We start from the raw sequence: 52,466 nt of genomic DNA, 5'->3' as shown, positions 1-52,466 counted from the left end.
GCTCACCCACTGCAGAACATCTCTGCAGCACCAGTGCTCTGGATTGACGTGAGCTGTCATTCTGAGGAATGAGCTGCAGGTTAGCTAGGGGGAGAAGTGGAGAAGGGTGGAAATCCATCCCTTCTTGGGGCCTTATGTTAAATTTCAGTTCATAGCCAGCAGCCGCTCTTTTCAAATGCATCGTGGTCTCTTTTTCTAAAGCAATAATGCTGATGGTGATGGCGGTGGCCTACATGAAATGAGTTTCTACTCTGAGAGCAATATATACTGCATATACTGCAATATGCAGTGGCAGCATTGAAGCCCAAAAAGGCCAACAAAACTGTTTAGAGACAGAGTTTTGAGCCTTTAAACAGCAAAGGTATTTATTTTCAGATCCGGGGAACTCCCAGCTCGTGCTGGACAAAGAGTTCTGAAGGGTAAGGGAAAGGGTTAGGGTATTTATACAGTAAAAGGGGAGGTTACAACAAGATTTATTTTACATTTTTCTAGTGGAAAATGACATGTCTCAGCTGCTTTGTTCACTTCTTTCTCAGTTTAACCCTGAATTTTACTGGTTATGAATACAAATTCCTTAACATATATTACAAGTTTTAAGTAAATTCACACAAACAGCTTGGCCTGATCTCCTCTCCTTACAAGAGTTAGTCCTGTCAGGATCTTTCTCTTTTTCAGCATAAGATTCATAAACCACCCTCAGACAGGTTCCTGAGTGAGAACAGGACTCCCCTGTCCCTGATGAAAGCCCTTGACCAGCTGAGGTGCATCTATTCTCTGTCTCCCTCTGAATAAATCTTGTTATGTACCTCTCACATTTGCATAGACACTGGAGAATACTTCCATAGCCAACCAAAGCAATGTAGATATAAAATGGGGACTGAAATGTCCAAGTTCCTCTCCTACTTCTTAGTGTGGACCGAGTGAACTTAATATCTCTTGAGCATACACACTCACAGACACATAGATATATGTGAATCTTGAGTGCAACATTAGCTCTGACTTTTTAATTTTTGAGCAAGTTTAGCTTGACATATCTTGAGTTATGTAAATTCAGCAGCAACTTGAATTTTTCAGAAAGAACTTAGAATAAAAACAACCCTAGTATTTGTTTTGTTTATATTCTGTCATTTCTGCTGCCAGATGACACGGGGGTTTAGTTTTCTAGTATCCCTTTGCTGGCAGATTTTCTGACCTATGGCAATTTTTTAATTTAAAGGTGTCCCAAAACTCACCTTTTTCTTAAGTGCACAGCTAAATAATGATGCTTTTAAATAGAGAACATGTTCTAAGCTAATCTATTTTCAAGTGCTGTTATATTCTGAAAATTTGCTATTAAAATACCACCTTCTTATTCATCATGTGTATGCTCTCTATGTGCTCCATCTTGTCTGCTGACATATAAGTACAATTTTACTGAATTTTACTCCCACTTACCTGAAAGGCTCGTCAGAGAACATCTGAGATGCATCCTGAAGCAGAAAGCATTACAGGCTTCCAAGGAGGTTCACCTGTGCAAGGAGACTGTAAACAGCTCTTCTCTGCAAGACTTAGTGATTGCAGCAAAATATCCATGTGTTGCATATGTGTAATGGAAGAGTTAATTGTATATTTACTCTTTGGAACTGACAAAAGCACACACCTACAACTGCAGAGTCTTCCTTCGCTTTCAATCCTGTCATTGGAGTCACCTAATGAATTAAATGGTATAATTAAAAGTCTGCTTTCCAGCAGAACTGCTCCAGAAGAGACAGTAAAACAGATGCATTGCTGTCCGTAAAGACAGCTTAAATTGCTGTATTTTTCAGTGAAAATTTCATTCAAATAAAATGAACCCCCAAAAAAGTTAAAATACGACTGTCCTGTGAAAGGTGTTCCATATTCCATCAGAGCAGAACCACTTTGTTTGAAAGGATATATTTTTATTTTGGCTGCGATTGAAAACACTGAAGTCTTCCAGCACTTGAGATTGGTACACTGAAGTGAAACCTATTCCTCTTTCTGTTTTTAACCACTATGATTTTTTAAAGAGAAGGAAAAATTGCACACATAAAAAAATCAGGAATGTTAAGTTCAAACAGGAGGCTTTAATTCCAGAAAGATGTGTGCCTTTGAATACCGGAAAATAAAAGGAGATCTGGGACATGACCTTAATTATAGAGAACATGATGTAATTATAGGCTTTGCTTTGCTTCTTGATAGTAACAGATTTAACAAGCATAGCCCTAGATACTACTGTATGATGTATGACTGGTCACTCATACATATCAGCTAATTTGCTCAAATAATAAAAAAAAACAAAATGTTGAAAAAAGGCAGCTTAGCTCCAATTAAAATGCATTTTTTACCTTTTAATTAAGGAGCTAATATCTGCACGTAGTTAAGCAACAGAATACCCATGAAGATTTGGGCTTTAAGGCCTCTATTATAATCCAACCTTTGTTCCCATGCAAGAGGAATGAGTCAAAGGTTCCAACAAAATCTTATTGCTGTCGAAGTTACAAAGATATCAAATATAATTTGGAAAAATTGAGTCTTTTCTCTGGAGAGTTGCATGACATGACTTACTGTACAGTGTGAGTCATCGTCTATCTTTAAAAAAATAAAACAAAAAAACAAGACCCAAATATAAGGGCCGATTCTTCAGCCTGGCCAAAGAATTTTGAAGGATATAATACACAAAAGTGTCCTTAACTTTGGTGTAAAAAGTTCTCACTCTAAGCCAGGTTGCCTAAACTATTCAAAGTCATAAGAATGTTGTGAGACTTGACTCTTTGGCTTTGTTTTGCAGAAGCCAGAGGATGTGAAAATGTGTAGCATTCAGAAGTTACTTGGCACTTCCCTACCGTAGTTAACTTAAAAGGTAAAGAGACAGAATAATTATAAGTTAACTATTTTCAATCTCTGTACAGACAAAGGAATTAATGTGATTTAAAAGACTCACACCAATTATAACTTGCAGTATGGAGAGACAAGGAATTCTAAAGTACATTCCTTCCCTTACTTTACTTCAGTGACTTTGGGGAAATTAAGGTTTAGGGAAAACTCTTCACACTCAGCATCTCTTTTCATGCCCTTTGGATTAAACAAAGGGAAAATCAAACTCTTTGCTTCAAAATCCTCAGTGATATCTTGCAGAAATATAGAATGTCTTTCCAGTACAAGCTGAGAGCATTAGATGCTGCATATAAATACGTGTGTGTTTGTGTTTATGTATGGATGCACGCTGCATATGTCAGGGTAAAGTGAGACTCCTTGTCTTTTGCAGAGGGGCCAGGGGTGAGTAAAGCCTCAGAGAACGGATCTGGAAGGCTCCTTGTAGCAGGGAAGAGCCTTTCTTGCTCCTGAGGCTCGATGAGCTGCTGACCTCTCCATTGCCCCACACAAGAGTGAGCTTCTCTCTGTGGGTGTGTGTCCCACCTTTATTGGCCCCCTGGTAATAGGGGGCCTGCCCTAACCAGGCACAGGTGGACTCACACCCACTCTTTGGCAACCCGAGGCACCTGGTTTATCTTGTTTCTCTACAGCTCCTACCTTCAACAGGACTGAATTGTGTTGCATACTGAAGCTGTGACTGCCAGTACTGAGTTCTGCATGAAGCTCATGGATCAGTCTCCTCATCTACTCCAGTTGCAGAAAGCTGATTTGACCAAAAATGAAGGGTAGTGGTACAAGACACTTTCCACAGTGCACTACCCAGCATAAAGCTTAAGTTTTTAAAGTTGTTTTTTTTTCAAGATTAAGCTTTGTTTTGTTTTGTTTTTTGTCTTTAGACAGAGCAGAAACATCAAAATAATCTCTGATATTTGTGTTGAAGGCCAAACTTTGTCAGATGTTTTATAGGATTTTTCCTGTCAAGGAAGTCAAAACATTCTAAGCTTTTTTTTCCACTTGTCCTAGAAACCTTTTTAGTTTTGATTTGATAGTAATTACACATAACATACCCCAGTAAAAGGAAGTTAAAGTCACCTAATCACAGAATTGTCATGGTTGGAAAAGACCTCTAAGATCACTGCATCCAGCTGTCCATACACATACACCCAATAAAATAAACAAAATATATTTATCAGTATCTATATCACCATGTCCACTAGAGCATGTCCTGAAATGCCCCATCTACACAGTTTTTAAATACTTCCAGGGATGGGGATTCCACCACCTCCCAGAGCAGCCAATTACAATGCCTAACTACTATCTCAGCAAAGAAATTCTTCCTAATATCTAGTCTAAACCTCTCCTGGTGCAACTTCAGGCCATCTCCTCTAGTCATTTCATTATTTACTTGAGAGAAGAGGCCAACACTCACCTCCCTACAACCTTCTTTCAGGTAGCTGTTGAGAGCAATAACAGCAATATGGTCACCTATCAGCAAGTGATCTGTAATCAGCAGCTGCCAAAAGGAGGATACCAAGGTGAACATACTGCATCTCTGCTCTTCCATAATGCAAATAAAAGTTGGGGTTCTCTTTCCAGAGCTTGCCTCTGCTGTGCATGCTGTACCAGCTTAGGGCATGGATAAAGACTGAATACTTGGATGGAGAGGGAAAACTTCCTCAGTGCTAGGGCCCACCCACAAGAAGTTAAATAAAAAGAAAGACTTGTTTCTATTGCTAAACATATTTTAAAAATATATTTGTGGATTGATAGGTGAATCTTTGAGTCCTGAGCCTCAGCTTCTGGGGCCTTTACACCATTACACAAATGGCTTTTAAATGCTACTGGTTAGCACCAACATTTTATATAATGTTTTCTGGAAGAAGAAAGCATGATCTGACTTTATACTTCAGAAGGTTCCTTCTAGGCCTATTTCCTACATTCATTTTGTTCACAAAATGGGATCTGTTCCACTTATCAAGGTAAAGATATTTACTTAACATTCAGAAATTGAGCAAGTCAAAGAAAACGTAAGATCAGCACTTTTTAATTTCTGAGCTGTGAAGCGCAACAACAGACTGAGACAGATTGTGCTGGCTTCTAGAAATACCTATTTAGTAATGGGTATGCTCAGAGACCCAGAACCAGGCACTTTAACACAGCCTGTTCTGTGCCACTGAGTTAAATCTCTCCTTTCAGCAACAGCTCCTTTGCTGAGAGGGAAAGGAGACTTACAGTATGTGAGAGAAAAACAGGCATCCGTGTTCAGCATATAAAGGAGCAAGCTGATGAGTAGGTATAGCTAATTTTGCTGAACTTTTAAAATTAATTTATTTGCATTTTTTTTCTATTAATTAATTATAAAATGGAGATGAAAATAAAAGCAGTTTCCATCTGACTGATGGGAATGGATGACTCCTCCTCACTAAAAGCATCTCACTTTTAACAGAGAAGAAATGCTGAGCTCTGTTTCCTTCATCTTTCTCCTGCAATGTCTGTGTTACCAATTAAACCACCTAATTTAGTCTTTTTCTATTGGCTAATGGTGGCATTTCAGTTTAATGGTTGATGACTTTTCCAATGGCTTTTCCCACCTTCTATCCTTGCTAACAAGTGGTCTCTCTCTGGACCAGTACCTTTAATTGAGGTGTTCTTAAGTCAAGGTACTTGTAAAGGTCAACATAACTCTAAAATTAAGTCAGGAACATAGAGGAGGTCACGTTCTCTGTCCTAAATCACTGTGTTTTCATTTTATTCAGCTCAGGGTTTTCCTTTGTGGTATTTACAAAGCACAGCCAGAAGGGGGGCTTGGAGGGGATGGAATCTTGTAGCTCTCTGTGAAAGAAAAGTTTCTCTTGGGAGAATTTCAGGACATCACTGACCACCCTGATTTGTGTCCTGGCAGAACATCTCTCTCTCTCCTTCCTCATTCCACCCTTAATTTTAGATGAGAGAAAGGAAAGCACCCTGAGCTATTTTTAGTCCTTGTGGATATACCTCTAAGCACTGGCATGGAAACTCTTCTAAAAGATGTCAGTCTTCTATGGATGGCAGTGGGGGAGCGTAAGAACAAGGCCAAAGATGAGGGATGCCCCAATTCCAGCCTCACAGTCTCTGTGTCTGGCACTGTGAAGCTTTTATAAATTGTTCTTCTTATCCTTCCTCTTTAAAATGCAAGCTAGGTCACATGTAGCTTGTTTAATACTTGCTGCTGCACAGAAATTAAAAATAGCTGCACTTAGGACTAGAGAAAAAGTGCAGTTGGATTTAATACATTCTTGCGCAGTTGGTTCCTGTGCAGCTCTAGTGCAATGCAAAATACAGAGGTGTAGCATTTACCCTGGCACACTATGATTTTACTGAAACAAAACTCTCCCAAATGATTATGAGGAAAATCATTTTGAGACAATTAGAAGCAGCTCAGTCACTACAGTGGACTTGGCAGTGTGATGAATTACTGGCCATGACCCTAATAGACTGCCTCGGATCTCAGCTGCAAAATTAAGTAGTGGTACTGGGTTCACTTTTTTTTTTTTTTTCAGGAATTGTGTTTTTATAAATAATAAGTAGGTTCATTTATAGAAATTACTTGAAGGAGTTTCAGAATGTCAGTGGAATCTAATCCCAGGTTCTCTTAAATATTTAGTTTATCATCTCTTTGTATTTAAAGTTTTAGAAGCTGAAACTTTAATGGTGTTATGCAACTGAAAACAGATGAGTTCACCTGATGCTGAGCAAGGAAAGGGTATTAAGTAACATACCTCTTATCCAGGAAAGGCTGAAAACTTTCTAGTTCCTTTTATAGAGGACAATGATATTTTGATGAGCATTTATATTTTGTGTTCCAAACATAGAATCAAGGGATAATTTAGCTCAAAGTGGATCTCTGTGGGTTGTCAGGTGCCCCAGCTCAATGCAGGGCCAGCATCAGTGAGATCCTTGGTACTCCTGGAACAGCTGTGAAACACAGCTCACATAAGGAAACAGTGCAACCATTGGTTATAAATTGGAATCTATCCCAGAGCCTGGAGCTTTTGTGTCTGTTTATTATCTTTGTCACTAATGAATTGTTATTTTCGCAGTTGGTGTTGAATAAAGTGTGTAAAATTTATTTAATACAAAATTTAGATGAGTAAATAGGGCTTCCATGTATACAATAAACTCATGACAGTTCCTCTTTTCAGCACATTTTCTGACTTTGCAGAAATATCTCAGCAGTCCTACCATGCACTGTCAAAGTCCCCATTGCCATCTGCTCTCCAGTTGTTCCATGGCTGGAGAAGTTACCTGTGTGGTTCCCTGGTTGTGGCATGGCACCCCAGAACAGCTGGGACAATCTCCCCCTGTGCCTCTTCCTGCAGCTCCAGAGGCCACTTCTTGGGCTTTGAAGTGTGGCCAAGCTTTTTGGAGGCAGAAAACCTCTGAACACAGGGCCTGAGGGCAAGGGCATCTTAATATTGAGCCTCTCTTGTTCTGGTGAGGAAGGAAAACCCTGATAGTCATGCACTAGCTTGTATGGCTGCCTCAGGGTCTGTAATGAATTCTGAATCTTTACTTCCTAATGGGATTTTCTGTTTGTTTTTGAGAGCTCTATTTGTTGAGTCACTGATCAGGACAAAGACTGAGAAGTGGGTGAAAGTGTATTTTAAACATATCCACAAGGTCTTGGGTGGTAGCCACTAAGATCTCACTAGGCAGGATGGTTAATAACACTCTAATGTCTGTAAACAGTTTGCTATTCTTCTGCTTGGACAACATCTCTACCCTACGCACCATGTATCAGCAATATGTGGAGTTCAGTGGGAAAAGGCATTTATGATTAGTATAAAACCAGAAAACAAATAATGCATCACTTGGCTCTTGGGAGAGCTGTTAGAAGGATAATCCTGAATCTGATCTCAATCACTCCACAGGATCTTCAATGTAGCTTTTTTGCTTGGTTGGTTTGGTTTTTTCTTTTTTAAATAATTTCAAATTAATGATGTTCTCTTTGCAACAGCAGAGAAGACATGAGAATCACTTTCTTTCTGCTTTGTGCTGCAGAAACATGCCTTCCCCTCCATGTCCTTGCTCTCCTTCCTGCCTCACTGCTGCAAAAGAAGGGGAACAATTTTGGATGGTGACCAAGAATTGTTTCTTGATAGCTTCTATTAATATAATGCAAAACAATGTGCAAACATCCCAACTCAAGTCCATTTCCATATTAGATGTTTATTCCCCTTTATCCATTATACTAATTTCTAACCTAAAGAAGGCTATGACTGATGCCTTGAAAACTAAGCAACCATTGTGTCCTTCAGAAGTTTTATGCAATAAATTATCTTGGCCATCAAATACATTTGAAAATGTAACTGGCTATTGAGACTAGCCATGGGTCATGCCCAGAAATGCCAACTCTAACCCAAGAGAAGGAATAATTAATTGGGTAATGAAATTGAAAGCATGATAATAGATTTATTACATAAATTGTTGATTATACCAATTGACCTTCTAGTTAGATCTTTAAGTCTTCATAAAGTCCTCTTGCTCCTTGACAGGAAAAAACAGCAACCCTGTGTTAGCAATTATATTCATTTGACAACTGTGTTTGCAAAGCAGAAAACACAGCAAAAGCAACAAACTGAGGTCAGTGAACTCTTACCTATGGGTTGATCCAGCATATGATCAACCCAGGCAGCCTGAACTGAATACTCTGCACTGTGAACCTGCAGTAGAAAGCCCAGTAGAGTTCCAGCCTAGCACTTATATGTAAATTGCTGCAATTACAGGATGTCTAGTTGATGTTTTAAATTAACTTGGTCAATGACCCACGAGTGTGTCTGAAGGCAGTGCTTCCCTGGAAGATAAACACAGAGAAAATGAGAGACAGAGTGCAGTTACTCACTCGCCCACTGTGAAATTTTATCATTGAGCAGCTACAAAGGGCAAAAAGGACACAAGTGTCTGCTAAGCAAATCTTCCTCAGCAGCAAAATTAACAAATATAAGCAAAGAAGTGGCTTAAGTAATGTATCATTAGTAACTATAGCCCGTGGCTCTTCTTACAGTTTCCATTTCAGGGCACTGTCAATGACTTCATAATTATCTGACATTAATTCTATCTACCTCTGCCCTCTCAAAAGGGCAGAAATTATGGCGAAATTAAGTTGAAATTAAGGAAACCAAGGCCTTGTAACTTCTTATCTACGAAGCTTCTGAGTGTAGCGATACAGCAAAAGAAAGAAAACCTCCCTCATTTGGTGGATGATCTTCCCAACAAAAAATCTTCATTAATTATTGCTGATTGGGTTCATTGCAATAATTGAATCACATCTGCAATGCAGGGCAAAATCTGTCAGCAGTCTGGCCAGTGAAGGTAAAGAGCTATCGATTTCCTCCCTTTTTATTTCTGCAGTGCCATGTGGCTGCTCACTGAGCTTCACAGTCAGCTGAGGAGTCAAGGGACCTTCTCTAAAGCATTTAGGTTCTTAATTAAAACCAGTAAAACTGAGAATTTACAGAAGAGGGGGAGAAATGCAGCTTCAAAGGAGGGGGGAGAAAAAACAACTAACCAAACAAAAAACTTTTCTTGAGAGAAATAAAACATTGTTTGCAGCAGTGCAGCTAAGGTATGCACAGTTCAGACATGACTTTGTTGTAGCTGCTCAGCAGGAAAGCACTTGCACAAAAGAGTTTCTGGACACAGCAAATTTTCTTTAGGCACCTGCTTAGGGGCAGAACCACAGTGCAACAGGAGGGAGTGGCTCTGGCCCTCCTGTACTGAGGCACACAGATTAATAAGTACAATCGGCTTGTCTTCTTTTTCTTCTTGAGCCTCTGTTTTGTGACGGAGTGAGCAGCTGCTCAGCTTCTTTGTGTGGGTAAAAGATGCTCCTGCCTGTGTCCTGGGAGTGGTATAGGGCAAATTTCTGTGATCAATGCAGAAATTGCCCCTGCAGCAGGATCACTCAAAGGCGATGCTGTCCTCACTGCCTCATGGTGGGACTGCACTTAAATCTGGAAGTAACTAAATGAGCAGATGGAGGCTCCTTGTCATAGTGTGCAACCGTTGGCAAACTACAGAAGGCATCCTAGCCACTTGGTTTGTGGTGTCTGTAAAAAAAAACTTTTAAATCTTCCCTCAAAATAATCTTCCTTGCAACGTGAGGGAACCCTACAGCTGTTTGGCAGGGAGCTGTGGACATCTGCAAATCACAGAAAGGGCCTGGAACACGGCCATGATGTCAGGAGCAGTGATGTGAGTGCAGCTGCTCCACCAGGCAGGCAAGAAGCTGCGAGCTGCCAGAACATAAGGGCAGGCAGGGCAAGGAGGGAACCATTCTCTGGGACTCAGGGAAAAAGAACAGAGAAGCTCTAGCAGCTGTCACGGGTCAGCCAAAAGCCTGGATGTCCCCAGAGGTCTGTGGGTCCCAGTTACACAGCATCACTGGGTAAGAGAGGGCCACAGAGGCAGCAGAACCCTGAGGTATGTGGGGTGGAAGAGGCTGCAGGGGAGGATTGGAGAGAGAGAGAGAGATGGCTACAGTCTGATGACATACTCAGGGCTCTAAGAAGCTTCTTCAAAATGCTATCAAAATTGCATATTAAATATAATATAATATAATATAATATAATATAATACATAATATATAATGTATATAGTATACAGTATATAATGTATAATATATAATGTATAGTGTATAATATATAATATATGGTATATGGTATATGGTATATAATACATAATATATAGTATATGGTATATAGTGTGTAATGTATAATATATAATATATAGTATATGGTATATGTATGTAACATGTAATGTATAATATGTAATATATAATAAAATATATAGAATATATATAATATAATATATATATAGTATAATATATATTATCTCCCAAGATCTCACCTACTAGCTATCAGCTCAAAGCAGTGGAAATATGTGTGCTACCACAGCCTCCTCCTCTTTCTCCTTGTGCTTTCCTGCCCTTGCATCTCCCAAAGGTCCATCTTCTTTAATATGTGAATATTGTAAACACATTTGATACACACAGATAACCTCTATAAGTTGGAAAAAAAGTAAAATCCAGAAGCTTTGGAAAGACAATGTTTATTTGTAACTGTAGGTAGGCCTACCCCATAAGAAAGGCATTTGAATTTTAGAATATGCTTACCCCATGGAAATCAGCTAAAATTTGCATGAACAAAGGGAACAGAATCTTGGCTTGTGATTTAATATGAAGTTAAAAAATGTCCTCAAATGTGATTGCACAATACAATACAGAATGTCGCAGTTCTTTTCAGTATCTTTTAAAGTGAAAGGTGATCAATAATTAGGTCTTCTGATCATATTTCTGATATAGCAGCAGATTATAATCCAATGATGTTTTGTCACCAAAACACTGACACTGTGCCACAGGAGCACAATGCCACAGTAAAACCTTGCTTCACAATTTTAAATCTTGCATAATTCAGCTATAGTCCCAGTACAGCAGACTCTATGATGTAACCATCATACATAATTTTAGGGGGGGAAAAGGTTTAATATTATTTTAACCCATTTTATAGTTACAGCTATTCTTTAGGGTATTCCTCTGTTCTGCTCAGGGAGAAGCACATTGCCCACCAGCAGCTGTGAGGACTCCTGTTGATCAGTAGTCCCACCCTTGTAACTTCTCTTGTGTTTGCCCTCTGCTCTGGCAATGGATAAAAGGAGCAGGGGAAAATAACAATTCCTCTGACTGCTCAGATGCCTCCCTCATGAGTTTTAATGTCTCAGCACAGACACTGGATCTCTCTTTGTCCTCCCTGAGTTTTTCATTTCACAAATGGAGACTAGGAAACAGTGATTAAATTTCAAGTCTTTTCTGAGCTCAGGCTGAAGTACCATCTTCTCACAGGCAGCATTGAAGGACTTGAATGATATTGTAGACCTTAATGATGATGTCTTTAGAAGATCAGGGAGCAGCCTTACAAATCTGCAAGATGCAGGTCTCCACAAAAAAAAAAGGCTTCTAAATTTCCTTGTATTTTAACTGAATATCTCTCCTCTGCATCATTTGATTGAGTTGGAGTGGTCTATACCTGAAAGTAACACAGTCCAGAGTACATAAGGCTGATTTTCAAGAAGGAATAGCTGCCCCACCACTCCTTCAGTGGACCAGAAACCATCACAAAAATTACTGGTTCCTGCATGGGTGCTGCAACATGCAAGACAAGTACTGACACAAACTTAAAGGGCATGGGGTCCATTTTAGCAAAGCATGGCTTTATAGTAAACCCAAATAAATCTACTGCCTTATCTAGGGGGACTCATTGCCTGTCCTTTGGAAGGAGTGTAGAGTAACACCTAGTTGTATGATATGGTGGTGGAAGAGTAGTATGGAACATTCCCAATGTCTGGCAGCTTGTAGCACCTTGTGAATCCTTACTCTGCCAGAAAAGAAAAATGGAGTCAGCCACCACCTCTGAAAGGGGCTGGGGCTGGGGGTGTTCAGTCTGGAGAAGTGGAGGCTCAGGGGAGACCTCATCACTCTCTACAGCTCCCTGAAAGGAGGGGGTAGCCAGGTGGGGGTTGGTCTCTTTTCCCAGGCAACTCTCAGCAAGACAAGAGGGCATGGTCTTAAGTTGTGCCAGGGGAGGTTTAGGTTGGACATTAGAAAGAATTTCTTTACCGAGAGGGTGATCAGGCATTGGAATGGGCTGCCCAGGGAAGTAGTGGATTCTCCATCTCTGGAGATATTTAAAAAGCAACTGGATGTGGCACTCAGTGCCATGGTCTGGTAACTGCAGCGGTAGTGGATCAAGGGTTGGACTTGATGACCTCTGAGGTCCCTTCCAACCCAGCCAATTCTATGATTCTATGGTTCTATGAAAGACTGTCACCTGTGGGGCAGGAGGTCTGACCCATGGTTCTTTCTTTGTCCTTCCATAGGAGATCCAAAATGGGTGGTAGCAACGCTGGTGTTTACAGCATGAAAACATGGGCCAAGAGAGCAGACCTGAGTCCACGGCATCAGTTCCTGACTGGAAAGGCACTGGGACTAAGGGGACCTGTAGTGAAATGAGGCAACCAGGTGCCACTAATTGCCAGGTAATGGGTGTGAGCTTGTGTCAAGCCCACCTGTGCCTAATTAGGGTGGGTCCCCACTGCGCATGAGCAGGACCAGGGGGCCAATAAAAGGTAAGGCCTGAGACACAGGCTCAGCTCAGTCCTGAGCAAGCCAGTAGAGAGGTCAGTTGCTCTTGGAGCAACAGCACTGATCTGGGCTAGTCAACTCTGAGAGCCATAGGCTTAGAGCATTGCTTGTGAGTCTCTGCTGGAACACCTGGTTGGACCTTGAAGTGCTGTTCCCTAAGAGTGGTTCATCTTGCTACAGGGACCAGTAACACAGATGAGCTGATCCAAGGTCAGAGCAGCCCCAGGGCTTTCTGTGATGAGAACCTAATGAGTTGGAGGCAGAGCTGAGGTGGATCTGCTTGGCTTCTCTGATAAAAGCATCTCAGTATTGTGTTTCCTATATTTTGGCATTCTTTCCCTGAAACAGAGAAAAAAAAATGTTTTCTGGGAATTTGATTGCTTTTAGAAAAAGCTTTTAGAGTAAACATCATTTGTGGGAGTGATCATACCACAGCAGAAAACAAACAATATAAATAACATCTGTGTGATCTGAATTCTGCTGTGGGAGTTAGTGCCTAATGATACTGGAAGCTCCCAAACATTAATTCTCTGAGCTGAACAGGAATAGCCTATTGCAATATTCCTCTGAGCCAGCAAAATTCATTAACATAACTATCTGTGTTATTCTAGCACAAATAATCCATGCCTCCTAGGATAATGTAAAAATACTGTTACCAATCTGCACATCCCAAAGAACTGAGGAAAAGCTGAGGAACAGGTAAGAGAAAACTGAATTTCCCAGGTCAGAAGGGCAGGAACCTCATTCAGAGCTACGGGCCAATGCACTGCAGAGTCCTCCTATCAAATCCCACCTTCACAGCTACACAGCTAAATATTCTACTGGCTGAAGAGGTTTGGTGCAGACATATTAGTATGGATTTGACTTGCCTTCTCTTTCCTTCTCCAGTTTTTCACAACACCAGTTTGGTAAGGTCAACTGAAATGGACATAGTGTTCTCCTGAAACCCTGGTGAGTGGGGTGATGGAGATGGGCAGGCACCAGTGTGCATAATGGGGAGACATTTTGCAGGTAGAGGCAGTGTATTTTATTGGATCAGCTGATATTGCTGGAAATACTAGGAAAATTTTCAGGGATGCAAGCTCTTACTTCTGAAATAGAAGCAGCAATTTGCAGAGCTAAATACAAGCTGAGAACAAATGCTTAGAAGCAAATTAGGTATGTATCAATTAGGCCTTTGTTTAAAGAAAATATATTTAGTATCTGTAGAGAAGAAAGGATGGGAAAGAGGGAGGAAAGTGAGAGACAGAGAAAGTTAAAGTTAAATGAAGTTGCTTGTCACCTAGGGGGATTAAGAGACAGGTGGTTTAGAGCCTGTGGAACAAGAGCTTAACATGGTGAGTAGGAGGGGAGTCTAATCATAAAAGTCACATCTACTGAGAGTGTGCTCCTCCATATCAAGTGGCTTTCTGAATTTCTCATCCTTAGAAGGGATTTATCAAGGCTGTTCTGAGAAAGACTTAAGATACTAACCACTTTTGGGAACAAATGTTTCTATATGGCAGCAAAGGTTTCTTTATTGTAGCTGTACCATATGAGACCATTTTGGTGCACACTGATGGCTTAATTTTAATTACACAGTTACTGTGAGGCCACTGAATAATTTTATGGGATTTCTTGCAGGTGTGGAATTTAAAGAAACTCATGGACAGAGAGTTGGAGGTGGGCCCTATTTTAGATATCTAAGACCTACTTGGGTGGGCAGAAAAGAGTAATGGGTTATCTGCAACATTTTGAGGAATGTAACATCCTCTGATATTACAGGAGCTTCTGCTGGGGAGGCTTGCAGGAAGCTGTGTCCTGCCTCATGCAGAATCCTTTTGAGGAAAGAGATAAGCCCAGTAACCAAAGAGTACTCATCTCTGAAGCTGGAATGCCCAAACACTTGAGAATGTTATATTTCGGGTTAGCAGCATGATGTATTGTATATTCTGCCAAAGAAGTCTTGAAAATAGAGGTTCTATTCAATCAAATCAGTAAGAAACCAAATGTTTAGTCAATATTGTGAGTACCCTTCAGTAGGAGTTCATCTGTTGATTCTGTTCAGCCCACACAAATGTGAAGTGCTTTTTTATTGTAAAAAGAAATCTCCACATGAAACCAGTGTTATTTTTAGGTGGCTTTGTATTAAAGGTAGCCTGAAGTTTTCTGTGAAATATATAACTGGTGAGATAACTTTAGGAAACCTTATTATAGAATTAAATTCTCTCTCCAATGCATTTTTCCTGCATATATGTGTATGGAATAGAAATAAGAATGTTTTATAAGGAAACACAAAAGAGTTTTAAACTTTCAAACTGTGCACAGTCTGTGAATAGTAGAAAACTAGATACTTCTAGATTACTAAAATTTCCCCCAAGTCCTAATTATAAGTCAATATTTACATGTACAAAAGATTGGTGTCTCCATAGCATGCCTGATATTCAACATTTTAGTCTACTGTGCCTAGTGCCTGCATATTTTATATTCCCTGTGTGCTAAAAACTGTGTCTGTGGTTTATGTATTTGTTTGTGGAGCTCTATTTGCAAGCATAAGCAACAGCTAGTGCTGGAGATGATATGCAGGCTGTATGACATTCTTAAAGAAAAGAAATCTGGAAGCATACAAATGCACCTGACTATAAATTTCAAAGACACCATAGGATTTTTTAACCTCATGCTAATGCTGCTAAGAGTATTCCATAGGTGTGTGGGATGCTTTCTTGTAGCTGGCAGGAAGGAAAACAGCTCCTTACTCTGGTGATAGTTTCCATGGTTGTGGTACTTGTGCAATAAACCTTCATCTGTTCGTGTCTGTGGGTTGTGCAGTCATTGGGGTGTAATTCCTGTTGCTGCTGTGTGTTGTCCACTGACATCTGCTGGCAAGTGGTCCCTGAGGAAAATCTGGCATTCTGGAGCACTTCTCAGCTCCCAGGTAAGATGCACAGCTAGAGGGTGGTCTGGGGTGACCTCATTAATGTTTATAAATATGTAAGGGGTGAGTGCGAGGAGGATAGTGTCAATATTTTCTCAAGGGTGACTAACAATAGGACAAGGGGCAGTGGTTATAAACTAGAGAATAGGAGGTTCCCTATAAGTATAAGGAAGGATTTTTTCACTGTGAGGGTGACAGAGCACTGGAAAGGCTGCCCAGGGAGGCTGTGGAGTCTCCTTCCCTGGAGATGTTCAAAGCCCACCTTGACATGTTCCTGTGTGACCTGCTGGAGGTGAACCTGCTCTGAGGGGGGGTGGGGGTGGGGGGGTGGACTGGATGATCTTTTGAGGTCCATTCCAACCCCTTTCTATGATTCTACAATTCTTTTGGCTCAGAGCATGCGTCTTCTTGCCCATGCCCTACACACCACCATGTTTTCTATTAAGATTGGAAAGATATAGATTAATCAGAGGAAAGGTTTTCTTCAGCTTTAGGTTGGCTGCTTTAATATGATACCAAAAAAAACCATTGAAGCTAAGCTTGAAAGCAAGGGCTTTGAGACAGGCAACATGGTATAGGCTATTTCCTTTTCAAAATACATTCTAGTGAATAAATGTTTTCTGTTGGGAAACTACAGCCTCCATGCATTTTTCATTTTTGTACTTCAGGATTACTTTACTGACAACTAGAGGGCTTTCTAACCATGCACGTGCACTGAAAGCCAAAGATCCATGGATTTTATCCCTGAGTCACAGGCTGGTATTACCCTGGGCCTCTCTCATGCAACAGATGTTCCTCTGATACAGTGGATTTTTGTTTGTGTGTTTAGGTTGCATTAAGCTACCACAGGAACTAAGAGAGGTCGGCAACAGAAACCTTATATCAGACCAAGGTAGGTGTTTCTCTCAGTGCGTGGTCACTTCAAGGAAACAACACAGATATTCCACAATGTGAATTGCTTACATTTTCTCTGTCTGACACTATAGCTATTTACAGCCCATGCTATTGGTATCATTGCATTCAATGGGAATGCATTTGAAAGCTCCTCCCTAACCAGAGTGTAGATGGCTAGAATTTGAAACAGCTTTGTGCACAATTGCAGATGGCAGATCATGAATTGGTCTCTGGGCTTGTTCTGACAGGTGGACTGAAAATGTGACTAGCAGTGCAAAAACCTGTCACAATGTAATAAGATGCTAAACATGCAAAACAACTCTTTTTTTCCCTTAGATCTGGTTTCAAATTTCTTTTTTCTTGCACAGGCTATCACCAAGAGTAATTCCATGTGGTAGCTTCTTTCGGCACTCAAAGAGTACCTGCATTGGTTCATACAAAACATCAACGTGTAAAACACTGAATAATTCAGAATGTTTTGAGTGGGTAGAAGGACAAATACACTGAAAATAACTTGTTTTTCTGGAAGAAGTTTGCCTTTTTGTAAAACACTAAGAAGCTTCAACCCTTTATTATGAAATAATAAATTTCAAAACAAATTTCAAACAAAGCACTTTCAGCTAGAAATCATAATTTTCAGCCAGTGAAGACAGGTATAGGGTCCATGTGCCAGATCTGTTCTACTGTTGAGGTTCGCTGGCTAAAGTGCGTTTCCCATGGTCATTATCAGCTCTGTCCCTGATGAAGAAACAGGGTCCAGCAGGAACACCAGCAGCAACCCAAGTCATTTGGCTGCCAGACTGAGCCCACAAGTAGAGCAGAGGCATAAAGCATTCAAGCAACAACTCTTCAAGGTCAGGAGTTTCAAATCCATATTTCCCGGCTTAATTTTTTTGCATTTCAATCAAAATAGGGTATTTTGGCTTGTGGGTGATGATTGTTTTTTTATTTAAAACTGTAAGGTATTTAAGAGAAACACTTTTAAGAAAAGGATGAAACAAATGCATTCTGATCTGAAAATACTTTCATTAGAAGTTCTGAAACAGTCCCCATGAAAAAAATCCTTAATTTTATTACAGAACAGAAATATATTACAGAACATTGCTCTATAATCTCAAGACGATCAGCTGTACATAAAGTACATTAAAAAGCAGTATATATTGCATTAACCAGTATTATGATTATTAACTTGGTCTTCCAACCTAATAAATGGCTTGCAGATCCAGTCCTTCATCTTGCTGTGGATAACTATTTCTGGCTGACAGGACTTTTGCTGATTTCCTTGGGACCCAAAGCACCGATTCTTGCTCTTGTAGAGTCCCATCAAATCCATTGTCTCTGAAGTTGAGACTGTCATTTGTGTCCACTATTTGCTGAGATATCAAATGTTACATGATAAAGGTTGCAATTTTATTTCATTACATGAGGAAAAAAAGGAAAAACAGCTTAAACTGAGAGAACCTTTCTCTGTTGCAGGAAGCCATCCAAACATGTACAATGTATCAGATGGAGAAATTTCCTGAAGCACATCCTAAACAAGTGTCACATTTCTAATTTTCTTTAGGTTGATTGGATAATCAACATATTTTTGAGGCTCCACCTGTGGGAGAATAAAAGCAGTTATAGAGCTAAAAGAAACTCTAGAAAAGCAATACTGCAAGGGTCCTCAGGAGGGTACCTGCCAGACCCTCACCCCAATGCATTATACCAAAATGAAACCAACCTTCACCTACCCCCTCAAAACTGAAATACAAATGAAAGGATGAACAGGAGAACAAAACAAAAGCTTCACCTGCAACACACTGATGGCAGATTGGGGAATTAATTTACTGGTTTTATGTTATCTGAGAACTTCTTGTGAACCCTGCAGGCTGTATTGTTTTAAGCAAAACATGATACTGGGTGTTTCTTCTCACGTTCTCTTTAAAAATCCATCTGTTAAACTGTAAGAAAAACTTAACATCTAGCACTGCTTTCCAAATACTTTAGAAAATGCAGCAATAGGTATGCTAATTTCATGTATCTTAAAGACCACTCTTACTATCTCATGTTGAGGGCTCATTCCAGGCAGACTTTGTGTTTGTTTGTTTTCCTATGGCTGGCATGATTCGACTTTCACTGACAGCACAGCAGCCTGTGTTCAAGTTCACCCTAGTAGGATTAATGCTGGGCAAATGCCCAGTGCTTTTGGAAAGCATATCGTCATTTGAAATCAGGATTACCAATCCTAATTACTTCTGTGCTTTTACAAATTATCATGGCAGAGGAAAAGAAAAAGAAAAATTCACCCTCAAACACATCCAAAAAACATACAACTTTGCTATTTAGATGTAGTAGAGAGACCTCCCACAGATAATTACAAAAGCAGATCTAGGGAATGAATTTTTTTCCAAATAACATGTATTTTCTTACAGCTTCCTAAATGAAACACCACAGTCAAACAGTTTGCTGTGGCCAACCCCAGTATTCATTTTATTTACCTCCAAGACAAGCTGTCTGCTGGCTACTGCTCCTTGCAACTGCCCCACCTGCTCTCAAGCTCGTGAAAATGAATGGAAATTTTACTGGTTTTCCCAGTAGAATTTATCTGTTTGTGACTTGTTTCCGGAGTGTTAATCACGTACAGTCTGTATTATCTTGGTATTCTTCCAGTCTTAAGCATCTTAAGTAATGCGTTTGGTACATACATATTATTGAATAAGGCATAGGGGAAAATGTTAGACAAAAGTTGTGGACAATATGTCCCTGGTTTTTAATGAGTCCCAGCAATTCAAGGAAAACCATGGGGTAAATATAACTATCCTAGAAATATTTCATAAGACAGCTACGTTCTGTTTTAAACACAACCCTCTCTCCCCTCCTCCCATCCCTTTTTTGTTGCTAGAACATACTGCTGTTTTCTAAATTTACCCTTCTTTTATGTTTATTTCTGTAGAGAGGAGAGGTGCTCTGGGAAGTAACAGCAGTGCCTGTCACTGCTCAAGAGACCTTTTCCAAAATCTCTCTGCTGCACTTCTTGCAGTTCAGCCCAAAGACCTCAGCAGTGCTCAACAGAGACATCACTCATTCGTTTCCAGAGCACATCAGAAGTTTCCTCTGGTCTGTGTTACCCTGGAGATTAATATATGATGATTAATTTATGGCAGAACAGTTATTTGTCTTTTCCTGATCGTTCAATTTCAGGTCTGTGACAGCAGACTTTCTCACAAGGACAGAGGTTTTAAGGAACTCTCTACTACTGCTCCCCCCAGAAATAACAAACTTAAAGTAGAATGGAAAAAAAAAATCTAAAAAAAGATGAAGCCAAGTGTTATGTTTGTGGAAAGCAAGTATTCCCAGATACTGTGGACTGTCTTTTGAGTATAAAGTAAACTGCAGCAGTTAGCACACTGAGTAACCAGAAAGTTTCAGAGGGGGTCCAAAAGCACTTTACTGAACACTGCCTCTGAAACTTTGAGAAATAGGTCATTATTTGAACCCCATGTTCAGTAAAATACTGGAATGAGATTATTTTCCATAACTCACTGCACAAAAACATAGAATGGCACCCAGGAAAAAAGAGATTAATCAGAAAATTCATCAAGTGCTATTGCTGACAGAGGCAATACCACAGAAGATTTTGGGTTGTATGTGACTTTGAGTAGGAGGGAGCCAGATGACCTGCAGCAGCTGGATCTAAACTGCTCTATTCTTCCCTGAAAGCACGGGGTAAAATGTAACCCAAGCATGCCTCTTTTGCTTTAAAAATCTCATCTGCAAGAATGAGCCATCCAGTCCTTTGCTCCTGGAATGGGAACTGTGCCCAAGATGCCTCCCCTCTGCCCTGCTGCATCTTTCATAGTTACTTGCTCAAGAGCAAATGCCCTGGGCAACTTATATTCTATTCTATTCTCACTGTGCTCTGATATAAATTAATTAATAATTTCATTCATTTCAATCAACTCCTGCTGTGTACTGGCCCATTTTCTGTAGAGCTTTCTCTGAAGTGGCAGAGCCTCACTGAGGTTGCAGTTCACTGGATATAACTTCATTGAAATGGAAGCTTCTGGCTGCTGGTGAGTGACCTAAAATTCATTTTTTGATGGTCTATAAGATCTCAAACAACACATTATGAATACAAAATGCAGAAGAGTAGGACTGCAAGAACCATTTCATGTTTAGAGCCTGACAGCTGCTAGAGCCTCTGGTTGGTTTTGATTTCTTCTTCAGTTTAATTCAGTGCTCTTACTAGCCCTGTCAGTCCTAATCTGAGAAAAAAATGGTTTCATTATTCATTTCATCATACAAATTGAATGGAAAAAAGACAGGTGTAGTGGCTCACTGCACAGCCCAACATTACAATAGCATGTTTCTAAGGTAGTTTTCTTTATCAGTAAGGATGCAGTATCATCTGCATTTCCTTTACATAGTTTTAAATCTCTTTGTGATGCTAGCTTGACATCTAGTTAACCATGGATAATGTGACAGTCACATGTTTCTAAGACTGCCTCTTGACTTATCATCTGCCCTGGATGCCTTTTTATGGGGATTACTACAAAGGGACTATTATACTGGGAAAAACTTTGCAGAGTTTTTTGGTTTGGTTAGGGAAACAGATGCCCCGTTTTTCCAGCTCTTCAGTCAGACAAAAAGACAGCTAACAATACATGGATGAATCAGAAGGTAAAATCAGTGTGTGTATCAGCTGATTTTACATGGTTGAATCCTTCAGTGGTGTTTTGAATACTGATCTTCAGTCAAGGAAGGACTTCTGCTCTTACAAGCGTGTTGTAGTAATTTCTGCAACCCATATGACATCAGTGACATCAATGATGAACACACATCTGGCATTATGAAACAGGGCTCTTATCTTGAAATTGATTTGACAGGTGGCAGCTCCTCAGACACTGATGCTGTAGAAGTGTGTGATACACTGAAAGCTGGGCTTGCTATTAGCCAGCCAAAAAGTCTAACTGTACCAGAACAAATTGCTGAAATTAATGCAGTTGGAGTACTACCAGATGTGCCTGCATGCACCACACATTTGGCTAAGTGTTGCAAAAAAAAATCAGCTTTCTGTTTCTGAAGGTAATTTTTCCCCTCGCTCTCAGTTTTTAATTCTCATTCAAATTCGCTTCATTTAGAGGAAAGTACCCACCTAAATATTCTGGATACCCTCAAAATAGTTTGGATACTCTACTGCTTCAAATAACAAACCAGTCAACTTTTCATAGACTCAACAGCTTTCCCCTCTCCATCAATAGGTATACAGCCTGGAAATTCCTTCTCATTTCTTGTGAGTTTATACCACTACCATAACTTCACTCCTTACCATTCTCCCACAGATAGTTGGAAAAAATATACTATAAACTGCACCTTCCTTTCTTATATCTGTATCATCAATATTTATTACTCTTAATCAAGATGCACTGACCAACATGTCATAACATGACATAATCTGTAGTACATTTCATCAATAGGGGTAAAAAGATTTGTTGTCATTGGTTTATATTTCTATTTTATTGACCTTTTAATTGGATTTCAATAGCTCAATTTTTCTTCTTAACAAACCTCAGAGTCAGAGCAGTTATACACTGTGTGATAAAGGGAGCTACAATTCGTCATTCATTTCCTTCCCAGTATAAAACCACAACCACAACTAAATAGTATTTCCAGTTTATAGAGTGTCATTTCAAGTAGGTAAGAAGAAAAATAGATCTTTCCCCATTAATGGAGCCATGACTCACTCTGGATGGGAGAGAAGCAAAGGTGTGGTGGCAAGTGCAAGCCTCCTCCAGGCTGTGCTGAAACCAGCTGGATTACACTAAGGGTGAATCTGGACCACTTTAAGTGAACAGTCACTCCCTCTTATGAAATAGCCCTCTGATGTACCATAGGCACATATGGCATATTAAATGGACTCATTATGAAGCTTGTGTAGGAGGCTGTCCAGTCCATTCTGAAAGATGCTGAGTCCTTAGAGCTCCTTTTGTACCAATGGGACTTGAAAAAAATGCATTTCCTTGGAGGTGGTACTCAGGACCTGGCAGAACTGGCCCTGTGGCCCTTGTTCAGGCCAAACTGTCTGTGGGACTGCCTCAAAATCTGCTAGAACCAAGCTAAGGGATCTTCCACATTGGACCTGGGTTTTGAAATTAGTACAATGGATCAGGGCATGAGAAACATCCCCTCAGCTGGGTCCTTGGTCTCTAATACCTGTTTGGCCAGATGCTCAGCCCTGGAACTAGTAGCAAGGATCAATCTCCCATCTCTGACAGTAACAAAATATGCAATTAAACAAAAGCCTGTAACTGTACTCTCCATTTGACCTTTTCTTGGCTAATGTAATCAGAATGAAGACCTTCCAGCACCCCTAAATGATGCTTCTGGCCTCCTCTTCCAGCAGCTGGTAATTTTTTCCTCAGCTCAATAATTTAGCTCAATATTCATCATTTTTTAAATGTCTTGCACACCTTTTCACCCCTTCTCCTTGGCTGAGGTATTACTTTTCCCTCAGATGAGTTGCCAGATCTTTTGTTCATGTTGTGAATTGATCAGTGCAATTGCTGGGCAACATTAACCTTCTGTGAATGTTTTTCATTAGTTTCTGATTCAAAGAGCTTGAATAGCAAATAGCTGACCTAAGTGACTTTCTGTTGTCACCTTTACAATGAAACTCACCATTTACTTCATGTAGTTTACTTCATTACCTCATGGGCAAAAACTTCTGAGGAAATCTGTCTTACAAAGTCTCGCTTCATCTCCTGAATCATTTAAAAGTTTAACTTTTTACACATGAAATAGAAGGGATGAGATATGAAATTGATACCCTCAGAGATGCAGGGAGGCTGCCTAATACCTCTGACTTGCATTGAACTTTCCATCTAATTTTCTCCTGCAAGTGGATGGAACAGACTGTGCAGTAGGTACAGTCACCTCTGTCTAGTCAAAAGGCTACCTAAAAAAATCTTGATTCACTGTGATTGCCCTCCTTTTCATCTCATTCCCACATCCATGAGCTTCTTTTAATTTTAACACTCCATTAAAGCTTTGCCCATATGGACCTATTTTCTTGCCTTGTTCTTGTGGTTAATCCCAGTCCCATGAAATGATAAGGAAGCCAACCACAGAAATCATCTTTCACCTTGCAGTGGTGAAAAGACAAGGCTTTATGTCTTCAGCCTCTGTGACTCTTTCCATCAGGAGATGGGCTTCTCACTACTTCTCCACCCTGCTCCTGAAGGAGAAGGTCCTGGGTTTTATGCTCCTTTTTCTTGACCTCCATAGAAGCACTGCAAGGGCATTTGCTCATTTTTCTTGATTATCCAGGGAGAGAGAGGCAATTTGCTGGAGTCCAACCCTTGATGACCTCCTTCTCTATGGGAAATATTCTCTCAGTAACTTCTCTTCCTCTATTAATTTTTTTTTAACCCAAATTTGTCATTAGAAAATCCAGAAGAATAAAGTTGAAAAATTTGGGGGAGTGTTTCCACTGTCAAGGGAGAGAAAGCCAACTGAGCAACACAACTTTCAGTATTTAGAAAATGCAGTGGCAAGAAGGCGAGTGGTTTCTGAAGAAATTGTATCAGCTCTAATCAGCAAACAGTTAAATGGCTTGATATCTGATTTCTCCTACTTGACAAGAAATTTAACAAAAGTGCACCGCGATATTCATTATGCATTACAGTGGCAGCAGTGATGACCAGACTTCATTAGAATGCATCCAGGAACACTTTTTTGTCAGAAAACTTCCATTATGCAGTTTACAGCTAAGTTTATGCATGTAAAAATAAAAACAGCTCTTTCTATCTAGGAAATGTTTTATTTTTTTTTTTATATAATGCCATAAATTTAAATCACGGGCTGCAAACCTACCATTTTTAAGGTAAACTGACAAACATTTATCAGTTCCTACTAAACAAATAGGGCCATCACAAGGTACTGTGAAGTTCTATTCAAACTGAGAAATATTTTGTTTTCACGAGGCATTTTTAGATTGCTAAATATTCCTCCAGCATATGGAAAACAGTTATAAGTAATTTTCACCTCTAGATTATCTCTTTATATATTTGAAAACTGTGTGTGTAGTTAGTGGTGCAGCTAGAAGCCACTGTAACAGAGTTGGGCAGAATATTGTCCAGGAACAACTGGTTTAAGAAAAATGGTTCCACTTTATGTTGTGTGCCTGTGATGGTTGTTTCCCTAGAAACTGGGCTGCAAGGGATCATTGAGGCTATCTAATCAGGAGCATGAACCCAAATGCTTGTGAGCCCAGTCTCCTGATGGTTCCCAGTCACAATATGTCCATTCTCACTGGGGAGCTGCCTGAAGATCACCCAAATGGGACACCTCTCAGATGTCACTGGGAAACAGCTACCACCAACTCAAGTTATTGCCTTCCCCTGGAATGTGTATAAGGGGGATACAGGGATAAGGTGGATACAGCTCTTTTGCTTCTCAGAGAAGACTGTAAGGTGCCACATGCCTTGTGCATGTAAACATAGCCAGTGGCTTAAAAACTTGTCCATAAGCGTAGCAAACACTGTCTGAAACTGTTGCTTAGGGTTAGAGATCCATACTGAGCCCTCAGCAGTTTTGTACATGCTTTTCAGTTTTGATTTAATAGTATTTTGTCTGAAAAGCAATTAATGTCAAACATAGCAACTACCAGCCACAAATACATCAGTATCACTACCTTTATTCTTAGTGTTATTGTTTTGATCATTGTTTTAATCATTGATTGAGTACTTCCTAAATTTCAGTGTGCCAAAAGAAATAGACACATTCTGCTATGATTTATATGCAATGTCATCCCAAGACAGATTTCTGCTTTCTACATGTTGAAACAGCTCTTCAAAAATGAATGAGCTATCACTGTGTTGAGGAGTGAACTCTGTAAGATATCACTGACACTTTCCCAATAGAATAATGGCAAAAAAACATCACTGAGGTGCCAAATATATTTTACAAATATATGGAATAAATTAAGATCCATTCTGCTGTTGTGCTAGGAGCTAACACAGCCCAACACCACCCTTTAGAACAGTGGTAGCTGTGAACAGGAAAAGTAGAAGAATAAACACTGAGCTCTACTTCTTTACATGTTACCTATCTGGGAAAGGAGGAAAGATCTAGGGTGGACTGTGTGTTTGCTGCCTGCTTTTCCTTCCGTCATTTCCTGCTGAGATACCAAAAGTCTCTAAGGTCAGTGTAAAATTCCTGACTGAAGAAACTTCTGTGGTGTGGTAGTGTAATTGGAAAATGCAATCAAGAAATGACCCAGAGAAAATGTACATTTATTTACTGTATCTGCACTGGATTTTGTTTGCAAAGGAACCTCAACCTCACCCTTAGCAGTGCCTCCATCCTATATCCACATCTCCTCCAGTCTGGCAAGTGGGAAGAACAACAAAGTCATTGCAGACCTCAGTTTCTGCAAAGGCATCTGTGTGACAGCTCTCCAGACCCAAAGCAAAGCAAACCTCCATGTTATAGTGGTTTAATGCATAATATACAAAGAGGTGAATTTTCAAAACCCAAGCCAGAGCTACTCCAGCTGGCAAGGGTGGAAGAATGAATTAATAATAATAAATATCCTTGTGGAGGGGAAGGAGGAGATTTTTAAATCCCAGGAATGATGAAAAGAATTGGCTTTACCTATGGGAAATCTGTCCCAGCCAGGGCTGCCCACCGTGCTGGCTGTCAGAAAGGCCTAGCTGACATTTGGAGGAGGAAAGGCATGAAAAGCAATGGAAAGGAAAGAGCAAAAACTGGCTGAATGCCTGTCAGAGTTCAAGGAGATGATGCTTTTAGTCATATGGCTAAGTTTTAGCTGGCCCTGCAAGGACCAGGGAGTTAGACTCCATGATCCCTGTGAGTCCCTTCCAACTTGAGATATTCTTTGATTCTATGAGGGGAAGTCTGTGAGTTTGTACCTTTAGCCTGGGAAGTGGGGAGAAAGATGTAGCAAGGTGCTGAGGGAAAGATGTGCCAAAAGCTTTATTAGACATTTCTTCCATATATCAGAGATGGTTATTTCTCCAGCACCTCCCATGCCCTTCAAAAATCAATCTAAACCTGAGGCTAACACCCAGGGCACTTATTCTTATAAATCAAACATTCATGAATGCTGAAGGGACATTCCACTTGCCCAATTTCAGCTGTAATTGACTTAAAAGGTGTCTATCTCCACCCAAAATCTAAGTTTGGATATTTTAAGATACACACTGTGTGAAAAAATAAAAAGATTAAAATATAAGCATTATAGTTACCTTTGGTACAGAACTGGTATATAAACCTGCATCAGAGACAGTGAACTTTGAAGACATTGGTGCAAGGAAGGTTACTCCTGTAACAAGAAAATACAAGAGTATTTTTAATCAGTGTCCACCATATCATGAACCAACTACAAGCCATTCAGGAATACAACTAAATATGATTTAATACTGAAAGAGAAACTCTAGATAACTTATTGGTATAACATGGCATATTTTTTGTAAGTAGAAGTGCATTTGCAGGGGTGTCTTATGTGAGTAGACACCAAGAGCTGCCCTCCCATTAGACATTAGTCACTTCCAGATGGTTCCAAGACAATCCTGCTGTTGGCCAAAGGTGAGCCCATCGGTGACACTGGGTACACCTCTGTGATAATGTATTTAAGAAAGATGAAAAAAAACACTGCACAACTGGAGCTGGGAAGGAGGAGTAAGAAAATGTAAGAGAAACAGTCTTGGATAATCATGTGACAGAGCAGAGATTCCCCTGCTGCCCCTGGAGGACTGCATGTCAGAGCAGGTGGGTTTGCCCTGACGATTTGCCCTACAGCAGCCTGTGGATAACCCACACTGGGGCAGGCTCCTGGCAGGACTTATGACTCCATGGGTCACCCACATTGGAGCACTCCTGAAGGACTGCATCCCACGGGAAGGAGCCAACTCGGAGCAGGAAAAGAGTGTGAGGAGGGAGGGATGTCAGAGCCTGACCACCCCTCCCATTACCTCCTGTCCCATTCCTTGCTTGCAGGGAGGAGGTAGATGAGCTAGGAGGGAAGTTGAGCCTTCAGAAAGTGGTGTGGGGGAGGTATTTTTTTTGTTTTTCATTCTCACTATCCTATGCTGTTAATAATTGGCAATAAATTGAACTGATCTTCCCCAAATGGAGTCTACTTTGCCAGTGACAGTAATTGTTGGTTGATCTCTCCCTCCTTATCTTGACCCACAAGCTTTTTCTCTCTTATTTTCTTCTACTGCCCCGCTGAGAAGGAAGAGTGATAGAGCCACTTGGTGGCCATCCAAGGTCAACCCAGCACACTAACAAATATGAAAAGAGTCCATCTAGGATGCAGTAGAATAATTTGTTCAGGTTTACTTAGTTTTCCTTTGATTTTTTATAACTGCTACATTTAACAATTCCACATGCTCTTGAAATCTTTCCACTACACTTACTTCTTCACAATTTATTTGTTAGGGAGAAAAGCATGTATGCCTGGATTATAGACTCTGCACAATAATTTTGTGTCATTAAGTGTTTGATTAAATGGTTTGATAATAATGTGGTTACAAATGCAAGTGGTGGGTAGTGATTTGGTGGAGATTTACATTTTCTTTCAGAGTCTTTGTGCTTAAGTGCTAGAATTGATAATGCTTTAGTCATCAGTAAAATCATAGTTCACTGCCTTTTATTCTTTCTTTTTTTTTTTTTTTTTTTTTTTTTTTTTTGCATGTGTGTGTTCTCTCATGGTGGTGGCAAATTTTTTTGATTTTACAAACCAATGGCAAAATATTGCCTAAATTGAGTATTGTATGGGAACCCAGTACTCCTGCCTCTGGCCTCAGATATTTGGAAGAACAAAGACAAAAGAAAAAAAAGAACCAGCCAAACAACCAAACAACACACACACACACACAGAGGACTAAAACAAAATTTAACTGCAGAGAACTTTGATGTTTTCTCAATAATTATGAGAGGCCATACTCTAGAAAATTCAACATGTTCTGAAGCCATTACAACGTACTATGATATCTTGTAATATGATTTCTTGACAAGTCCAAAATGCCTGTGTTAAGAAGTAGTTTGACAATATCTGATTCACTAACTCAGACTTACTTGGGATTTTTGCTGCGTTCCACAGTTCCTCTGGAATGTAGCCCTGATTCTCACTGCCATGCCGTTGCCTGTCTTCCAAATCAGCATCTTTTTTCTTCTCAGCTGCAGCTTTTCTAGAAACAAAAAGGCGTCACTAGAACTTCATTATGATGTGAGGACTCTTGGGTAGTAAGCTACAGAGAAAAAATTCTATGCCTAACTTTTGAAAAAAATAGATGCAAAACCTATACGGGCCTTCCAAGTAATTATCTAGTAAAAGTTTGTCCCATACAAGTATTACCTGTGAAATACTGTTTAATAAGTTTTTGTCAGCTTCATTATCAGTAGAAAAATAAAGTGAGCACTCTTCAAAGAGTGAAGACTCTGTTCCAGATCATAGATTTTATAAGAAATTAATTTTGACCTCTAATTCTGAAATACAGAATATTTAGTGGTCTACTAATGAAACACCAGTTCGGTCACTTATGGCTGCTCATCTTTTTTGTGATTTGAGTCCCTCCAGGTTGAAAAAAAAAAAGAGTGTGTTATCTCACATCACTCCAGTTAGCTCCCAAAGGATTAATCTGTATTCTCCAAATATAACCTTTCACTTTGAAATTTAATTAACAAGTGAATGTAGTCACAGTGAAGCTTTCAGAACTATTTAAGGTAAAACAACACATCTCTGAATTTGTAGAATGGTGACCTGCATAGCTGAACAGAGAGAAAAAAGTGCCTTGTTACTGAATACTCTTATGCTAGGAGAGATGCTACTATTCATCTGCTCCTACCATGGACTACTTTCTGGGATAGTCCCAGGTACATCTTTGCCTAGATTTGTGGTGTGGCAAGTCCAAAATAGATGGCAGAACTATGACAACCCAGGGATTTGTAGGCTAAGGAGGAAGTGTTCTCAGCTGGCAAAACTTGTGGAAACTGCTGCATTTACTTTTTCATGTTTAGTAGGAATTACTTTGCAGGCCCATAGATCTTCAGATGAGCGTTACTAATGCACCCATAAATCTGACTAGTCAGCTATGACTATGTGGCCTTTTTAGGAGATAAACATGTTAGATACTACTAAGAAACTTGTCATGGTTGCTAGCAGACAAGAGCAATTGTTTAAAAATATCATCTCCACACGTTACACGATACTGTGCTGTCTGTCTTATCTGATCCCTGGATCTCAGCAAACTCAGTGCAGTAGCAAATCACAAGCAGCTACAAAAAAGTGTGAAAGGTACAGAAAGATAGCCAGCCATGTTAAAAATAAATGTGGGAAGTAAAACAGTATATCTTTGGTCTGACCACTTCTTCACTACTACTACAACACAGCTTCCAAAATCTGGACCGTCATCATTCCTTTTCCTGCAGGTTGGTTACCCCCAAGAAAAACCCACCAAACCTACAAAATCTTGTAAATTATTGTAAGCAATTTCTGTGGTTTCAGTGTCACTGTTTACACATGCTAAAATCTCCAAAAGTGTCGGTATTGAGTTTCCAAGTCCAACATGAGCCATAAAGCCTGGTGTCATCCCAGTGCTTAAGTATTTTCTTTATAGTTCCTTTAACTTTCAAAGGGTAAGCAACATTTATGAAGTCGATGCAACAACTCGGTGTTTAAAGTTGATGGAAAAACAGGCACTTCACTGGACTGAGAGGTAAAAACCACAAATTCTGTCATAAATTTTTGCCTCAGCAGGGTTGACCTTCGTAGAAGGCTTCTGGCAGCAGCAAGTTAGAATCCAGGCAAAAAGTCTTTGTAGGACTTTATTAATAGCAAAACCCTTATGCTTGTTGTATGTGCTTTTAGCCTCACATCTCCAGATTTAGTCCTGTCCTATTTATGTAGCTCCACTTGGTCAAATGATCAATTTAGCATCAGAAACTAAGAAATCACATGGAAGTTTATGGGCATGGCATGGCATAACTAGCTTCATTTCCTCAGGAGTAAATACTGTTTACCTAATTTCCTTATCAATAAAGTGCTCTATAAATGGGAGTCTGTCAACAAATCTCCACAAAATTTCCACACAAGAGGCCATTACTGAATCTAGGTATCACTGAAATGTCAGGCTATGTGGTGTAACATTTTGTGAACTCATTAAGAGATGGAGAGTTAAAAGCCCCACATGCATAGGCAGAGCATGAATTCACAATTCATGCCTAGAAGCCTAGAGAAAAATATCTCTAAATAACCCCTCTGACATTGCTGCCACAGCCGCACTGGCGCCGATAAACAAGATTGTAATGCTGATAACCACCTGCTCATGATTTCTAAGGCTTTTCAACTCACTGCAATATTGTACCAACACCTTCATCCTCCGGTGCTTCTGGTAATCACTTGATTAAGCGTTGACACTCATCACCGGAACATCTTTACTTTTTTTTTTTTTTTTTTTTTTGTTTGTTTGTTTGTTTGTTTGTTGTGTTTTTTTTTTTTTAATATATTTATTATCAGCCTAAAGCTAACGAACCTTATAAGAGATGGGGAGACCGTCTAATTTGCCTGCCAACCACCCTTAATCAGCTTGCGGCAAGGCTTCCCCCCCCCCCGGCATCTCCCACCCTCCCCAGCATCCGCCCCACCTCCCTCCGGTCCCCTCGGTGCCGCCGGGCTCGCAGTGCCCCCCTGTGGCAGCGCGGGCAAACGCCCGCCGCGCTGCTGGTAGCCAGCCCGGGGGTAGAGGACGTATTTTAAGGATTCGCTTCGCCACTCAGCTTCAGTGGGGGTTTACTTTCAGGTTGTCGTTGCCGAATCATTTTCAGGATTTGGGTTTTATGATTTTTTGTTGTTGTTGTTGTGGTTGTTCTCGCCGTCTGGAAAGCGGCACTTCCCTCTCGCCATCCTGCGGCTGCCTGAAAAGAGGTCATTTAAAAAAGAAAAACTCTCCCAGCTCTCATCCATCTTACCTTATTTCCATTTGATATATAGACTCTGAGAAAAGAAAAAGAAAAAGGCATTTAAAAATATAAGAAACTAAACCTTGACCCTCTACAGAGCTCCTGCTAGAGCATGCACTGCGTTCCGGCTCTCACAGGAGCATCTCTGCTCCCTGCGTACAGAATTATGCAGCATCCCTACAGAACAGTTTACTGAGGAATGGGGAATGTGTCCCCATTCCTGAAGGAATGCTTCACAAAGCATCTCAGCATAGGAACTAAACGTCACCGAGAGGTAGAATTGGCTGGGTTGGAAGGGACCTCAGAGATCATCAAGTCCAACCCTTGATCCACTACCACTGCAGTTACCAGACCATGGCACTGAGTGCCACATCCAGTCTCTTTAAATATGTCCAGGGATGGAGAATCCACCACTTCCCTGGGCAGCCCATTCCAATGCCTGATCACCCTCTCGGTAAAGAAATTCTTTCTAATGTCCAACCTAAACCTCCCCCGGCACAACTTAAGACCGTGCCCTCTTGTCTTGCTGAGAGTTGCCTGGGAAAAGAGACCAACCTCCCCCTGGCTACACCCTCCTTTCAGGGAGTTGTAGAGAGTGATGAGGAGTTAATGCACTCCTGAGAAATGCGGCCCCATGTAGGTAACGTGAATGGGTGGCACTGACTCCTTTGGAGCCAGTTTTTAAGAGAAACAGCAAGGTGAAAGTAAGGAGCAGCTTACTCTGAGTCATGGTTAACACCAGGGTATCTCTGCTCACACCTCTGCTTACAGACCATTGCACGGCACCAGGGCTGACAAAACTAGGAGAATTCTGTCTCACTGGAGATCCTTTTAATGTACAGATCAATTGTGAAGCTCTACTTACCTTCCTTCTTTAGGCAGGAGCAGCGTACAACAACCACAATAATAATGATCAGAAGAATAATACCAAGAACTGAAAGCACCACTGCAAGTACAATAACCCTCGTGCTTCCACTGTCTTCACTGTACTCATTTTCTGTTAAATTAAATGGACAAACATTGTACTATCAGCCTCAAAACTTCCTTTTAAAAAAAAAATTACCGTAATGAATGCTTTTTCATTATTTAAGAAGGAGTCTCTGTTTTCCAAATGATAGAATCAGTATTTATGTGTGGTGCTCAAGAATTTATAATGTTTCCAAATGCAGATTCTTTATTCCATTTGCAACTTTTCCCCCAGCTACTTCTGAAAAACATGGGACTGCAATCTTCCAACCTAAACTTCATTTTGCAGATATGGTAGGCCTTCAAACATCCTCTAGAGACATTTGAGGCTTGGGGAAAGGTTTTAATATTCAGTTTAGATTCCTATACTGCAAATATTAAGCAACCTGCCTAGCTGCTCTGGTCAGTGAAGAGAAAATAGGTATCCTGGGTTAGAATTCATTTGGCCAAGTGTGTATGTGTCCCTTTGCATGAGCAGCTCTGATGAAGTGTCTGTTTCTTCCCACAGATCACAGCAATAGTCTTAGGTGAGTAGTGCAGGTAGAGATCTCCAGCCTGTAGGTATTATTTTCTTATGAGTCTGGCCTTGGGATTTCTTTCACTCATTTCAGCAGGTGTTTGGTTTTGGGACATACTTGGTGGGGCGTCTGTTATCCACTTAAAGAGCAGCAAAGAGCAAAATCTGTAAGAAGTTGCACAGTTTGGGAGTATGCAGCTACTGACTCCTCTTCACTGCTGACATTCTCACAACATTAACATTCCTTTGTCTTTGCTGTGATCTACAGAGTTAAATGAGGTGATTTCAAGATAATCCAGTACCTTGCTGAAACTGGTTGCTATGACCAAAGAGTTTTCCTACAGAGCTCCCATGTGCACAGAATTTTAAAAATACCCCGTGTTTCTCACAGAGTTGGATGCACAAGGAAGATGTCAGTTCTGATTGTTGCATCATCCTGCCCTGTAGTTCTGACCAAATATTTCAGAAGCATCTCTAATTTTGCTACCCTTTGAAAAGCAGCCCCAAGGTCATTTTGGCAGATGTTTTGAAACAAACTTCCAGTACAAATTAGAGGTGTGAGACCCATCCAAACTTGACAAAACCCATTCTATTACACTGGGTATATGATTGCCATTTTCTCGTTAGAGATCCTAGTTAACAACTGCCTGGCCTCATCTTTCTGACAGTCTCTGGAGAAGGTACCGCACCAATGTAGATGACTGGTAGCTGCAGGATGTTAGGTTTTTGCCTCTGGTATGTGAACCAAAGTATCTGCTGATTTTCCTACACCAGAGAATACATAAGTAAATTACTTCTATTTACAAGTTTGCCTAGCCAAACCCCTCCTTTGGGGGGCTGGAGGTTTCAAATTGCAAAAATACAGGACTAAAGCCTCTTCCAAAGTTTGAACCTCTTTTAGGAGTCTGAATTCTCCAAATCTCAGATCATTATGATTAAGAAATTCCTTCCAGTCTTTTCTAATACTAATGCCCAATCAGCATGTTTTGAATTTCTTCTGTCACAGACTGTTAGAGAAAACAAGAACTCAGTAACCTGCAAACCAGTAGTTAATTCTATAGACTGTAATCAATTGTGATTACAATTGATGATAAATATTTTGAGATATCTTAACTAGAAGTACTTCAATAAATGTCTATATTTCAGTCTATTTTGTTCCATAAAAGGTGCCACAGGGATTTTAACATGCATAAAATAAAAAAAAAAAAATAGCTATTCAACTATAGGGGAAAGCTTAACCTTAGTGTGAAGTGTGAAGCTAAAGACACCTGCATTAACCCATACCTCCAGTCTGGCTCCCACAACAGGGTATTCACACTCCCTGACACGTTCAGTTTTCATGCCAAAAAAGGATCTATAGAGCTAAAGGATGGGATGCAACACAAACACTCCTGATGGTTCAGCATTGCAGTTTCTCCCCAGTTTTGGAGGATTCAGAAAGAAATGGTAGCTGGGACCAGCAGATACGAATGCAGCAGATGACAATTCAACACCCAAGTAGAATCATAGAATCACAGAATGGTTTGGGTTGGGTGGGATCTTAAAGATCACTCAGTTCCAACCCCCCTGCCATGGGCAGGGACACCTCCCACCAGACCGGGTTGCTCCAAACCCCATACATCCTGGCCTTGAACGCTGCCAGGGAGGGGGCAGCCACAACTTCCCTGGGCAACCTGTGCCAGTGTCTCACCACTCTCATAGTAATGATTTTTTTCCTAAGATCTGATCTAAGTCTCCCTCTTCAAGTTTTAAACCATTGCCTCCTGTCCTCTTGCTACACACCTACCACATTGGTTTTGTACGTATATAAATGTTAATATATTATGCATAATATATATTTTATATTGTGTATTATAATATATATATTTTATATATAAATAGGGGTGCAAGAGAGGGGCACTAAGGCATATGGCACTAAATCCCTTTTAGGTGCGTTCTTACGTTCACACCAAGTTACATGAGGTTCTTAGTGTGGACAAAAACACTCCATTATTCTATAGGAACCATCCTCTGCTGCTATCCTGACCTCTGGTTTCTCCTGAATCTTCCCAAAAATTTACTTGGGCAAAATCAGAATAAAGGGGGATTTTCCCTGGGACATGATGGTGACCAAGGAGAAATGAGAGACTAGAAAAATACGCACTTTGTTTTTTTTTTTTTGGACACTTGCTGACTAACATAAAGCAAAGGAAGACCAGGCTCAGAGGAGATTCCCTATCTTCATCTTCTGCAGGTCAAAAGCTGCACAAAGTCAACACTGATGCCAAAGAGAGCTTGGGCCCAGCTAAGGGACTCTGCCATAGACCCCATTCCCAATAACAGCTCTGACAATGTTTCTTCTGGGATAACTCCATAGGAGTTCCCAAATCCAGTGCTCAGCCAAACACCACTGCGAGTGAGATAAATCAGGCAGAGGAGTGACTGACATAAAAATCTATCACCTTGTATGGAAGGGTCTGAGCTGAAAACTTGATTGAGGAAGGTGTATGAAGGTAGGACATTTGACCAGGGGATGGCTGATTAAAGAGGGCTCAGATTTTTGGTTGCAGTTCTTGTGAGTGGACAGATATTGTTTGTGAGGAACACGGAGGAATTCAGTTCCTCAGGCTTTTAAGTGAAGGCTGAAATTGATACTACGATAGTTTGGGGAAGGACTCCTTAGATGTTTGAAGTTATGGTCTTTCCTGACAACAGCCAGCTAAGGCTGTGTCTGTATATCTGAAAAGTCAGAAAAGCTCTGAGATTTCAGGTCTGATATACAAATTATACATCTTCCTCTGTCATAAAGGCCATACTTTTATTCTAATAATTTAACAACTTCATATTCTCATATGCTGACAAATTTGGAGTACCTGCTGCAGCACAATGATTTTTCCAAAGATAAATGAATGATAGTCCTATACAGTCACTAATTATACACTAATAGCACTTCATGGCATCTGCTTTTCTTCTCTTCTGATTTACAATGAGTAGCTATAGCAACTGAGGGGTAGAAACCTCAGTACTTCACAAATGAGTAGGCAGAGGTATTGTTTCATTTCCTCAGGATAGTTCTATTTTGCTTAGTCAGTAATTAAGAGCAATCTGACTGCAAAAAGAAGTCACATTAAGAATGGTGAAAGGACCTTTTTCAACAGCATTACAAATCAAGTACTGCTGAAAAAGGCTTACTAATAATGACTCAAAATAAAAGGCACAGTTACCCAATCTCCTCAGTTGTTTGTATGCTGAAAGCCCTATACCAAGCTCCTCATCAAGCCACAGTAAGATGTCTTTGTATGTGCCATGTTCAACCATTACAGAGGGAGAATCAATTAATCAAAAGAAGCTGTGAAAATGATTACAGAAGTTAATAATGTTCACCACATCCTGAAAAGAAACATAGATTTGGGGTGCTGCTCTATACAGAAGACAGCTGGGGATGCACAGATCCACTGCAAAAAAACCCCTTCATATAACCTATGCATAGGCCATACCACAGGACAAGGTTAATAAAAGGGATGTCACTGTAGGGTGCACTGTGTCACCATAGTTGGCAGTGCCCCTATATCAGCAACCTCAACTATCTGCCATGCAATTAGTGCTTCAAGTTTAATTTGCCTTGGAAGTCCTCTGCCTTACAGCTGAGACACTTGGCTACTCCTAACAGAGAAATTTTCTAGTATTGTCTTCCTCATCTACAAGAAACACTGCCAACTCACAGAGAGATATTTCGTCTTATTTGCTCTTTTTGAGTTATGGTTTGGAAAAGAAAAACATTTTTCATAGGATTCTGTTAGGCTATGAGACAGATTGGTAGTGACAGTCCCAATTGCTTTCTTCCATGTTCTTAGCACAGATAAGATAAAATCACCCTTTTCCTCCTAATACGGTGAATGTGTTAAACTATGGAATTTGTTTTCGTAGGATGTCAGTGAGGCCAGAGATTAGCAGCATTACCAAAAATGCTGACAACATTTATGAAAATATTTAGGGTTATCAAAGCTGTAATTATTCTTGATAGATTTGCTCAAAATCCATGCTTTGATTACAGTAACCCTGAATTTCCTTAAATAAAGGCAATAAAAGCAACCAAATGCACTGTCCAAAGAATCCCTTATATAATGCTGCAGGACAAATTTTACCTTCCATTAAAATGTGAAAGAAATCATACCAGGAAGAGGAAAGCAGGCCAAATGGCTCTTTGATCTAAGTAGACTTTGGGATAAAGCACATAACATTCAGCTTCTCTAGATGACCTGATTCTTGCTCTGTAATGGGTGAATAGACTATACAGAAAGACATTTTTATAGTAGACTCATGGTTGGTATAATGGTATAGAACTTCCTACATATAAGTGCTACTGTCTGCAATAAGATGACAGATTCAGTGCATTCCTGGGGATATCAGAACCATACTACAACATCTCCATCAAATCTGATCACAGTTCATACGGAGAACTTTGTATCTAAAGTGCTAGTACAGAATCCATTCTGAGTTGTGTGTGGAAACTAGCAGCAAAATCCAAGGGGAGGGTTCCAAGTCAGAGGTAAAACTGGCATTAAACATTGTGGAGAACAATTTCACCTGAGGGTCTGGCTTTAAGGAAATGAGGTCTAATGGATGATTTTTATTTGGCAGGCATGGCCTAATCAAAGATGTTTAACATCTAATTTCATTAAATGTTTACTTGGTCAATGAACAAAGGCCACTTTTCCTAGCAGTAGGAAATCAGTGGCAGGTGTACTGCTTCATTTGCCTTGCCTAGTCCTAAGATGGACTTTGTGGTTCATTAGACTTGAACCATCCCTCTCAATGATATGAATTTAACCCTACTCATGTAGCAGGTTGTGACTGCTTGGCACATCTCATACTACTTCATTTGTAGACAAAAGACTTTGAAAGAAAACAGAGCAGAACAAAACAAACAGTACAGTTAAGAGAAAATAATATGGGGAAAGTACAACAAACATTCACTCACCTGTAGCAGGGTTGACAAAAATAACAGTTACACTTGCATTCTGAGGGCTAGGGAGTGCTTCTATGTCAGCTAAACAAGTCAAAATCTCGGTATCCGTTGGAGTCAAAGTTAGGATGCTCAGAGCATTGTGGAGGTCATTAGATCCTTGACTGTGCTGGGTAACATACCTCGACTTATCAATGGAAGAGTCATTTGTCATCCAAGTAATGTTTGGAGCTGGAGCCCATCCTAAGGCTTCACAAACAATGTCAATTGTTTTGTTCTCTTTTACTGTTAAGGTGCTATTTGTGATGAATAAAGATCCATTAACTGTAGGAGGGAAAAGATGTTTTGTTCCTTCAGAACAGGCTGCATAACTCTCCTGCTGATACTTTTAAGTCTTATCTTGCTAATAGCTGTGCCTTGAGATATGAATTTAAAAACAATCATTATCAACACAGGTATACCACATGAATGATATAAACTACAGATATTGCAACTTCATTGACACATTGTTCAGTATGTCTAAAGCACAAGTCTTGGTTTTCAGTACCTTTCCAATAAAGAGCAGGAAATTATACTTTTCAGCCATCCTGATATATTTCCAGCTGAAGAACAACATAATGAAATGACAGTGTTTCTCTCTAAATATTATCAGGAATGATTTACGGGTAGATGAGACAGTAGAAGTTTCAAGTACAAAGATATGCATGTGACCTGTGAGGTAACCTGTGCTGTTTCAAGACAAAAGATCTTTTCTAACTGACTGCTGGTGGACCTGGTATAGCCCTCAGGCACTTTAATGCAACCCAATAAAGAATAAGAGATGTAACAGGAAAAAACAAGGGCAGCTCAAACCTTTGCTAATGGCACTCTAAATGTGACTCTGAAAACTGTTTTTACAGTAACATTAAGACCAGGAGGAGGACAGGAGGCAAAGGATGTTAAATAAGAGCATGGTCTCCTTCATAGGAATAACTTGGGCAATCCATCAGTGGATTCTTTCAAGTGCAGTATAATAAAGAAGCTTTCTATTGATGGTGATACATACCTTGAACAGAAAGAAACGCAAAACTGCTCCCACCAGGTTGCTGGGTGCTGCATTCAATTTTTCCAGAGTCACTCATCTGTGTCTGATGGATTATCAGCTCAGAGGTAAAGGCATTGCTACTGGTGTAATTCTGAGAGGTGAAGCGATCTGATGTTACAACAGGTCCTTGAGAACTGATGACAGTGAGGACAGGAATGCCATTGGACAGCCAAATGAGAATTACCCATCCTAATGACACAGTGCAATTAAAGTGGGCTTCTGAACCAGCAAGGACTGTTGCATTAGCAGGGCCTTCTATGATAGAGTAACAAAAGCCAAGGTCTGAAAGGAAGAAATAGACAGTCTGTAAATACTCATACAATACCATCCCCAGAAGCCTGACTTAATTTTTACTTCCAGCAATGTAAATCTAAAAAGCCAGGCATCCAGATTCAAGTAGTATTTATTCACTAGAATCACTGGAATATTAAACAATCAGTGATGTATCAGGAAAGGCTGTTGATTGAGCTGAGCTGATGCTCCTCCTCTGACAGCCTTCAGTACCTGAGGATTATTGTCTCATTTTCTGTAGTGCCTGCCAGAAAGCAGTTAAAAGTTGCAATTGAAACTGTAATGTTAATCCCACGGTGGTAAATGGTGGTCAAATGCTACATAGTGATAACAGATCCCCAAAGCAATCATTACAAACCCAAGAAGTACAGGTTCATATAGGTTAAAAGTTTTTAACCAGTTCAGAGTTGGAGATGTACAATTCATCTTTCATCCACCTTGGATTAAATGGTTTCCTTTAAAGAAGCATTTGACTTTTTGTCTCTCCTCCTCCCACACCAAAATCACCCAACTTCCTTTCAGTGGTTCACTAAAAAGCTGACCCTTTGCTGAAAGAAAAGACTGCCACTTTTAAACATGAGTTCTCTAGATTTTAAATAAATAAGAGTGTGCAACTGGCCCTTTTTCCATACCTCTGATTGCCACTGATTTTTTTGCCAGCCCTGATATCATAGAACCATAGAATAGAATCATAGAATTGGCTGGGTTGGAAGGGACCTCAGAGATCATCAAGTCCAACCCTTGATCCACTACCGCTGCAGTTACCAGACCATGGCACTGAGTGCCACATCCAGTCTCTTTTTAAATATCTCCTGGGACGGAGAATCCACTACTTCCCTGGGCAGCCCATTCCAATGCCTGATCACCCTCTCTGTAAAGAAATTCTTTCTAATGTCCAACCTAAACCTCCCCTGGCACAACTTGAGACCATGCCCTCTTGTCTTGCTGAGAGTTGCCTGGGAAAAGAGACCAACCCCCACTTGGCTCCAACCTCCTTTCAGGGAGTTGTAGAGAGTGATGAGGTGATGAGGTCTCCTCTGAGCCTCCTCTTTTCCAAGCTGAAATATATCCTTTCATGCCCTTTCCCCTTTTCATCTCCTTCTTCTCTTAGTTCTCATACATGTACCACACGCATCCTTCCCCACCTTGTCAGGCTTTCTGACAAACATCAGGTTTTCTTGCAGCCTGAGTTGCTGTAACTCATGAATTTTTCTCCTTTAAAAGTGGTGTAATTTTTTGGTTACTGTTCGTCAGAACTGAAAGCTCATTTCTAATGAATCCTCACTCTACTACTGTTTTCCTTTCCTCCTGCTGCCCTCAGAGGAAGGAATGTGCAGCTGCTGCCCAGGCAGAGAGTGGATCCTGTGTGCATGGGAAGGCAGAAGGACTTGCTTCTATCAAGCTGAAAGTGAAGAAAAGATGAAGGCAGATACCATTTTATCAAAGCAGCAGTTGTGACTTAAGTCCCAGAAATAGTTAGGGGAAATTGGAGCAATTTTGAAGGTGGGCAGATCTTAAAGTATTTTTTGGAGACAGAACATCATATTCCTTTGTCTTCATAAAAGACAAAATTTCAAATTATAAGAACAACCAAGATTATTCAGTTGATGTCTTAGGGAACAGGACTTGAGAGAGCAGTCTTGTGAGAAATTAGTAATCTGTTTCTCCGGGTCTTTGTTCTTTATGGATTCCTTTGGATTTTGTCCTAGTTTCCCCAGAGCAGGATATGTCCATGTGTAGTAGAGCAAAGGCAGAGGTACTACCTTTCAAGGAGGAGTGGCTGACCAAATAGCCACTGAGTAATTCAACTTGGAAGTGACATTAGGAGGTCTCCAATCCAGCCCCCCTGATAAAGCAGGATCAGTTTTGAGCTTGAACCTCCTTGTTCACAGCTTTATTCACTCAGGGACTGAAAACCTCCAAGGCTGGAGACTGCCCAGCATCTCTGGGCAACCTGCTCCACTGCCTGACAGTCCTCACAGGGAAAAAGCTTTCCCTTTTGTCCAGTCTAAACCTCTCTTGCTTCAACATATGCTTGTTGTCTTTTGTCATCTTGCCATTCCCCAGTGTTAGGCTCCTGGCTCCATTTTCTTGACAGCCTCCTTGCAGGTACTGACAGGCTGCCTGCCATTAGAGACCCCACCACTGTCTCTTCTCTCTCTTGTCTCTCTTGTCTTATAGACAGGAAGCTGAACATGAGCCAGCAGTGTGCCCAAGTAGCCAAGAAGGCCAATGGCATCCTGGCATGTATCCGGAACAGCGTGGCCAGCGGGTTCAAGGAAGTGATTCTGCCCCTGTACTCAGCCCTGGTGAGGCCACACCTCGAGTACTGTGTCCAGTTCTGGGCCCCCCAGTTCAGGAAGGATATCGAGGTCCTGGAGCGGGTCCAAAGGAGGGCAACCAGGCTGGTGAAGGGATCCAGCACAGATCCTATGAGGAGAGGTTGAGGGAGCTGGGGGTGTTCAGCCTGGAGAAGAGGAGGCTCAGAGGAGACCTCATCACTCTCTACAACTCCCTGAAAGGAGGGTGTAGCCAGAGGGGGGTTGGTCTCTTTTCCCAGGCAACTCTCAGCAAGACAAGAGGGCACGGTCTCAAGTTGTGCCAGGGGAGGTTTAGGTTGGACATTAGAAAGAATTTCTTTATGGAGAGGGTGATCAGGCATTGGAATGGGCTGCCCTGGGAAGTAGTGGATTCTCCGTCCCTGGAGATATTTAAAAAGAGACTGGATGTGGCACTCAGTGCCATGGGCTGGTAACTGCAGTGGTAGTGGATCAAGGGTTGGACTTGATGATCTCTGAGGTCCCTTCCAACCCAGCCAATTCTATGATTCTAAGGGGCTGAACAAACCCTGCTCCATCATCTGCTCCCCATAGGGCAAGTGCTCCAGCCCATTACCATTTTGGTGCCTCTCTACTGACTGCTTCTGTTTATCAGTTTCTTGGGGTGCCCCAGCTGGGACACCCTCAGAAGATAGATACTTTACTGAGACACTGCCACTCACAGCCTTGCAGGTTGCAGGGGGAGTGGAGGGGAAAGGAGAGGACAACCATTACACACTCTGCTGCCAGGGGACTGCTTGTGTCCTGCACACACCCCACTGGGCACAGGTCTTTCTCATCCTACACAGCTGCTGTCATCTCTTCACCTTCCTCTAAGCTTGGGTCTGCTCCCTTTTGACCTCTGACTTACCTGCACCTCTCTGTGACAGAGTTGCTCTTTGACGGGAGCACTGGAAGGTTTTGGTGGAAAGGGACCTCACAAAATCTGTAGCCCAACCCCCTGCTCCAGGCAGAGCTAACTTCACACTTAGGCCATTTGCAGAGGGACTTGTCAAGTGAAATTTTTGATATCTCCAAGGATGGAGGTTTCACAGGCTCTCCCAAGCAGTCCTGCCAGTGACGTCTACCTCACCAGTGGGTTTTTCATCACTCACTGGGAAGCGTTCATCCTGAGGAAGCACCCAGACTGCCAGTGCTACCCCTAATGAATGAGGCTAGAGGATGCATAATTACAGCAATTAGGTATTCCAGTCCATAGCAGTCTAATGAAAACTTCGTGTCTGTAAATTTGGCCTGAGTATAAGTGTTCAATTATTTTCCAGGAAAAAGAAAGTCTGAAATGGCCATTACTCCATTGCTAAGAGCATTCAGAACAATTAAGTGATTTTTTAAAGGTTTCATTCGATACAGGTTTTGCACATTTTAGGTGGCTTACTCATTAATGGATTAATTCTAAATTATTGAAAAAAAATTTTTTCTTTCAGTCAATAGCTACCATGATTCAGGGAGAGAATATGATTTATTGTTTCACACAAAAGAGATGTTTATATGTGTATAAATGGACCCAAAGGCCAATCCCAGTTAAAATGTTTCAACCAGAGCCTCAAGGAAAACACCCAGAGAACAGGATCTGTAACCTCATTGCTCCAATGTCAACATCATTTTCTAGTTTCCAGCTCACATTTAATCCTAGGCAGTGTATATCTAACCAGGTTTGAGCCAAAAATTGTTCTTTAATATAAATAGCTCTCCTCTTACCTCCCACTCACCACATGTATTTACAGACAAGAGCCTTTTCATTCTTTGTTTTGCAGGATTATACAAACCTACCTCTCCCATGTTCTTTGCATGATTGACCCTGACTTCTCTCATATTTACAAAAACCTTTTACAAAAATTTTCCACCTTCTTGGGTTATGCCACCTCTGCCATTCACCTCATTCTCCAAAATATATAGGTGCGTAAAAAATAAAACATTAAAAGAGAAGCAGACTTCACTTGCACTGATAGTAATGCCAGATAAGATACAGTAAGGCATATTCTGTTCAACTTAAATGGCTCATTTTTTCCAGTAGCATTTATTGAAAGCTCTATTGGTGAGCTGAAATGCTTTAAAACATGAAACATCTTATAGGTGAACTCAGCAATCACATCTATGTGCATATCTTAATATGTTGGCTTATGAGCAGTTAACCCAGTGCCTGAGCAGCTAAAAAATGCCTAAAACACATTTCCTCTCTTTTCCATTTGTCACATTCACACTGTTAGGAATTGCCCACATGTCTGTGGATGGCAACATTTGCAGACCTGTGGGTTTTCTAATGAATGTGCACTGATGAAGTACATTCTTTGAGACCATGTCACTACTCAACATTCAGCTGTCATAATTTCTATTCATAACTTATATTACCAGGGTTGAGATACTTTCCTATGTTCAAACATGTCTTTGAATTATCTCTTTTTTCTTGACTCATGTTGTATTCAGCCTTTATAATACTATTCTCTGTGCATCTATGGTGTATCTAACAGCTGAGTTAAGTTCTTCCTGACTGGATGAACTGGACATAAACAGCTACCATGATGACAGATCCAGCCATGAGCAAAATTCCTTAGAGTTAACATCAAAATGCACTTAGTTGCTCTTGAAACAAGAGCTTCAGTATTTATCCACGCTGTTCCTCTTAGATCAAAATTACCTCTGTGCATTTACAATTTATTTCTATCCCTGTGTAAACACTTTGTTTTCTTAAGGAGCCATGTGGTCTTCCATAGCTCTGAATAAATGATGTGACTTCCAGTACACTGCAAGCTGTTAAGTAGTCATTTGCTATGAGATCATGTCTCAGAGTTCCATTATAATCTCAAAATCAATCCCTAAACAAGAATAATCAGTGCTAATATTACTTTTTCTTTCATCAGATGCTCAGGGCAGTATGGGCAGGTTGGTATGAGTTATTTCTTTATTTATTTAACATAATAATTTTTATCAGTCCATAGCTATGGTAGGATCTATATCTTCAAGCAACCATATCTGCTGGAGCAAGAGGTGATCTTTCACTGACTTCTGTGAGCTAGGGAACAGGTCCACAACCCCTGTATTGGGATTCTATGGGTGGCAGGACTGAGGGAGGAGTGGGACATAGCACAAAGTTGCCTCCTTGTATATCTCAGTAAAGCTCCAGCACAACTGAAAAAAGGGCTTCACGAGCCCTCTCCACCTGCTGCCAAAATTTTGCCTCTTTATCTTTTTTATTTTATTTTTTAACCTGCAACAGCACGAGGAGGCCTGAACCAACAGTGCATTCCATTGTTCAACCCATGTACAAATACTGATAAAGTAACTCATGTAAGGACAAAAAGGACATTCATGACAGAAATGGGATCTAAACCCAGTTACCAGTGCTTTAAGCCAGTGCTGTAAATCCTTTGCTTTGCTTCTCTTACTAAGGAGAAAAATTTAGTTCTAGATTAACCTTTATATTGCTCAAAAAATACCTTGCAGATGATTGCTTTTAAACAAATAAAGGCCTCAGGCTAGACTGCCATAGCACTTTGCAGGAATTATGTGTTCAGCTCTCAGCAGCTGGCTGAACATCTGCTTTCTCACACAGAGAGATTTCTCACAGTGAGAAATCCCACCCAGGCAAATATCATCTTGGCAATTTGGAAATGTTAAGCTATCTTCACAATATGGCTTTACCACCTGATTTTTGAAGAATAAAACTGAGTTGGGACACCCTCTTTGAGGCACATCACTAAATATTTACAAAGCAGTCACCTGCGGTGAAAGTTTGCTTAAACTGATAAGAATTTATGGTATTTCAGTTGCTCAGTCCTCAACAGCATGCAGAGAATATAGTAGCTCCTATATGAGCTGTTTATTCCCTTCTCTGTCACACAAATTCACTGTCACACCACTGAGGTTTTGATGACACAAAAATTCATCTTATTCCCTGGATGACGTCTGTACTGAGGGAACCTCATTTGCCAGTTCCCCTTTGTCACCCATTTTTTTTTCTCCATTTCACTAATTCTAAATGATGACTTTTTCATGCTGTATGCTTCAGCAACAGGGACATCAAGATGAGGCCTCCTTCTTTTCCTTCCCTCTTCTCCTTTGCGACTATCTCTTTGCTCTTTTATAAGTGACATATTTGGATGCAGCATAGCAAAGGACAGGATGAACTTCTCCTTTTTTCATAGAGGTTTCTTTTTTTGCAGCTTTATTGTCTCAATTCAAAATAATCTCCCTCTCTATACCCATATCACCAATCCAGACACACTTTTATCCTTCAGTTTTTGCATTGAGTCTCTGTCTTCCTTCTTTCCTTCTCTGCTATTTCTGTTTGAATTTCTAAATTTTTTTTCTTTCCAGTCTGTTTTAAATTACTTCTTTTTTTTTTTTTTCACTTGTTCTTTAATCTCTTGCTCACTCCACCTTGTCTCTGCCTTCCCTGCCTCATCACTGGCCCACTGCTCCAGCAACAAGTTTTCAAGTAAACTGTTTTGGACTCGGTAAGATTTTTTTTTTCAGCACATCTCAAGTTTATTTCAGAAACCAACAGCCCTGCAGCTGAGCTTTTTGAAAACCAAAACAGGATAGAGCTTGCCATAGCCTGCAGAAAAGACTAGCTTCTTTGCTTATGTTAGCAAGACTTTATAAATCCTTACAGGATGTTTCTCTCAAGTAATACCAATCTACATATACTCAGCAACACATATTTCCACCCACCAGCACACAACCCTTTCCACAGCCCACGAGTGTGTTCCCATCCCTTCTCTTACTCACTATTTGACAGCTGCCCCTTGCAGCCTCCCCTGGATCTGCTGCTAGACTCTTTCTCTTCTCCTGCTCTGTCTCTTGTGTCCAGTGGTGAGGTTCCTTATGCTGGCAGCACTGCAGCAGCATCACCAACACCCCAGCAGCAGGATGGGGCCCTGCCCTGCCCCTCGGCTCCATCGCTGTCAAGGGTCACGCTGTGCTTGCTCGGGGATCTGCTCAAATCCCCTGTGCCATCTTGGCAGCCTAACCTCAGCCTTGTGACTCCTGACATCCTGAGAGCAGACATATTTCCTTCAGGAGCAGTGTTTGACCCTCTGCAATTCATTTTTTCTCTCTGCTTTGGGTTGTGATGCCGAGGCTGCACCACAGAGAGGGAACAACGCCTGCTGGCCCAGCACAGATTGCAGCTGGGGCAATGGAACATATCTACTGGAGGCATGATTGGCCAAAAGCAGAGGCAAAGGGTAATAGAAAATCCTCTAAAATGTGTAGTGCTCTGCCCTGGGTGCTTAGGAAGGAAGACACTACAAAAAACAGAACAAATAAAAATCGTTGTTATATTCCTTGTTATAACTTGTGTCCAAAACTAAAATACACAGGCGTTGCCTGAGCCAATGATGGCATCTGCCCCTATGGATCTATTCTTCTTAATAACTGTTTCTGGCTATCTTCAGTTTGTTTGTAATTTGGTATACCTCACAGTATAGCACATCAACCATGAGCTTTACTATTTAGTTACATACATACATACATTTACATATGGAGACAAAATATATATTCCTTTATTTACCTTAACCTTTCTTTCTGATAGTCTTATTCGTTGCCTCTAGTTCTTCTGTTATGAGAAACTGTAAATGAACATTACAACATTCACCTCCATATAACTCATTACCTTAATAAATCTTTACTAACTTTTCTTTTTCACTAGCAGAAAAATATTCCAGACTAACGAAGGCCTTCTCATACCTTCGATCACCTTTATCATACTTCATATATTTCTCAGAACTAATGAGTCTCTTCTGAAATGGAATGGCTAACAAAATATCTAGTATTCAAGACAGAGCTTTCTGTGGATTTATATGATGCCAGGTTTCATTGTATTTCCCTTGCTGAAGACACTAAGTGGTGAAATTTCCTCTCTTTTTCAGAAATTTACTCTCTTTCCAAGATATCTATTCTCTTCGCCCACTAGACTTCTTCAGTTAAGTGATTCTTTGCATTTGAATATTTCCTGCTCCTTTATTACTTACTCACTTAGCATCATTACATTTTCTGGCAAATCTTCCTAGTTTCATTTTGGATTTGGCTGTCCTAAGTAATTCTGCACCACCTACAAAGTCTGCCACCTCACAGTTCACTCCTCTTCACTGGGCTGCTTAAGAGCTTGTCGAATACCACACATCCCTGTGCAACTCCACTGGGAACACCACTCTGCTCAGAAAACCTTATTCTGCTCAGAAAACTCAACATTTACTCCTGCACTGCGTGTCCTTTCACCAATATTAAGCCGTGACAATACTTTCCCTCTCATCCCACTTCAGGTCCCTCTTTTCAGAGCCTGTTACAAGTCCCAGCTAGATTAAAATGAAAAAATCAGCATTGTCTCTGTTACCCAACTAGTCATTTTATATTCACATTTTCTATAAAGCTCTGCCACCACGATGCATTTAATCTGTATTCCCTTTGAAATTCAGACATGTAAAATGTAAATTAGAAGCAAGCTAGAAAAACGCTAATTTGCATATATTCCAGAAAAAAAAAAAAAAATCAGCTACTCATATTGAGTTCTCTGCAGATGTCCCCTCAAAAGCAGTCCCAAGCAGGAGGAAGATGAGCATAAGGAGAGGAAAGAATAAATGTGACATCCCTGCTCAGTGGAAGTGAGAGAGAAGACTCTCCATCTCCTCACCCCATCCACTGCTCAGTACTGCACACTGAAGCCCACTCTAAGCCATTAGATGATTCAGGCTTGAAATACAAACTTAACCATTTGAACATTTTAAATAACACCCCTCTGGGACCGACTGTTCAACCTAACATCACCATTTACAGCCACTTACATGGCTTTAAAATTAGTTCACATATTCTGTCCAAGGTGGCTCATTTCACAGGTTATGAATGTGTCCTACCTGTCAGCAAACCAGTTAAGATGAGAAGAAGTAAAATGAATTTCTGGAACCTCTCCATTGGAGCATTCTCTCCTGGTCCCTTAGGCAGAAAGCCACTGGCAGTCACGGCATACCTGAGAAGGTGAAGGACAGAACTTATCAAGAAACCTGGTAATGGGCTGCTGCTTTGTGGCCTGTGATAAAGTATGACTTTATGTGACCTGTATTACCAACAAGGGAAGAAGTTCAAATGAGGGAGGGTTTGGAAGGGGAACAGTATCTTTTCTCAAAACAACTGTTTCAAAATACGCAGAGGAGCTTTCTTCAGTCCTCCCCCTACAGACCTGGCACCTCTTGCACCCTTCTTCCCTCCTGGCTATTACAACACCACTCCTTCAGGACTGACTGTCAGGGAAGCTCCATCTGCATCATTAAAGTCAGTCATGAGCAGCTGGGAAAAAATAATGCTCTAAGCTGCCCTCAATTGTGTGTGTATTGTGGGTACATGGTCTGTACCACCAGCAATGTCCTGGTAGGCTAATGAACCCTGTGCACCAAAACTTAGTGTCATGCAGGGCAAGTGCACAGGGTGCCAGCTGTGCCTGTGGCCCCTTTTCAGAGGTGTTGATTCCCTTCCCACACCACCTCCCCTGGGAAACTGATGACTCCAGCACCAGGCAGCCTTTGGGAGAGGAAGTGGGATTAAATTCCAGTGTATCACTGTACCCCCAATATTTGTTTTTCTGTTTTTCTGCATGTTTTTTCTCCAAAACTAGGATCCTTATTCACATATTTATATGGAGAGCCTTGTACCATCATTGCTGTGGCAGTCCCACTAGGCCCTCACTGCACAGGGTCCACCTTGGTCAGGAGGACCAGCTTTTGCCACCCTCAGGTCTCCATTCCACCTGCCTTAGGACAAGCATGAGAAACACCAAATCTCCTCCCAGCTCCCCAGACTGTATACTCAGAAAGGCTACTAGTGCAAAGAGCATCCCAAGGATTATTTCTCTGAAGCTGAGAGTGTCTCTCACACCCCGAATTAAAATACCAACAGCTCTCCACTGTGGTCAGAGTTAATACACAGAGACTGGATGGAAGCATTTTCCTTACTTTTGCATTTTCTGCTTTTCCAACATTTGTGATTCACTTGTGTGATTTTATTCTCCTCCCCCTCAGAACGTGTGGGAGAGAGTTTAACTGCACTACTTGGTTTACAAACTTCTCAGCTGGGAAACTGAAGCTTGCCTTCATGAAACAGACCTGGACTGGAGCATGTGGTTTTGTGGCCAGCCCAAATTTGTTATCAGGCAAGTGTATTTCAGGAGTGTTCTTTGAGGCAGCTCTGTGCAGTGCATAAGTATTAGTATCACCACAGAGACACTCTGAGTTTCCTGTAACAAGCTTATATTTTTAACTGTTCCCTTTGTTAAAACCAAAACCACATCAAGGCACAAGACACAAAAGCTCTGGCCCAGCTGTTTTGTTGCCCTGAAGCAAGCAGTTCATTTTGCAGTTCTGTGTGAAGACCCAGCATTAATTCCTAACTGGGATTTAGTGAAAGCAGTGGTGGTGGGATGGCACAGGAGTGGGTGGCAGTGCCAGACCTGCTGCATCACTGCAACCAACAAAAACCATTTTTGCTGTCTTTCCAAACATGTCCTGCTGCAGCATCAAGATATGCCAATGCTCTGGTCACTGCTTGGTGCTTTAAGCAGAGGGTCTCACTGAGTTTACTGCGGAAGTTGCAACCTGACCAGCTGGCAGCTTGCTCTGTGCTTCCCCATTTTGTAAGATTTCAGTTTACCTTGCAAACTTAAGGGACAGCCCTGTCAACTAATTCACAGTCTAAGTTGAAGCTGTGGGCTGATTTTTTCACCTGTGTGTTGGTAGAGGGGATAGTCTGTAGACTGTAGACTGTAGTCTGAGTTTGCCTGCCACATTTTCAAAATCTATGATATTGGAAGTTTTGGGGGGATTTTTTCTTGAGTACATCCTTGCTTCCGCATTTAGTGTGTGTGGAGGAGTCCCCAGGGGGCAGTTAGGGTGTGAGTCACCACACACAGCTCAGGGCAGATTTCTCATTGCTGTCACTCAGACAGCTCCCAGCATGCATGCAAACCAATTGGTATTTTTTAAGACTTGGTACTATCTATGATACAAAGTGAAAGCATAACAAGTAAAACAAAGGAAACAAATCCAAAAGTCAGTGTCTTCTCCTTCTCCAGGAAACTGCAATCCCAGGCAGGACTTACAGGTCTGTCAAGGATCCCACCAGCCTGGGCAGCAGCCTTCTTACCTCCACTCACAAATCCATCTGCACCAATGCAAGCTGAGCTGAGCAAAGTTTTATGGATAAGAACAAACCTGCTGGAATCCCATTCCCAAATTCAGACCAAATTCAGAAAATATCTTGGGGTGAAGTAACGCAAGAAGAGAAACAAAAGGGATCTATAACATCCTGCTTTGCTTCGTTTCAAAATGGGCTTTCAAAGGAACAGGAAACACTACCTGATCACCAGATGAAACAGGATATTTTGGCCCTTGGTGATTTAACTATCTGGGCTTTGGCCTGAGCTGCTTTTTTTACCTTCTCCACAGGTGCTCAGGGTGACTTGCACTGCCAGCGCTGCCGTGTATGGCTGGCTCCCAGCCTACTCCCTCCCACCTCCACACGGCAGGCCAGGGGAGAACATCAATAATATCACCTTAAAGAGGTGGCAGCCAAATCCAGCCGAGCACAGAGCAGGGCTCAGATGCTTTGGGCACCCCGTGCAAGGGGGGGGGAGGGAAGGGGACACCCCCCACCCCAAAGCCTGAGGAGCACAGCAGGGGATGGAGGAGCGGAACACCTCTGACTCACCCCGGGGCTGAGGCAAGATCGGGGAAAAGAGTTAAATCACCTTTCAGCTGCCAGCTCCTTCTGCTGGAAAGGGAATAATGGCTCCGGAGGGGTTACCTGGATTGGTTTTGCTTCAACAGCTTTCCCTTGGATGACTCCTGGCCCAGGGGAACACCTCCCTCCGATCTCTGCCGCCCTCTCAGCCGCCGGGCCCTGGGGCAGGCGCCCGCTCAGACATTGTCCCTACGGGATGGTGAGATCAGGATCGCCTCTCACCTTCCCCACCCCCGCACCACAACCCGCCCAAGCCCGTGTGTCACCGCGTTAATATTTAACCAGCCCTACAGGAAGAAGTAAGGCACGGCCGGTGACACGCACCGTGGGAGCAAACTTCACGCCATTCCGACCAGGAGAGGCGGATGGGTGCCGGTACCTGACGCCCGAGGCGGAGGAAGGGCTGCGTGGGGCGTGACGTGGGGCACAGCCAGAGAGGTGCCCGGGTTTCTCTTTCCCGATTTATAACTGTGCAGGTGCCCTGAGCTGAGGCTGGAAGCTCATCCTGCTTGTTACAGAGCTGCAGGAAATGTGACAGAGCACAAAAATGCCTGCCCGTGGCCTCAGCACCTGGCTGTGCCCTCACCCGTGGGCTCTGTCACCCACTGCCGAGGTCCCCCAAGAGCCCCTGACAGATGTACCCCGGGGTACATCCAGGAGGTCGAGAACTGGAGGAGATGGGGCTGGGGACAGGTCTGGAGGCAAGGCCACGACACGGAGCCATAGGGCAGGCTGTGGTGTGACTGGGGCAGGGCTGAGGGCCATGGGGTGC

The 52,466-nt window shown here is 41.3% G+C and overlaps 1 protein-coding gene across 4 annotated transcripts; it reads right to left on the bottom strand.

Annotated features, from left to right (window-relative positions):
* Positions 1 to 17,475: 17,475 nt before the first annotated feature.
* Positions 17,476 to 51,899, bottom strand: IGSF5 (immunoglobulin superfamily member 5). 4 transcript variants are annotated; one of them, XM_030469236.1, is made up of 9 exons: positions 51,758 to 51,899; positions 48,820 to 48,932; positions 39,300 to 39,620; positions 38,270 to 38,578; positions 32,692 to 32,823; positions 31,836 to 31,860; positions 28,944 to 29,056; positions 27,110 to 27,186; positions 17,476 to 18,459 (listed from the first exon to the last, which is right to left on the bottom strand). In XM_030469236.1, the coding sequence occupies exons 2-9, from the start codon at positions 48,875 to 48,877 to the stop codon at positions 18,391 to 18,393; spliced, it is 1,104 nt and encodes a 367-aa protein (XP_030325096.1). In that variant the 5' UTR covers positions 48,878 to 48,932; positions 51,758 to 51,899; the 3' UTR covers positions 17,476 to 18,390. The 4 variants fall into 4 exon arrangements, with proteins under 4 accessions (XP_030325096.1, XP_030325097.1, XP_008495448.2 ...); XM_008497226.2 differs by having other exon boundaries at positions 17,477 to 18,459; positions 51,702 to 51,899; XM_030469237.1 differs by lacking the exon at positions 32,692 to 32,823 and having other exon boundaries at positions 51,702 to 51,899.
* Positions 51,900 to 52,466: the final 567 nt, after the last annotated feature.

This window comes from Calypte anna, chromosome 1, assembly GCF_003957555.1.
Source record: "Calypte anna isolate BGI_N300 chromosome 1, bCalAnn1_v1.p, whole genome shotgun sequence".
NCBI classification, from domain to species: Eukaryota; Metazoa; Chordata; class Aves; order Apodiformes; family Trochilidae; genus Calypte; species Calypte anna.
The sequence above is the reverse complement of the archived record's forward strand: the minus strand, read 5'-3'. Positions and strand labels throughout refer to the sequence as shown.

Bases quoted from the DNA above. Each gene is read 5' to 3' on its own strand.
- IGSF5 (XM_030469236.1), bottom strand. From the start codon at position 48,877: ATGGAGAGGTTCCAGAAATTCATTTTACTTCTTCTCATCTTAACTGGT. The intron at 39,621-48,819 runs GTAGGACACATT...TCTTCCTTTCAG, and splicing joins CTTAACTGGTTTGCTGACAG to ACCTTGGCTTTTGTTACTCT. The intron at 29,057-31,835 runs GTAAGATGGATG...TTTTGTTTCTAG, and splicing joins ATATATCAAATGGAAATAAG to AAAAGCTGCAGCTGAGAAGA.